Source organism: Callospermophilus lateralis, chromosome 17, assembly GCF_048772815.1.
Source record: "Callospermophilus lateralis isolate mCalLat2 chromosome 17, mCalLat2.hap1, whole genome shotgun sequence".
Taxonomy (NCBI): Eukaryota; Metazoa; Chordata; class Mammalia; order Rodentia; family Sciuridae; genus Callospermophilus; species Callospermophilus lateralis.
In genome coordinates this window covers 68,413,892-68,485,980 of record NC_135321.1, presented here as the reverse complement: position 1 = coordinate 68,485,980, position 72,089 = coordinate 68,413,892, and the positions used below count along the sequence as shown (strand labels likewise).

Below are 72,089 nucleotides of genomic sequence, written 5' to 3'. Positions count from 1 at the left end.
TTATGGGGCTGAAATCATGTTGGTTATTTTTGCTTATATCTAGGGAGAGTCTTTCTCTGACCTGAACCATCTGTCCCAGAATGATGATCTGTTCTGTCCTGAGTTTTATCTTTTTTGAAGTGCATCTATTTATTTTGGAAAAATGGAAAGAAGAGTAGACAAAACAGAATCTAGTTTTTGTTGAGTCTGGTCTGAGGGTTTCTTACCTTCTTGAGTTTTTTCTTTTTCCTTGGTGGTGGGAAGAATGGATCACTCTGGAGGAAGGGCAATAAGAGAAGAAAGAGCCCCAGTCCACACACAAAGGCAAGGATCATATCCATTTCCCAGGGGGTGAATCTGGAGTGCATCCATGAGGCACTAATGCTATTCAGAGGAAAGAAAGGATTCTCCATCATCTGAACCACACTGTCCTGTTTGGACAAATGAGCCCTGAGAGTTTGCTTCAGCAGTAAGGAGTAGGGCCCTGGCCTGTGTCACAGGGCTGTGCCTTCTCATCACAAAGGGATCCTGACAGAAGGGGAGTAGCAAGAAGAAGAGGCAGCACCACACCTCTGCCCCACCCTCTGGCCAAGCATTTCCTCCACCCTCCTGTGCCTTCTAGATCTTTCCTTTCAACTTCACCTACTCACCCTGTCAGAGGAGCCTTTTGTCCATTCCATATTCTTTCCCCCCAGAACCCAGACATGACCCACTTCCTTGTAGATCTCTGCTTGAGCTCCATTAATTTCATGGCTCTTGGAAATTTGTTTTATCTCTGTAATTTTTATATCTCAGGGATTATTATTTTCAGGATCACCTCTCTTTGAAATTCCAACTTTTCCATATAATATATTCTTGCCTTGTATCAACTCAACATAGAATTAAAATCAATTCTATTTTTATTTAGTTATATAAATTTTAAATAAAAATTTTCAAATTTATTTTATTATCTTCATCTAGAGGATTTATTTTGCTGGCAACAAATTTTTTTCATGCTCTCTTTATTTGAGAGTATCTTTATTTTCTTCATTATTAAAGGACATATTTTCTGGTTATGGAATCTCAAGGTGATCCTTCCTGGCTTCCTTTGATTATGCCACCCCACTACCTCCTTCCATTGTTTCTGATTGGGAATCAACTGATAAGCTTACTGTGGTCCAGAAGTTTTCCTCTGCTGCTTCTAAGAGAGATCTAAAGAGAGATTTTGCCTTTTCACAGTCTGTGATGTGCTTAGGAATGAATCTATTTGTTTTTATTTTACAAAGGCAAAGCATTGAATCTAGAGGACACACACACACACACACACACACACACACAAACATATATATGGGGTGTGTGTGTGTGTGTGTGTGTATAAATTTGATAAGTTTCCAGCCCTTATTTTACAAGTGTTTCTTCCCCCTTCTCCCTCCTTTCTCTCTGATCTCTCCCTCCACATGTGTCAGTAGCCGTGGTGATGGGGATGTCCAGGTCATGCAGCACCACTTGTTGGAAGGATCTCTGCTCCATGCTGCTGTGTTGCCTTTGCTCCTTGAATATACATCAATTAACTGGACTGATGCGGATCGGATCTGTTTCTGGTCTCTCCAATCTGTTCACTCACCTATTTGTCTATTCTTTCTCCATTATCCCACTGTCCTGATAACCATTGCTCCACAGTAGGTCTTGAAGTCAAGTACTGTTCACCCTCCAGCTTTGTTTATCCCCAGTATTGTTTTAACTCTTCCGAGATTTTTGTCTCTCCTTATAAACTTTAAAATTGTTTTTTTTTTTTTTTACCTTCACAAATGAACTTGTTGGAAGTTTGTTTGGATCACATTTAATATAGAGAGCAAATTGGGAAGAAGTGACATCTTAATAATGTTCAGTTTTTCTATCCACGTTGTCAAATACCTTCCCATTCATTTAGATCTTCCTTGATTTATTCTATCACAGCTTCAAAGTTTTCCTCATATTGGTCCTATAAATATTTTGTTAGTTTTCTTTCTGAATATTTAATTTGGAGGATAATAAAAATAATAATTAAAAAAATTGTCTTCTACTTATTCATTGCTGGCACGTGATGAAGAGACAGATTTTTCTACATTAATCTTCTCTCTTGCAACTTTGTGTAATTACTTATTCATCCAATGTGTTTTCTTATTGATTGTGTTTAATTTTCTACCTAGACAATCCTGGAACCTGCAAAGATAGTTTAATTTCTCCCTTCCAAATCTATATAATTTTCCATCTTCAGTCTTTTAAAATGAGATTACATTAATTAATTAATTTATGAGGGTTGACACAGAGATAAATCCCAGTTGGTTTTACTATATAATTCTTTATATTAATTGTTGAAGAATGTTTGTCTATATTTTAATCCTTTTGCATCTCTTTTTGAAAGATATTGGTCTGTAGTATTTTTATACTATTTCTGTCTCATTTTGTCATTTGAGTAATACAGACCCAATAGAATGAGTTAATTTGTTCATGTGCTTCTACTTTATGAAAGAGATTATATATAATTTATTCCTTAATTTTTTTTTGTTAGGATTAACCAGAAAACTATCTGGGCCTGAGGATTTCTGTTTTAGAAGATTATTTATTTTGGTACTGGGAATTGAACTCAGGGACACTCAGCCACTGACCCACATCCCCAGCCCTATTTTGTATTTAATTTAGAGACAGGGTCTCACTGAGTTTCTTAGTGCCTCACTTTTGCTGAGATTGGCTTTGAACCTAAGATCCTCCTGCTTCAGCCTCCCAAGCTGCTGGGATTACATGCATGTACCATTGTGCCTGGCTTTGTAAGGTTTTTAATGTATCGATTCAATTTCTTCAATAGTCATAATTCTGTTCAGATTGTCTATTCTTTTGTGTGAATTTTTTCAGATTTGTCTTTCAAGAAACTAGTCCACTTTGTGTTACTCATTAAATTTGTGGGCAAAGGGTTGTTCAGACTGTTCCTTTATTATCTGGTTGATGTCCATAGGATTCAGAATTAATGATGCTTCCTTAATTTTTTGTTATTCTTGAGTTGTACTTATTTAGTTTGTTAGCCTGTCTAGAGATCTATTTATTATATTGTTTTTTCTTTTCATTTTATTTGCTTTTTTGTATTAAATGTAAAATTATTGACATTCTAAGTAAGTTATAGAAATTATGAAAATCTTAGGCTACAGCTAGTAAAACCTTACATACAAAAGTTACTTCTAATTTATTACAAGATTTACTTCCCAAATGGCTAATCACAGCTAGAATGATAGAGTATTTGGTAAATGTGGCAATATGATTTATGTAAGTATCCCACATTATAAATCTACTGGAGATGCAAAGTAATTGGACTTTGTGGAATTCAAATCAAAAGAACAAGCAGTAAAAATTATTGTGGTGCCTCCAGATCCTAAGGAGAGAAAAAAATCAAAAGATGTAACAAGATCACAAGTAGGAGAATTTTTTGCAATCATTTCAGTTTCTCAACATCCTAACCAAAGCAGCACCAAGAAAACCTTGTATACTTGCCAAAACAGTGAAAATCAAGCCTATTCCAACCAAAGTGCTGCTGTTTGTTTAAAATTGAAATAGGTTAAACTAAACTAACATTAATGATAACTTGTTTAGAAGAAAGCAAAAAGAAGCAAGGTTGAACGAAAGAGAAAGACAAGGGCTGGGGTTGTGGCTCAGTGGTAGAGCACTTGCCTAGCATGTGTGAGGCACTGGGTTCAATTCTCAGCATCACATATAAATAAATGAGTGAAATAAAGGTCCATAAACATCTAAAAAGAAAAAGAAGGAAGACAATGTCCAGATCAAAGAGTTAAATACAGACACAAGCAACATAATCATGTGTAAAATGAAAGATCAAGGATTCATGTCCAAGGACTCTGAAGTTGAAACATCTGAACTCCAAATACAACCGGCAACAAAGAGGAAAAAAAAAAAACAGGAAAGAGAAGTGTCCAGCTTACCTAGAGTCATAACAGGAACAAGGAAGAGAAGTAGTTCTGAAGATGGAGACTACCTAGTTCCCAGAACAAAAGTAAAGAAAATGGCTCAGAAAGACCACATTAAAGAAGAAGCTACTGAAGTTTCCAAAGTAAACAGAGGTAGAACATTAAGGTTATGGTTTGATATGCTGTTAGTGTTTCAACCCCCTTAAAAATGTCTAAAAACAAGAAGGAAGCATGACATGACCCTTATCCTCTTGTGGGTATCTTGCACATATAAGGAGATTGTGATGGGCTATACAATGATGACATTCCAATGAATTACACTCTCCAGTAAATACACCTTTAGGTGGTTTCCTAACAATGATTTCCAATTTGGCCCCATGATTTGATTTGGTCAATGGTCCATCATAGCTTGTAATATAAGAGAGGCTACAAAAGAGTTTACACATTGGGCTTGCTCTCTCGGAATACACCTATCATCCACTGAAGCTCAGTCTAGCCTAGTGGAGGATGAGTGAGCCTAGGAAGCACAGGCATCAACCTTCCAGTACCCTTTTGAGAACCCTGATATGTGGGGGAAACCATTTTAAACATTCTTGGTTAAGTCAATTCATCAGCTAAATGTAGCTCCCTGAATGGCAATACTAGCTGAATAAACCACAATCAAACCAGAGAATCTCAAGCATTAAAATAGTAGTGTTTGAAGTCACTGTGTTTTGAGATGGATTCTTGTGAAGCAATGGTTAACTGAACCACAATGGTGGTTTCTGTGTAGGTTTGCCTTCAGCACTGATAATTTGAATAGGATTTAAAAGGAAGTCAATTTTGATATTTAAATCCTTTATAGTAGCTTCTATAAGCTCATGTTAGATTTTGCTCTACTTAAATGCCCCAGCTAAGATAAAATATGTTGTGTTATTTTTATTGTCTTTTATTTCTAAATATTGGGTGTAGTTGTAAATTTGAAAGACCATTACTTTATCTTAAATTAACATTTCTGTGTTAGTGAATTGTTCTTTTTTAGAAAATCTTCCAACTCTTTTACCCTGCTCTAGAATTGTTAGGGATCTCAGCATTGAGACTGAGGGAGGGATGCAGAGCTCTTTTGCCTTCTCTGAGGCATCAAGACAAGCCCACTAAAGGGATAAAAGCCACACACCCCCAGTGATGATAATCATGCCATGAATCTGGCTGCTCTTGTACCAAAAGCTGCTTTCAAGTTTCACTTAGTGAGCTAAATGGTGATTAAAAAAATAGAAACTCCTGTATAAGAAATACTATGCACTACATAATTGCTTACTGTATATAAGTATAGGATGTAACTAAGTGAGCTTACCTTAGTCCATATTTGATAGTACTCTCACAACATTTATATAGTGACTTTAGAAAATCACTTCTAAGGACTCTGAAAAGCAATCTCTCCTTCTTCATGTTCCACGAACTCCTGAAAAATCCTTTAAGTCCCTCATAATCATTGGCCTGCTTGAGTTTTCTCTATATGTGCCAGAGTTTTCTCCTAGATAATGTGTTGGGAGTTATACAGCATTTTTAAAAATTAATGTTGTTTGTAAATTTAACTAATCTGTGTACGTACCATAGCAATTTTTCGTATCTAGCAGCTGCCCAGTGTAGGCTTGTTAAGTGAACACAAGAAGGATTGGGTCAACTCTGCTGCAATTTATTTCACTGAGACTAAAGGCAAAGCAAATTAAATGAGTACAAAGTCCAAGAAAATGAACCTGTCTTGCTGAAACACAGTGCTCACTGTGAGGAAACAAATACTTTAGATTTACTTTGAGTGAAACATCTTACAGCAAACATATAATAGAGAAAGGGGGTTGGAGGGAGAGAGATCCACAAATTAGAAGCACATAACTTGCCCAAACCTGCTTAGCATCAGGGTCTATTTCTAAGTGGGCTTCTGTAATAAGGAAAGAAGACCTGTAACATAAATATTTCTAATAGTAGTATTTTTTGAATTATTTTTAGTTGTTGATAAACCTTTATTTATACACTGCACTAAGAATTGAACCCAGTGCCCCACACAAGCTAGGCAAGCACTGTACCACTGAGCTACAACTCCAGCCCCATCTATTGGTAATATTGTGATTTGGATATGAGGTGTCACCTGAAAACCTCCTGTGTTAATTCAGGACTGTCCAGAAGTGAAATCATTTGATTATGAGAGCAGGAACATAATCAATGAGTTGATCCATTTGATGGAATAATAATTTGATTGAATTACTGGGGTAACTATAAACAGGTCAAATGTGGCCAAAGGAAGTAGGTCACTGATCACTGGGCACATCCTTAGAGTTGTATTTTGTCCATGGCTGTTTGTTCTTTGTTTTCTATCCACTACCCTTTCTCTCTCTCTCTCTCTCTCTCCTTCATGGCTGCCATGAGCTGTTTTTATCTGTTATGCTCTTCACTTTGGGTCCACAGCAATAGAGTCAGCTGACCAAAAATTGAACCCCTGTAACTATGATCCCCCCCAAACAAAAAAACTTTTCCTCCTGAAGTTGTTCTTGTCAGGTATTTGGATCACAGTGATAAAAAATTGACTAACCCAAGCAATATAACTCATTACAATGAAAAAATGACAGCACAGCTATTCACTGGTACATTCTAAAGCAACTGAAATTGCATCAAGATGCCCTCAGTTCCTTAGGTCATGGCACATCTCATCAGGTGAGACCCAAGTGCCTTGATGTTAGAGGACCTTCCCAAGGTCATATGATCAGTGAGTTGCATAACAAGTTAAAAATATGGGTGCCATACCTTGTTATGCAACTCACTGCCTTGTGTTAATCTATGGTTCTTGGAGGCAAGCATGCAGAGGCTCAGGTTTCTGCAGAGAACTGTGGGATTACCATTAAGTACACACTTAGGTTGAAATAGTTTGTGACACTCAAAACTGGTGCCCTTTCAACCTATTCAGAAGGGTCTGCTTTGAAATTTCTTCTTTCAGATTTTTCGTTATGAAATACCATTAAGTCTTGGGGCAGCTTGTGCTTACTTAGAATAGGAAAATTCATCATTAAAAAAAAACTGGGGGTGAGGAAGAAAAGAAAGGTCAGAGAAAAATGACAATCACCATGTTTATAAAGGAAAGGAGTTAAGAAAAATACTTAATAACCTTAAATGATATTGAATTGATGGTGTTTTGATACTAAAAACATATCATAATGGGAGTTTTGTTGAAAAATACACATAAAATAAAATGCTATTTTAATGATTTTAAGTATACAATTTTGTCACATTAATTGATTTCACAGTGCTGAACAATACTCAGTATTAACCATTCCTAATTTTTTCTTCATTTTTTAAGCAAAGATTCTATACAATTAAAAAATTCATCCACATCCCTCCTCTCCTTGAACTTCTGCCAATTTCTGTTGTAGTTTATGTATTTATGAAATTTTCTATTCTACATATCTCCTTTAAGTAGAATTGTTTAATACTTGTCTTTCTATGCATAGTTAGCACTTAACATTATGTTTTTAAGTTCATTAATGTTCTGTGTACATCCAAACTTCATTCCTTTTCACAGCTGAATGATACATTACCCGTATATAAAACATATTGCTTATTCATCCACCTATCTGGGGACATTTGGGTTATTTTCATCTTCTGGCTAATATGAATAATGCTATTATGAACACTGGTGTGTGAGAGTCACTGAGCTCAGTGTTCTTGGGTAAATGCCTAGAAGTGGATTTGCTGGATAACATGATAATTTTATGCTTAATATTTTGCAGGGTAGTTACACAATTTCCATTTTCAACACAAAACAACAGGATCCCATTTTTCCATATTACCATGATTTTTTAAAAAATATTTATTCTTAAATTTTAGGTGGACACAATATCTTTATTTTACATTTATGTGGTGCTGAGGCTTGAACCCAGTGCCTCGTGCATGCTAGGCGAGCACTCTACCACTGAGCCACAACTTAAGTCCTACCATGATTTTTAATTTTCCACATAGTTTACAATAGCCATGTACCCTGAGTTTTTGATTTTTTTCCTAATGACTACTAATGTTTTCTTGTGTTTATTGGCAGTTGAACATCTTCTCTGGAAAAATTTTTGTTCAATTTATTTTTCAGACTAAGTTGCTTCTTTGATATTTAGTTGTAGCCATCATTTATCAAATATAAATTGCAAATATATTTTCTTCCATTCTGTATACTATCTTCATTATTTATTTAATTCTATTTTAACAGATATTAAAGTACAATTACAGTAAACTGTGCATACTGTACCTATTTAAAATACATAATTTTATTTATTTGTGTGGCCCAGTGGGGCAGTGTACTGAGCCTTTACATTGTGGATGGAATGAAGGTAAATGGAACAGAGTTTTATACTAGTAAATCCTCTTTGGGGAGCCATGAGTGGGCAACAAATTTGGAAAGAGCTACATGAAAGGTATATAGTTGACTGTATATCATGAACCTACTCATATTCAGATATTTATCCCTGGAAATATGGAGACAAATGCTTTGATTAAGGTGTGCATCCTGGCCCCAATATAGGCAGTGGGCCTGGTACTGTGGTACATAGAAAGTTTATATCAAAGTGCTAAAGTAGGATGGAACACAGCTGAAGAGGTGGCTATGACCCACTGGCAGGTATACTCCTACCCTCAAACCATCTTTTCACCCAAGTACAGACAGGAACAGAAACAGTGAGCTTTGCAACCAGTGTGGGACTGGTATATTGATTATACTGACACTTTGACAAACAGTAAATGACATAAATATGCCTTAGGAGCTGATGAATTTTTTCAAGATTTCTCTAGTAAGAGAGTTAATCAAACCACCACTAGCAAAGGTCTTGAGAAGTTGATGTAATATATGGATATCCACACTGGCTTGACAGTGACTAGGATACCCATTTGTAGACCATGCTTTTCACGAGCATCCCTAAGTGTTAGGTAGAAGTCCAATAATGTAGCAGGGGTACAGGGTTTCTTTGAATTGCCTTTAATAAATAATTAAGTAATTTGTACAAAACAACCTGAGAATAAACAGGCAGAAATAAATGGAGCCAGTTAAGAAAGATATCAGGAAGAAAAATCAATGGAACTAACTCCTGACAGGGTCTACTGGGATCATTGTAAGGCTGGGGTTAATGGTCATAGATTTCTCCATGTATTTCAGAAGGGAAATTTCATTAGCAGAGCAGGTGCACTAAGATAAATTTTGCCAGATTATTGACCCCAGCACCCACATTAACATAGGATTGATTTGTAGATGAAGCCCCCCCCCCACCCCATGGGATTGTTGTCTGTGACAGTTCTGGAAAGTACCAATTAGGGTCAAAAAATTCCCCCACCCAAAATGAAGGAGAAGTTAAATATCTGATTGGTGAAGAGTGCAGAAAGTGGATCCCAGTTCTCATGGTAAACATAAGTTTGCCACTAAGTTCCTTGTGTTATTCTCTGCTCAGGGATGACCTACTAGTGCCCTGTTTGACACTTACTTTCATTTATAATCAAATTCTCTTGCTTGGCTTTTCATGTCTGACTCTATCTTTTGCCAGCACATAAGAATTAAGGTTTGGAGTTTTGGCCCCTCATTCACCTATGAAACTAAGCACATGATATGTCATGGCACTTTCATCTTTCATGTAACCCTCAGGGAGCAAGAAGGGTTGGTGGAGAGAGAAAAGGGCTAATTATAGTAATAGATATGGACCATACTAAGCAAACCCACCCTGGCCATCTGGGCTAGAGTCTTTGGAGACGTGTAAATAAATTTAACAACTCAAAAGGCTGGTATGTCATCCCCTTATGAACACCTGGGTGCTCTGGCCCCTGTCAAAAGCTGTGCATCCCAATGCTATACTGCTAGAGTGGATACCCAGGCAGAGCTGGTGTTTTACACACTGCATTCATTAAATCCAGGATAGAGGACAATTCAATTGGAGTTCAAGGGACTTGTTTACCTGGGGATGGGTTAGCAATTTCTTGCAAGAATGTCAAAAGCCACCAGCCTTCCTAACTTGTTCCCTGTTGGTTCTGTTGGATTTTGGACTTGTGGTCACAGTTCATTCCCCTGAGTGGACTTAAAAAAAATTTAAAATACCTTGGGGCACTACAGTTGATCTCCTGGTCTGGCATGCCATTCAATTTCAGATTTAGTAATCACTCACAGACCCTGCCTGTTGGTCAACATTAGCTCCAGTTGCTGCTGCTATGATGTGTAACTGAGATGATACCACCAGAGCCATCTTTTTATTTTATTTATTCATTTTTTTATTTTTGATACTGGGAATTAAACTCAGGGGCACTCAGCCATTGAGCCACATCCCCAGCCCTATTGTGAATTCTATTTAGAGACAGTGTTTCATTGAGTTGCTTAGCACCTCGCCTGTTGCTGAGGCTGGCTTTGAACTTGTGGTCCTCCTACCTCAGCCTCCTGAGCTGTTAGGATCACAGGTGTGCACCACTGTGCCAAGCCCATCAGTGCCATCTTGCTGGATGGCAGATTTACCTTTGCAAGTCCTTATTCAGCATTTACTTTTTCATCTATATTTGCAGTCTTTCGCTGTTCTTGCTTTCTTCTTTGGTACCTGTGCTTTTATCAAAACAAAGAGTTTTTGCTCCCCTGATGTCAAGCACCTCACATCCCACATGAAAACCCAAATTAAGGCCTTGTCTGATTCTGTTCCCTCTGGAAGAGAGATGAAAAGTCATTTATTTGGTTCCTGGAACTCCTAGGGGTCAAAACCCAGGTTGTTACTATTTCAATATTTCTTCTGTTTCATTTTGTGCATGTGCTTCTACTGCTGCTATCAGCTTTGCTTACAAGCTGGTCAGATGGCCTTGTAGCATGCTATTTACATAATGCTAAAACCTCTCAAAGGCTCAGGTGACATCACAAAAGAGAGGCACATGAGATTGTAAGAGCCAGCCATGAAAGGTGAAACATTTACACTTAGCTTGACATGACTGCAGTCACCTTGAGTCCTAACTGCCATGATTCCCCAGGATAGCCCTTGTTAGTTACTCCTGTAGAGGTTCCCAGCATAGTATAAGTAGACAAAACCATTAGAATGATACATAGAGCTTTACAACCAGACCCTTGCTCCAGGAATATGCCTGGCTCTGACAAACCTACATTTCTGTTAAAACATTCACTTTTGTACCAAACCCTATATACACCTCTACTTCACACCCAAATTGTGGGAATGCAACCAATATTGCTGCCATCCAGGACCACAGTTTTGTCAGAAATTCCCAATAAAATGCACTCTGCAATCCTGGATCAATCTATGTCTCTTTCTGATTTCATGCCACCTTGGTGCTAGTTCTCATACACTGGGTTTGGGTTGTTTTGAAATGATAGCTCAGAAGACAGTAGGAAGCCTCACAATGAGGGTTAGAAATGCTCTATCTCGGACTAAAATTAACAAACTTTCTGTATAAATTCACACATTTTTTTCATTAATGAAACACATTTTAAAAACTCATAAATGTCTTAATTTTTTATAATTTAAAAATATTTGTGTAATTTATGCAAAGGTGGATCCTTCTCAGATTTGTTTATTTTAATTTTCTTCTCTGTCTTGGCATAGTTTATAGTTTAAATGTGATAAATCTACTCCAGTCGCAGGACAAATAAACCCTATGAGTAGCCATTCTCTTTTCATAGCTAAAGCAAAATTTGCTCCCTGATTCTCCTTGTCTATAACTCCCACTCTGCCTGAGTTTTTTTATATTGATTTCTTAACTCATTGGAGAAGAATACAGAGAATTTCTGATTTTTGATGATTTGACTTACTATTTTCAACTTTGAATTGACTCCAAAGTGTACCCATACAACCATTCTGAGTTGTTGGTTTTGTTTGTTTGTTTTTACATTCAGTATAGTATTCCATAAATTACAAGAAATATTCAGCATCTTATTACAAAATAGGTTTTGTGTTAGTTGATTTTACTCAAGTGTAGGCTGATGTAAGTGTTCTAAGCACATTTAAGATAGGTGAAGCTAAGATGTAACATTTGGTAGATTAAGTGTATTAAATGTGTTTTCAACATGATATTTTCAACTTATGAAGTTTTATTTTGGTACACAGTTCTACCATAAATTGAGGAGCTTCTTTATATAGTTCTAGTATTTAAAAAGAAATGATTCAGAAAGAAATCATAGAGCTAGAGACTGCTTCCTCTGCTGTCACTCATCTCAACTCAAAGAAACTCTACAGGGGGCTTCCCAGCTCCTTAACAAACCACTTATGCTTCTTTTATATTATTGACAGTTATTGCTAACTGATTTTTTAATTTTAATTCTTCATTTGGAAATAAAAATTAATCAAAAATGAGAAATTAAAAAGATAGCCCAAATTTAAAAATTAGCCAATATCCAGAAAAGGTGATGTGAATCTACTATAGTTAACTGTGATAGAGCTATGGGTCAGTATCATCACAATCAGAAAACACTGTCTTAACCTGGCCTTGGCTAAAGATTTCAAACCATTAATAAAGGAGCTTCACTGCTGGACATATGGCTCAGACAAATTGCTGCATTTAGTTATAGAAAAAATGCAAAACTACAACTGGTTCAATCAAGTAGGAAGTTACAACTCTGAAACATGCTAGATTATCATACTCAGAGTCCAAGTAAGCACCATAAGAACAAATCATGTCAACACACTTTTAAGCTATGAGAAGCAGGTTTTAGTAACATTTTACAGCATGGTAATCTTTATCTGAAGTTCAGAATGAGACGAAATGAAATACATTGTTTATGAATACATTACATTTATTTTGGTAAAAGCATAAAGAAAATAGAATACTAATCAGATGTGATTTGTGGAGGATTCCTTAGCCCCTCCAATGAAAGGGCAATATTTCATTCCTTAGGCATTTGGGGATATCTGTGGTTTATATTTTTTATTATTCCATGCATCTTTCCACTTAAGACATACAAAATAACATGCATATCTTGTATGTCTTAAATGGAAAGTCACAAAGCAGTGCAAACTGCACAGGAAATAAAATTAAACTTAACAACAAAAAAAGGCCAACTGTGAGTCCTATCTCACAGAAAGCATTAAAAGACAACAAAAAGTGAATTCTACAACTTCTTTTGCTCTAGAACCATATCTTCATTCCCAGAACCTTTAGGATTCAAATGTGACATTAGGTTTTTAATCATTGTGTTCATATCTCCCTACTGTATTTTCTACAATAACTTGGGTTCTATCAAAAGCACTGTAATCATTCAAATTAGGGTCCTTGCTCTTCTTCAGTATATGGTGCTTTTCTTGAGGTTCATCAATAAAATGAAGGTGTTGGACTAATGCAGTTTCTGTTTCACCTACTCTGCCTGTGGCAGCAGTACCTGATCTCCACCCAAGGTACAGTCCAGGCCTTTGGGCTTGGATGATGATGACTAGACAGAAAGCAGATCAGCCCAGACCTCATTGATGGGTGAACACTTATTAACACAAAGAAGAGGGAATATAAATGTATAGGAACGGAGGCCAGAGATTCTCCAGAGTAACGAGCCCTGACCTGTCCACATGACAGAAAGGTGCTTCAGGGGTTAAAAAGTGGAAAAAATACTTGTAAATTTGAAACATACCTGGAGCGACTCATAGAAGAATTTGCTATCAGCTGTGTGCATGACTGGAATCGTGTCTAGTGTGGTGGTGAGCAACCCTGCAATGTATTGGTCTTTGTGATCAGTGTTTATGGGTAATATACTGGATGAAGCAACTGAGAAGCAGTTAAAGGAATTTTCTCAGGGGTAGGTTCTGTTGTCAGTTTCCATCTAATATGTGATAGAGAGACGGGAAAAACCCAAAGGTTATGACTTCAGCACCCATTATTGACTCACCCTATGGAGACCCCTTTGATCCAGAAAATGCTCCTGAATCAAATACCAGAGCAGTTGCTAGTCTTCACCCAGAGCAGATGTTTGAGCTAATGAGGCAGATGAAGCCCTGTGTCCAGAGTAATCACCAAGAAGTTCCAAACAGATTATTTCAAAATCCACAACAGGCTTATGCGCTGCAGGCACAAGTAATGATGTGAATAACGGATCCTGCAATTGCTCTGAAAATTCTGTATTGCAAGGTATATGTCACACCACTGATCCCAGGCAAATCTCAGTCTGGTGTCCAGCCCTGGTGCTGGTCCTGACCCTGGGCTGTATCCAGGACCTAATGTTATACTCAATGAACAGTATCCTCCAGTTCCTTAGCCTCAATACATGGCTAGAAGACTCATTAAGGACATTTCTCCTCTGATGCAGACTCCTATCCGGAGTGGAATTCTAGCTCCAGGGCCAATACCAGCAGGAGTTCCTGGAACTGGCCCTGGTTCCTTCACTCCTGGAAAAGCAATGCAGGCACAAGGAATACCAGGAGTTTGCCCAGTGCTCTTAGAACAGGGACAAGTACAGATGTCAGATCCTAGAGCTTCTGTGCCTCAGAAACCCATGACTGGTGGAAGCCTACCTCCTCAAGGACTGTCAGGAGGTGCTCCAAATGACCCACATGGAGGGACTCTGCATTTAGTTACTGGAGAAGTAGAACCTAGGGGTTATCTGAGTTCACCTCATCAGGGTCCCCACATGCACAATTACTCTGGTCATGACACCTGTGGTCCTTCCTCTCATGATGTGAGAGAAGGGCCATTATCAGATCCCAGATTACTAATTGGAGAGCCTACAGGACCCATGATAGATTGAAGGGGTCTATCTATGGATAGTAGAGGAGGCAGAGGTTCTCAAGGGATGAGGCTTGAGCCATGGAAACAGAAGTCTTAGATACAAGAGTAATGGAGACAAGAGCAGTGGAAAGCTGGCCATGGAAGCCATAGGGCTGGAAGCAAGAGGATTAGAGCTGAGACGCCCTGGGCCTAATTCAAGATGCCCCAGGACTGGTGGAAACCAGGGTCCTTGTCCTATTAATATAGGGATCCTGACGGACTCAGACAGGTCCCAAGCATTTTAGGAGTAGGAAATCCTGGAGGTGGCATGCACAGGGGCAAGCATACAAGGGGGAAGAATTCAGGGAGCAGGTATTCAGGGGGCAAGCAAGCAAGGTGGAGGCCAGCCAAGAAGTTTTAGTTCTGAGTAGAGCCAGGTAACTCCAGAGGATCAATACAAAGCAACTTTGATCATGCAGCTTCTTCAGCTGATTGCAGATCAGATTGCCATACTGCCACCTGAGCAAAAGCAGAATATCCTGATTTTAAAGGAGCAAATCCAGATATCCATTGGAGCTATCTTTTCTCCAGTGCATGTTTTTCTTCAGTGCATGTTTTTGGCAACTTTGTCTGATATAAGGTAGTTGTAATTTTTTGGGTTAGTCTCTGTGTCCTCTATTCTGTACCATTAGTCTACCAGTCTGCCTTCAACAAATGGTGCTGGGAAAACTGGAAATCCATATGCAACAAAATGAAATTAAACCCCTATCTCTCACCATGCACAAAACTTAATGCAAAAATACATTAACTCAAAATGGATCAAGGATATAGGAATTAAACTGGGAACTCTTGGTCCAATACAAGAAAAAGTAGGTCCTAATCTTCATCATGTGGGATTAGACCCCAATTTCCTTAATAAGACTCCTATAGCACAAGAATTAAAACCAAGAATCAATAAATGGGGTGGAATCAAACTAAAAAGTTTCTTTTCAGCAAAAGAAACAATCTGTAGGTGAGCAGAGAGCTTACATTCTGGGAGCAAATTTTTACCCCTCACACATCAGATAGATCACTAATCTCTAGGATATATAAAGAACTCAAAAAGCTAAGCACCAGGGCTGGGGTTGTGGCTCAACAGTAGAGCGCTCACCTCACACGTGCAAGACCCTGGGTTTGATCCTCAGCACCACATAAAAATAAATGAATAAAATAAAGGTATTGTGTCCAACTACAACTAAAAAAAAAGCTAAGTACCAAAAAACACAAATAATCCAATCAACAAATGGGCCAAGGACCTGAACAGACACTTCTCAGAAGAGGATATACAATCAATCAACAAATATATGAAAAAATGCTCATCATCTCTAGCAATCAGAGAAATGCAAATCAAAACTACTCTAAGATAACATCTCACTGTCAGTATGGCAGCTATTATGAAGACAAATAACAATAAGTGTTGGCTAGGATGTGGGGGAAAAAGGTATACTCATACATTGCTGGTGGGATTGCAAATTGGTGCAGCCAATATAGAAAGCAGTGTGGAGATTCCTTGGGAATCTGGGAATGCAACCACCATTTGACACAGCTATCCCTCTCCTCAAACTATACCCAAAGGACTTAAAAACAGCATGCTACAGGGACACAGTCACATCAATGTTTATAGCAGCACAATTCACAATAGCTAGACTGTGGAGCCAACGCAGAGGCCCTCAGCAGATGAATGAATTAAAAAAAATGTGGCATATATACACAATGGAATTTTACTCAGCAATCAAAGAGAATAAACTCATGGCATTTGTAGGTAAATGGATGGCATTGGAGAAGATAATGCTAAGTGAGTTAGCCAAACACCCCAAAACAAATGCCAAATGTTTACTGTGATATAAGGAGGCTTATTTATAGTGGGGTTAGGATGAGGAGCATGGGATGACTAGATTAATTCTATATAGGGAGGAAGGATGGGAGGGAAAGGGAGGGGACAAGAATTAGCAAGGATGATGGAATGTGATGGACATCATTATCCAAAGTACATGTATGAAGACATAAATTGGGTGTCTACATACTTTATATACAACCAGAGATATAAAAAATTGTAGTATATATGCGTAATAAGAATTGTCATGCAAAAAAGTACATGTATAAAGACATGAATTGGCATGAACATACTTTATATACAAAGATATGAAAAATTGTGCTCTATATGTTAAATAAGAATTGTAATCCATTCCTCTGTCATGTATTTTTTTAAAAAATAAAATCAATTAAAAAAAAGAAATCCATTGGAGCAAATTGAAAGATTCTTAAAAATACTTGGCTGCAGTTTCATAAAGTTTATTCTGTAGCATAGAAAATGGGTGTAAGAAGTTGACTTCTTCATCCCTACACTTTAATGATGAGAGTTTCCCTCCTAGAACTTAATCACATTTCTTGTTGTCTTTGTGTTTTCAATTTTAATTGAGGGTAGGGGGTAAAGAGAGTGGATCTGTTCACTTTAAGTCTCTGTAAATATACAAAAATAACTCTGAAAATGATTATATCAGATTACAAAGAGTGTGCAGCAATATTACAGTCTCTATAATATGCTAAATACTTTTTAAAAATATTGAGTAAAACAATGTGAAAACTGCACATAAAAACTAAAAGGCAGGCTGGAGTTGTGGCTCAGCTGTAGAGCACTCAGTGTGAGGCACTGGGTTTGATCCTCAGTGACACATAAAAATAAATAAATAAAATAAAGGTATTATATTGTGTTCATCTACAACTAAATTTTTTTTTTTTAAAAAAAGACTAAAAGTTGCCCTGTAAATTTCAAGGTATTAAGATAGTTTTAAGATTTTGAGTTGTATAACACATTTACCTCAAAATTATAAGAAATATATTTTTGATAAACCACTCAAAATACAAAATCCTATTTTGGAGGCAAAAAAGTTTTGTTTTAAACATTGTTTTAGTTTAGGAATTATTTTGAAATGTTAGAGCTAACAGGATGAGTTTAAATATGTGGTTTTAGAGGTTTTTTTCCCCTAGAGCTATGTTATTGAAAAACCAAGGAATCCGTCTGTTTTAATGTTGCTTCATTTATACTTCTCTTCAGAGACAAGCAGTATTCTGCCTGGGCCTTTTCTGTGATGATTTAAAGGGATAATTCAATAATAAACACAGTTACTCAAGTCTTCTCTGATGCGATCCAGTAATTTCTCAGCATCTGTCTATTTCTTAAGAGTCTTTAAACCCTAAATCTGAATCTGAGTAATTCTCACATCCTTCCCCAAAATCAGTATCAAAGGACCATTTGGTCTGAATGAATACATGCAGCATTGAGCTTTTCATAAAGAGTGGAAGGTTTCTTTCAGGAAAGCTCCCAGTTTCCTGGTAACTAGCTTCTATATATAAATAGTATCCATTTGGTCAATAAGAATCAGGAGTTAAAAATCTGAGTCTCAACATCAGCATGCCTTTTTTTTTCTTGTTTCATAATCTGCTTTTCCTGTTTCCATTGTATCAGATAATTGAGGCAAAGATAGGTAGAGATGTTATAGACTGAATATTTTGCTCAGTTGACTTCTGACTCACTTTACTTATGACATTAGTCACTTAATTCTAACATACTTACCCATAAAATATACTTAAAATCAATGGGAAGGTGGAACTTAACATGTTTAATTAGAGGTACCACTTAATTTATTTTAAGGATGTGGACACATAAACATTTTATCACAGTTTAAGTATTAATTAACAGAAGAATAAACACCCAGATAACCTGGTGATTTTCCTCTGGACCAAGAAAACCAATATCTAGTTATAGAAGGAAAAACATATGTTTTAATACAAGAACAATGTTGAGACTTAGAAATGAAGTTACTTTTCCTTTTGCTAGGCTTTTACATTTTAAATGGGTAGTTCATTCTCATTTTACAAAGTTTTCATTCCTATGCTGCTGTTAGCTATTTGCTTTGTTCTTTGTTGTGGTGGTTTGTACTGCTAAGTTTCTTGTGTTTCGTGTTTCTCCTATATTAGAGGAAATAATTCACCTGTGTATGTGTGAAAGTTCTAGTTAGTATTCATTTAGAGTTAGCTTGGTTACTTTAAAATTGTAGTTTCTTTATCCTAAAGCTTTCACTTGAAGGGCTCAAGTTATAAAAACTATTAAATGTTATAGTGTTTATTTCAGTAAAATCTCTGCATTGTTTAATGAAAATGAAATAAAATATTGTACAATTAAAGCTGGTAAAATAAATTTATACCTGGATTTTTAGAAAAGTAATTATTATTTCCATGTTCAGAATATTTTATTTGCTTAATTATAAATATTGATATAAAATGACTATTTTCTATTTTTAGCAGAAAACATTAATCAAAAAATGACCATGCATCTTTTTGTAAGAAAAACAACAACAAAAAAAAACTCTATTTATACTGGACACACACATTAGAATTGACATCCTTCTTCTGACATGCTTTATAAAGAAGACAGTGTTCAGGGAGTTTACTCCTTTCCATCAGTGACTGAGCTCAGAAGCCAAGTTCTATGACTCTTGGTCTATGTGTTTCCTCTTCCTTGTTGTTTTAAATCTAAAACATGTTGAAACTGTGCTGATAAAGTACAGAATGTGTGATTCCATCTTTTTTTTTGTGATGAATGTTGATACAATAAATGCTTCACTTGGGAATACTCACTCCACAGCCCAGATTACAGTATCTGCATTGTCTATTCAGGAAAATAAACTGAGGACCTTACTCAATCACTAGATTGGAGAAACACAAGTCTCAGGTTGGAGAACATTTCCTGAAATAATGCTTACACTGATTTGGCATTATCTTCTCTTATTGATCCATTTCCAGTAGGAATCATAAGCTAATTACTTCTATTGCACCATCCTGACAGGGACTATCAGTTATTGCATTATCTTTTAAAAATTTATTTATTTTTATTCTTTTTAGTTATACATGACAGTAGAGTATAGTTTGACATATTTATACAAACATGGAGCACATCTTACTCTAATTAGGATCCCAGTCTTGTGATTGTATATAATGTAGAGCTTCACCGTGGTGTATTCATATATGAACATAGAAAGCTTATGTAGAATCATTCCACTGTCTTTTCTATTGCTGTTTCCCCTCTCTTCCCTTCCTTCCCTTTGGTCTAATTCATTCAACTATTACCTTGCACCCTTGTTTGTTAGCATCCACATATGGGAGTCATTAGTGCTTTTAAATCTAGTCAGATTAGAGAAGCAATTCCAGCAACCCCAGAATCCACTCAAGAAACTCTTCCTTAACATTTTGCTCTTTTAGAGCTATTCTTATTAGCAAAGTAGTAGGTGCTGTACAAAACTGTAAATGCTACACCTTCATGTGACTGTTGGCACAGTGGGTTTGCCTATGCCAACATTACCACAAACGTGAGTTGTGTTGCTCTGTGATGTCACTAGGCCATAGGAACTTTTCAGCTTCATTATAATCATGTGAAGTCACCTCCATATATGTGGTCTGTGGTTGTCAGATATGTCCTAAGGCTGTGCATAACCATATATGAATTGACATGATCATGGGGTCCCTAACTTCATTCAGAGGTGGAGGCCAGTGCATTTCCACATCATAGCATCTTTCTGGGTTATTCCCTGCTTCTCTTTTCATAGGGAACACAGACATAGTGGTCACCAAATTCCTGTACTGCACACTTGTAATAGAGCAGTTACCAATAAACATATAGTTTATTCATGTTTTCCTTTTTGTATATATATATATGTATATATATATATATATAATTTTTATTAATTTATCTACTTCAATTCTTTTTATTACATAATTTTAAAAAATGTTTGTTTTATTTAGAATTTTTAATTTATTTACAAGAAACTTAATTGTGTGTTTTTTAGATGTTTAAATAATAGTGCAGTATTATTTAGGTCTGTCTGGTTTTGATTGCTCATATTTATCAATAGGGTTTTCAACCTAACTCATTTTGTACATGTAATTCATTTTCATTAATTTCCCAACTACTTCTAAATTTTCTTTTGATTTCATCTTTAAAACAAGTTGCTTAAAAGGATATATTCATTTTGCTTTTCATTTTGTAATTGTAGGTATTTTTTTCTCATTTTTGTCTATTTCTCCATCAGAATCAGGAATTATAACCTATAAAGAACTCATAAATATTTTTCTTGGTGGTCTAATTAAAGTGTGGTAACTTTTAAAAATGTTTTTATTAGTGCACTATAATTATATATAATATATCATTTTGATATATTCATATATTCATGTAATGCAATTTTCTCAATTTCAGGCTCCACTACTTCTATTTTCCTTGCTTCTTCCCTTTTTCTGTTCCTCTTTCTCTACTGTTTGTCTTTCTATTTATTTATTGTTTTTTAATTAGTGTTATATATATGTAAAATAGTGTTATATATATTAATTATTTATATTTATATATATATAAAGTGGAATTCACTGTGTTATATTCATAAATATAATTACATATATATATTATTTCATTGCATAGTTTCTTCCCTCTCTCAGTCCCTCCTCTCTCTCCTTTAATCCCTTTCCTCTACTCCACTGATTTTCTTTCTATTTTCATGGGATCCATACCCTTTTCTTCCCCTTATTTCACTCTTCTCTTCCACTTGTGAGAAAACATTCCACCCTTGACTTTCTGCATCTGGTTTATTTCACTTGGCATGATGTTTTCCAATTCCATCAATATGCCAACAAATGACATAGTTTTACTCTTTCTTATGACTGAGTAAAACTCTATATTGTGTGTATATGTGTGTATAAACATATATATATACCATGCTATATATACCATGCTTTCTTTATCCATTTATTGATGGGCATCTAGGCTTCTTCCATAATTTGGCTCTTGCAAATTGTGTTGCTATAAACATTAATATGCTATGGTATCCTGATTTTAGTTCTTTTGGATAAATAACAAGGAGTGAGATATCGGCATCAGGTGGTGGTTCCATTCCTAGAATTTTCAGGAATCTCTATACTGTTTTCCAAAGTGATTGTATTAATTTGCAGTACATCTACAATGAATAAGTGTAACTTTTTTCCACACCATCACCAGCATTTATTATTATTTGTATTCTTGATGATTGTCATTCTAACTAGAGTGAGATGAAATCTCAATGTAGCTTTGATTTGCATTTCCATGATTGCTAAAAATGTTGAATATTTTTTCATATTCATACTTCATATATTTGTTGATTTTTTGTATAATGCATGGTAATTTTTATATTTGTTCCAATTGTATACATTATCATTGCTGTACTTATAAATTTAATCATGAATAAGAATACATGGTATATCTTCCTCATCTCTTGAAAGATTAACATTTGTGCATCTACATATTTGGAGAATTTATTTACTTGAAAGTGATGTTACATGTGTAAGCATATAGGCATAAATATATCTTCCTTATAGAAGTATTTTTCCACTCTTTTATTTTCAATGTTTCTATGTCATTATTTGGAATGAGTTTTATGTAAATATCCTTTAGATTTGTATCTCTCCCATTTCATAAATCTGCCCTTCAATAAGAGATTAATTAAATCCTACCCCTTTGCATGTTTGTCTTAAAAATCTGGAGCTCTTTCTGCCTCTGTGTTTTCAATTTGCCATGCTTTCAAAGTAATTATAAATATATGCTACACATATATGCTACATGTGCTCATAAATATATAATTTATAACCAATTGAATATGGATATAATAATTTAATTTCCTGACATTTGCTCAAGTCTCAAGAGTTATTTAATTCTCCTTTTTTTATTCCTGTAGAGGTTTGAAACTTACACATCCCATATCTGTTCTTTGGGGGATTGCTACTACATAGAAATTTAATTTACTTTGTACTTCTGTCCTTACCCAGGGTTGATGGATCCTCCACCCAGTCAGAACTAGAACCTCCATACATGTTGCTTTCTTTATCAGCCTACAGACACAGACTCCTACAAAACTGATACTCAGGTTGTCACTTTAAACTTAGTTGTAGACATTAAATGGTTATCGATATTTTGGCTTAATCTTGTGTTTTGCTCCACTGGCCACAGTGCTGCCTTGGGGGAGTCTGCCTGGGACCAATGAGCTTACAAATACCACTTTTTTTTTTTTAGGAAATTAACATTTTCAAGGTTTTATATGGCTGGATAACCTATAGACAGAGGGCAGCAGGAATCATCATAGAGACAAAAAAAAAACTAATTAGGCCAACCTTTAAATAATCTTCATGTAACATAATACTTTCCAGTAGGGATCTTAGAGCTCATAAAAGTATGACACAGGAAAATATGGCATTTGTCCTATGAGCTCCCAGGAGGAAATTTCAGCATAGCAACAGACTACACTGTAGGTTCCTATAGTAAGCACCCTATTAGAAATCTCTCCAAAGGGTCTGCTGCTTTCCTTCTGTGTCCTTACCCAAGAAAGAGTTTTTCATCTAACCCTGACTTTGATGTGATTGCCTTAGTTCTGTTTGGTGTAACTCTTCTATAGAAAATCCCCCAAATCTTTGATACTTGTGTCCTCTGTAGAACACACAGACTTAAATGCTACTTGTTCTTGACTTAGTTGTATATTGGATATGCTTGAGAACTTTTAATGGTCCTCATCAGCAATTGAGAGTCTAATTTAATTGGTCCAGGATAGGCTGCATAACAGGTCTTTTGAAAGCTCCCAGGTGATACTATAGTATTGAGAACAGAGAGGCACAAACTGTCTATAGATAGGTAAAATTTACTTCTCAACTAATTATGCATTCATTGATGGCGAGGACTAATGCATAAGTCTAATTGTGGGTTTCAACCTATCTTGTATCCTGGCTTTCTTGGGCAGGTTCCTGGTGGGGACCCTGGGCTCAGATCTGCTGCCCATACTCCTGTACCTGAGTTCTTAACCTGAGATCCTGAGCTCAGCATCTTGATGGAGTCCTCAGCCCAGTTCATCTGCGCTGACCTGGAGGGATGACTCACTGATTCAATGAACCAGCAGAATCATTAAAGTATGGTGGAAACCTTGTTCAGATGCAGCACCATATTGTGCTCCCTGTGACTCCTTAAGAGTACAGATGGTCCTTAAGCTATATGAAGGGTCAAGGTACCACCAGATTCACCTGTGATATGCATGCTCATGCCTTAAAAAAATCTACTTTTTCTATGCCAGAGAAAATGAACCAATCAACATACAAATAGAATTTTTCAAACTAATGTCAGATAGGAATCCAATTTATTTGGGCTGGATTTAAACCACATCTGCCATGGCTAAAGTTGGATAAATCTCCCTAACTTTGTTCCCACACTCTTCCTTTTTGCTCTGTTGTGGCTTTTTCTTAGCCTAACCTTGTTTTATGGCTACTAGTGTATGTGAACCAATGCAAGTTCCCTAAGAACCACAGATTTGCCTCAGTTAGCTTTGTGCCTCATCTCTTTCTTCTTTTATCTTCTCTTAGTAGGTTCTGCTCCTGCTTTCAGAATAAATGATTGATGAACTGAGTTACAGTGATTTAAACTCTGTGATAAAGGTAATATAAGGTAGAGGAGAGAGGATGAAAGTAGAGAGAAAATGATCTAATGCCCCAAATTTTAAATTGGATCTTGTATGGAGGGTCTCTAAGACCGCCCCCACAATCTGATGATTTACCAGGAGGACTTGGAGAACATAGTATACAGTTTCACTCATAGCTAGAATTTATTATGACAAGAGATACAAAGCAAAATCAGCAAGGAAGAGACACAGTGATAAAGTCTGCAAGATATAGGTACAAGCACCTGAGATACTTCTTCCAGGGGAGTCACACAAAGGAAGCTTAACTCCTCCAGTTCTGTGAAATATTACCCATCAGGGAATCTAACCTGAGCCTAGAAGTCCAAGATTTTAATGGGGCACATGTCATGTAGGCATCCTCAGTCTAACATGCACTCCAATTCCAGACTCTCAGAAGGAAAGAAGGCATTCAGCAAAACTCACTCTGTTCAATACTTTAGGCAGAGCAAGCCACTATCATCATCATCAGAGTTGTGGGCATTTTCCTCAAATCCAAGTTCTTGGATGCCAGGCAAGAGCCAACATTGTAAGAATGCCATTCTAAGGGTACCAACAAGTCTCTCTATGGTAACTCTTGCCCAAACAGACTCCATCATTTTCATGTTTATAGTATCTTGCACATTCCCTCACATTCCAGCCAATTTTCAAATAGTTTCTTATCCTATGTTGTATGCTGGGGACAAAAATGTAACGAACAAAAAATTCCATTTATCAAATAACTTGCTGTCTGTCCAGCAGAAGAAACTAACAAAGAAAGGAACAAGTAGAGTACAGTATGGTAAGCACTAAATAGTATTAATACATTTGAGAATGATTGGTGGAATGAATGCTTGAGAATATATGCTTGAAGCAGGAACATGCTTCCTGATATTTATCCCATTTATAGAATAAAATATACAGTGTTGTAATATTTGTTAAATTTCTAGGAAATTAGCTTACAAATATGTTTGTTTGATAGTTGTAGAGGGGAAAAAGAGAAAGTTTTTTGAAGCTCATACATCCAATCAGGACCTGGTGGCTCACACTTGTAATCCCAGAACTTGGAAATCTGAGGCAGGAGGATTGCAAGTTCAAGGCCAGCCTCAGCACAGTAGCAAGACCCAAGCAACTTAGTGAGACTCTGTCTCAAAATTAAAAAGAAAAAGGGCTAGGACTGTATTCAGTGATACATTTCCCCTGGGTTTAATACCCATCACCAAAAAAAAAAAAAGAAAAAAGAAAATTCACATCATATCCCATCAGAACTGAAATACACAGAAGTCAACCTTGACACAAAGTTTTAAAAATTAGTCAGGTTGCCATAAAGCAGACAAGGACAGTGAGCCCCAAGGAGATATAAAGCAAGGATCATGGGTTTCAACCCATCAGAGGTTTTCTCTGGGTAAAAGTTGGCTTCATGAAGTCTTATTATAAATGAGAGGAAACAAAGTTATCTATGAATTCACTCTGGCTCTAAAATGTGAGATAAATAACTAATTAGAAAATGCCAGAAGGACAGATTGGTTAGACAATATCCAAAAGCATTTTTGTGTTTAGAATAAATGTTAAAATATAATTTTGTGTTAACCTAAATATTACTATTTCTCCCCTTTTAGCTTTAACATTGACCTACAACTATAAATTCATCAAAGCTTCAGGATCTGCTCCCAATCATCAAGTAGAAATGGATCTAGATTTCACCTTAAAATCTAATAATCTATCTTCTCTATGCCAGTGGCTTCTGTTAACATCTATGAAGAGAATGAGCATTGCATCCCCAGTCTCAGCTTGGAAGTGTGAATTGCTTGTCCACCTCGTCAGGAATCATCAAATACACCACAGACCACCATGTGGGAAATGGATCCCTTGACTCCACACCTAGTCTTTTGGGTGAGGGCATTATTATCTTACCAGCTGTACAAGGCAGACCCAACAGTGTCCCTGACATCCTTGTCTCCCAATATCTAGTCACTCTGGTCCTCTCCTAAGGCTGCTTCAAATCCAGCCATGAAGTCTTTGCTCCCACATCTTCCAAATCTTTCTGACCTTTTCTTGCCCTCAGCAGAGACACAAGCCTCCACCCTTGACTTCTGTCATGCACTCTCTTGCAGCCAGGGTGGTCTTCTCAGAAGTGTGCCAAGTTAGTCAATCTCCTGCTTACTGCATTGTGATTGTTCATGAGGTGAAGGTGAGGGCCCTGATTAAGACCAACACAACCTTTCACTTCCAGCATCAGCAACAACATTTATGGATAAACAGATATGGACGGACACACACACACACACACACACACACACACACACACACCATGAGTATTAAATTTGATAATTAAAATATAATGGCTCAAAATATGTTTTGGTTCTTCTTCTCTCATTGGTCAGTCTAAGAGATGCACTTCCTCTAGTTTTCAGGGCTGAGATTAACTATTAGAAATTAAGGTAATCTGAATTTGTAATATGGCTATGCCCTTCAGAGAGGAGCTATCTACTTTCCCCCCTAATATTTATGGAAACTATATTTTATTGAGGTAAAGTTTACATACTCATTAAGGTAAAACTTGTATTTATTAAGCAGTCATTTCCTATTCTCCCATCCCTCCACCTTCTGGCCACTATGAACCTTTCTATCTCCATAGATTTACCTAATCTGGACATTACATATAAATGTAATCATACACCATTTTATTTTTAGTATCTTAACATGTCAGAAATTTCAATTCTTAAAAGTGAGAAAAAAGAACACTTAACCAAATCCTGTATACAGAATTCCTTGTACAAATTTTCATTGTTTTTTGGGAAGTTTATTGCAAAAAATAACTTTAGAGCATTATCCATAGCTTAATTAATGTTAATAGTAGTAGTAATCACAATGTATTAGCTAACTGAATAGAAATTTGAAAAAGTTGCATTGTCCACATCTCAGTCATCCAAGTAGTTGTTTTTTTTTTTGACTAAGTAGTTGTTTAATAAATGAGAGACAGGTTGTCACTGGAAATTAAAAGAATATTGTCAACCTTTTTATAGCGTCCCTGAATCTTACTATCACTTTCCAAAGAGATGAATTACTCATAAAACAAATGCCATGAGATGGTTTGTTTTGTTTTGTTTTTTCTTTTTGGTGGTGCTGGGGAATTGAACCCAGGTTTTCACACATGCTAGGCAAGGGCTCCACCATTGAGCTACATCCCTATTCTGAGAAGAATTTTTAAAAGCACTAAAGGAATTTTAACATGATCTATTAATGATTTCCACAGTGACATTCCTGAATATAATATTATATGAGCTGCATATATTTGAAAATGAAAAACCACTCTTTGCTTCCCTTTCCTTGTCTGCAAAGTGGACACCATAGCTGCTTCTGATTCATGGCATTTTTGTGCTGAGTATGTGTTCATATAAAAGCTGGGATTGTGCCTCAGGGGTAGAGCACTCACCTAGCACAGGCAGGACCCAGGTTCGATCCTCAGCACCACATAAAAATAAAGGCCATCATCATCTAAAAAATAAATATTTTTAAAAATCACTTATTGTTGTTATTGTCATTACTACTGATTATTTTTTACATATTCTATTTAAATCCCCATAATTTCATGTCTAAAGAACTCACAAGCAATACTGAATACAGATTCAATAATAACATGTATAGTCTTTGGTAGATTAAGTAGATAAAAGAATTTTTAAGTAGTAGATGTGTCTTTTATATTGCATCATAAATATATTCACATTTGTATATTGAATTCCAGCATTATTTTTTTGATGGTTTGTAGAGCAGCTACACTTTATTTACATATGAAGACAAGACAGACTTTCTTAACCAAAGCTAGAAAAGATATGAAGTTATGTGAATACTAAAACCTTTGTGTTCATATAGAAAATTATCATTAAGTCATAAAAATATTCTATACCATGAGTTTCTGTATTTATACAAAACAAATGCCACATAAAGCTTATTTAAAATGGACCAAACCAAAATAATCTTATGTATCAATTTTTTTAACTTTAGAAATAGTTAAAATTGTCCAATTTAAAAAAGCATAAAACTTTCTTAACTTTAGGCAGTTGCCTTTATATTCTGCTATTTAACTTTAAGTAAAAGGAAATAGCTTAACTCTGCATAGCTTAATAACAACAGACAGTCCAAGGAAAACTGATTAAGATATTAACAATTTTTACTGTCAGGCAATTTATAAATATTTTCTAATTCAAAACAGTTTATCAGCTTAGATGTTTATGAACTGTCAACATAATTGTTATATATGTTTCCAATTTCCCTTGTCTTTATACAACAGTAGCATCATGTTACTGCAAGTTGTAAGACACATAAATGACATCATCTGCAAAGAAAATAAATAATGATCAAATACCATCCCCATCCTCAGGAGAAAGTGGTGACTTATTGAGTGACTTGTTACAAAGTCCTACTTCAGCCAAATTGTTGAATCATGCAGTTCCCATCCTCTAAGCTGAGAGAGAGCATATTTATTCCCTTGCCTTGGAGTGCCTGGCCCACCTCTTCAGTTGTATTTCTCTGCCTGCTAGCATCATCCCATCTCTCCTCACCTACATCTTCCATTTTGCATGCATTGGCTGTGACATCTGGACCAGAAAGATAGCATCAGTGAATGGCAGCAGCCAGAACTATGTCTTGGGTCAGGAGCATTGGCTGGCTCGGGGTCCTGGCTGTCCTGCATCAATGAACTCATGTCCAAGAACTCTGTGCTCATGGAATTCAAGGAGTATTTACTGCATATGTTCCAGCAGACTTTCTACTTCCTGCAGAAAAATCATCAAGGATAACAATGCCCACACAGTGAAGACCAGGCTAGAAGAGCTGATGAGAGAGTGTGGGGATCCTGGTAAGGAACAGAAAGATCTGAGGTGGTACAGGAACTGAGACTGCTGTTTCTACATAGGCAAGAGCAGAAGAGGTCCACGGAGGTATAGGAGTTACAATCGCCCTTTATCACTTGGTGTTGCTTGACAATTTTTACTATTTGACTTTTTCCAAGTGAACATCATGCAATGTAGGGCGATTGTAACTCCTATAATAATTTTATACAAAAATAAAGCCATTTAAACATTAGCCTTCTATCATTTTATTTGGAGAGACTAGAAAAATAACTTAAACAGTTTTTTTTTCAAAGAGGTTGCAGTTGTGCACCATAATGCAGCACATTTTGTTTTTCTCTTTTTTAACTTGCCAATTTGGGAAGTCATGAGATCCGTCTCAAGATGGTTTTGCCTGTAGAACCATGACTCTGTGTCTCTCTCATAGCTAATGTGACCAGTGCAAGTGGTATAATTCTAAACTATTAGATTGATCTTGGTCAGAACCTCAACATACTGGACTAGAAGACTTTAGACTCCTAATGAGTTCACTTAAAAATAAATATGAAATGATTTTATTCAGTGGTAAAATCAGACACATTTGATATAAATGATCTCACATTTGACTGCTAAATTAAAATGGTCTTTTAAAATTGCACACACAAAATAGTTAACTGTACATTATTACTTAGTCATCCCTTGTGCTGGAGAGAGGAGGCAGAATATCCAGGCTCCTATTTGCTCGGCAAAATTATCAAGAAACCCTTCTATCTCACATTTTCTTTAATTGGTTGTACAATCATGGAAAAATTCTGTCATCAAACTTTCCAATGCCCTGAGAGAGGCTTCTTCAGATGCCAGGTTGGTCAGGGAGGAGGCCACTCAAGTGGGCTGACTCTTAGGCTTCAGACCTGTCCCACCCGCACAGTTAAGGTCATGGTCCCTACAAGCTCAGGAAGTCCCCCAATCATGCAAAGACAACCCCTTCTCTGCATGTCTAGGCCTCTGATTCTTGTATTTTTTTCCTTTCTATTTCCAGTGCTGAAGCTTGAACCCAGGGTCTACTACATGCTAGGCAAGGGCTCTACCACTGAACAATCCCCCAAGCCCTATCTTTAATGTTGACCCAAAAGAGCATCAGGTCACAGCTCCTGCAATGTCCTTTGCCTTCCATTCTTATTTTCCTCCTGACAAGTGGCACTTCTTTTAGGTCTTGGCTATGGAAATCAGATTAGAAGTGGTTTATATAAATTGGAGAAATGGCCTATGCTGTAGTCAGCATGGATTGTCATAGTGAGTACTACAGGCTGGGCGGCTTAAGCAACCAAAGATTTATTTTTCTCAGTTTTGGATGTACAGCATGGTTGGGTTCTGGTGAGGGCTTTTTTCCTGGCTAACAGATGGCTACCTTCTAGTGTCCCTCTGTGACACAGAGAAAATAAGCTGTCTGCTGTCTCATAAGAACACTAATCCTGTTGTGGGAGCCCCAATCATGACCTCCACCAAACCCGGTTACTTCCTAAAGGCCCCATCTAAATATTGTATATCTTCATGTTAGCTATGCACATATTGATATTGCTGGTTCTTCTCAATAAGGTTTGTCTCTTCATTACAAGAATAACAAGAACTCTTTGTTGGAAAGAAAAAAATTCAATGGTCTGTTTAACAACACAGAAGCATAAAAAGTTTCTTGTAAATTCTTTTTTTAGCCTCAAGATAATGAATTTTATTACCTTTAGTCAACCAGGTTTGACAATATAAATATACTTATAGAAGAAAACACAACATTTAAATAAGAATTAAGTTCATGAAAGTTTACAAAACATAGCAAATATACTCTAATTTTAATCTTATTTTAATATCTCAACTTTACTTTTATACCATGGTCAGACATGTAAAAATATACTCATACTATTTTAATTTTTAAAAAATATTTACTTTAAGTTGTAGTTGGACACAGTATCTTTATTTTATTTTATTTTTTTTGTGTGTGTGTGGTTCTGAGGATCGAACCCAGGGCCTCACATGTGCTAGGTGAGCACTCTACCGCTAAGCCACAATTCTAGTCCACACTATTTTAAGATTAAAATGATAGTAACTTACTAAATGCTTCATTATAAAAACTAATATAAGAATCCTCAAAGTATTTGAAAAAACACTTCATGAAAGTCAGACCCACATCACAACTACTTATATCCTTTCTTTTAGCTATATCTTTGAAAGGCACATTTTGATTACTAGTATTTACCTAAAGATAGTACTTTGATTTTTCATTTTCCAGTCATTTTTTCCATTTATCTCAAAACTGAGCAAATGGAAGGTTGTAGAAGACAGTAAAACACAGGTTTCCAATTAGCTCCTTGAAGGAAGCAGTATGCTCATTCATCAGACCCATGAACATCAAGAGAATGATTTGAGGAAGAGAGACTGCAGTTCTGTCCTACATCCTAGAATAACCACCTGGATATGCTTTTTACACAAAATTACTCATTTTTTAAAAAAAATCATGAAAGTAAACCTAAAAACCAAAAGACCTAGACTACCAATTGCCCAGTTTAGTCCAAGTATTAATTACAAGCTTTGAGACTGAAGAAGAAATTAAACTTCTCTCCTCTGGAATCACATCTTTATTTCAAGTTCATTTCAATTTAAAACACTTGGAGACTTAATAGTGTTACAAATTCCAAGAATATGAGACATACTGATATTCAAAATAAAATATAAAAGCTTCAAAATCAAATATAAATGATTTGTGGTTCTCATATTTTCCCTCTAATTTGGGCTAATAACCTAAAACTGACTCTAATTATAAAAGCATTTTTAATTTCAAGCACCACTATTATTTTTAAGAACTTATAAGAACTCCAAAATGCAATCCAGTATACACTCTGGGCTATGGTTTACTTTACAGTGACTTTAATAATGAATTAGACCACTATTCTGAAGTACTGATTAATCACTTGATCCCATGTAAGAAACAAAAGGGAATTTTTAAAGTTATTATGAAATTTCAAAGTACTAGAGGTCTACCTTAAATTTATAGCATTCCCCTCAAGCTCTCATTTGAGTATATCCATTTGTTTTTAGATGTCTTTCCTTACTAAAACAAAAAATTCATCAAAAATACTCTAAGGTGGGCTGGGGATATGGCTCAAGGGGTAGCACGCTCACCTGGCATGTGTGCGGCCCGGGTTCGATCCTCAGCACCACATACAAACAAAGATGTTGTGTCTGCTGAAAAATAAAAAAATAAATGTTAAAAAATTCTCTCTCTCTTTCTCCCTCTCTCTCTCACTCTATCTTTTAAAAAAATACTCTAAGGTGCCAGGCATGGGAGAACATGCCTGTAATCCCAGTGGCTTGGGAGGCTAAGGCAGAAAGATCACAAGTTCAAAGCCAGCTGAGTAAGGCCATAAACAACTTAGCAAGCCTCTGCCTCAAAATAAAAAAAAAATAAAAAATAAAAAGGGTTGGGAATATGACTTAGTGATTAAGTGCCCCTGGATTCAATTCCTGCACCCCCCCACAAAACAATTCTAAGATACAAAACAAACAAACAAAAATGGTCATCTGTCACTTCAACAAAATATTTAATTTTTAGGTCTCCCAAAATGACCACTTTAGCAGCACTTACTCAAGTTCTAAAATAGCAGCTTTTAAAATTAAGTCAGTGTTGATTTATTCTTATTTTTTTCTACTGACTACTCTGTTCACAAGAGTGATTTTAGATTTACCCAACCTCAAAGGCCTTTGTAACACAATGTAAGAAGAGTTAACAAGAACATTCTTCTGAGTGCTTAAAAAATAGAGAAAAAGTTATTATATTCAAAGTCAACAAATATCTATTTTTTTCTACTTGGAATTATACAGTAATTTAGTCACTCTAGCTGTGTAAACCACGAATTTACCTTTTAAACTAACAAAAACACAAAATGCAAATTTTCTACAAAAATACAATGTAGAAGATTTATTACTTCTTCCCTGCTATAGACATTTAATATTTGGCAAAAACTGTAAAGTTTTGATTACATTCAAAATGTAATCTTTTTAAAGTACCTTAAATTATTTGAAGTTTTTGCACCTGGAGTTCTGAAGAGCAGATTACATTGCTGTAATAATGTCCAAGGGTTGTTTCACCTGCTATCCCGAGGGAAAAAAATGGCTTCTTGCAATGGAAGGTCTGGATAAAGGAACTGCCCAACTGAGTAATCCAACCCTGACTTCCCCCTTTCCTGTGCTCCACATCACACAGGCATTTGTACTAGATGACCAAGACTCTTCCCTTTTCTCAATGTGGAGCAAGATTTAAGATCTGACCCCTCATTACAAACATCTGACTTTCAAAAGCTTTGTCAAAACTTATGAGTCTTAAAAAGTTCATAAAGATCTTGCACAAAGTTCATGTCCTAAATACATGGCAGAACCAAGTTTTTGACTTCTTCAGAAAAGGAACTTTTGCTTGAGGAAGGATATGGATATGTTCTCCATTCAGGATGTTTAAAAGGAAATGCTAGACCCTTATCAATTGCAACTATTTTAATAAGTAATTCTTTATCATTGATCCAGTTTGAGTCCTTTTTACATTTATCCTTTTCATAGCTGAGCTAATCAGTTAACATTTGCCTTGTTTATATTTCTGATGATATAATCCAAAACAATTGTTTTCTAATATTCTCAGGCAAAGAATCACCTTCAAATTTCCTAAGCCAATATTCAGCCTCCTTGAAACCTTCAATGAATAACTGAAAGGAACCAATCTTAGGAGGGAGTCCTATCTGATAAATCTTTCTACCCACTTTTGGTACTTTTTGTGAGGCATACTTTTTGCCTCTAGGTTTTGCACGGTCAATTGCACTGTATTAAATGTCTCACTCAGAATTTGTTGCTCTGAATTGAAGTTTCTCCATTTTAGGAAAACTTACCTAAATGAGGAAGCACCTTTGAATTTGAACTCTGTATACTTTCTTTTAAGTCAAGAGTAGAATCTGGCTTCTGTAAAATGTCATTTCAGACAACGCTAACTGGTAAGGTCACTCTACATCTGTGCTACTCACTGACCTCCTGTGGCCTTTTAAATTTAAGTTTAATTTACCTAAAACTCAATAGGATAAAAACAAACAAACAAAAACCAAAACTCGGTACTTTATTTGAGTTTTGCCATCCACCATTCAAATTCTCAACAGCCACACAGGTAGCTAGAAGCCACCATATTGGGCAGCAGTGCCAAAGGAACATTTCATGATGGTAGAAGTGCATGTTGCGGTCATCACTGGAAATTACTTTCTAGATTTACTTAATGGTAACTCCACTCTATTTAGCCTGAAACCTAGTAAAGGAAATAGAGTATATAAAATCATAGAGATTATTTTTACTAGTGAGTTAATAGATGGTAAAATTATACCGTATACCACATTAAATGAAAAGAATATTTTCACGTATTTTATTCATATAAAATACACATATTTGTTGCTTATAAATTACATGATTGATGTTTACATATGAATTTATTTGTTTTGCCTAAGAGTTACATAATATTTGTAAGGCAGGCATTGAGTAATGCTTTAAAATGTGACCCAAGAAACATAAAAAAGGGGAAACTCTGCCTCAAAATGAAGCTACCTCCTGATGGACATCCAACAGACTGACTTTTCTCCAGAAATTTTCCAAAAAAATTTTTTGTGGTATCTTTGACACCTTCAGCGGAAAATAAGACTTAATTTTCATATATTTTGTTTAGTGACAGGTGAAATCGTTCATATTAATAAGAATCAATTAAAAGTACCAATTGCCACATGGAAACCCTTCTGAATTCTAAAATCCTTCTGCAAACTTTCCTACATTTTTGGAGTGTGTGTACTCAGTCAATATCAACCACTGACTTTCAATAGAAACTTAGAGTTCCCTGAGCACTCTGCCCTTGGGGGTTCACTATACTCCTTAATTTTGTGCTATTCATGTTTCTTTGAAATCTATTCCACAATAATTTGGCTACCACATTCTATGTCTGATAGAAAGAGCCCACCTTCATGGTTATGGAGCAAGTGAGGCAGTGTAGGGGGAGGAGGTAAGAATGGTGGAATTGAAGGCCTTGAAACACACATCTAGCCATCTATGGGAAGGGAGGGGATTGTGGGATTTTGAGATTGTTGGCTGATTATATCAAGGGTAAATTGAAAAGAAAAAGTGGGTCTTCCATCATCATTCAGGGAGAACCTCCAGATGGAACTGAACCCCAGGAGCAGAGGTGAACTAGAGAAAAGACCAAACCTCAGTAAAACCTGCTAAAACTGCAAACCAAACCTGACCAAATGCAATTTTTCTGGGAGTAACTGAATATCTATCTTAAAAAAAAATAATGTAAATTTAAATATGATGCTGGTGCCATAAGGGAGAGAGAACTCTGTGTTGCAGATTTCCTGTTAGAAAGCTTCACCTTGTTATTGCTGTCTCTGTTGACAAGTATATAAATGATATTAAAAGTTATATGTGAATCTTGCCAGTCTTTTAAAATACAAAAATGTAAAGAGGAGAGACAACATAATTGATAAAAAAGATCCATGAGAAACAGAGTCCTGGGGTCGCTCAGCTATGGACTATGTGGACAAGAACTTTAACACAACTGATCAATATATTCAGGGAACAGAAAAAATAGAGGAATTTTTAAAGATAATGGGAATTTTAAAAAAACAAATAGTTATTTTTAACTAAAAAGTCTAATAATATCTGAAATTATAATAATAGATGAATTTAAAAGAAGATGTTATTAGATTATTGAAAAACATGGCAGATTAAAGGAAAATATCTAAAAGGAACCACAAAGACAAAATAAGCATAGAGGAAAATAAACAAAATCATAAGAGATATGCAGGAATGCTCAAAATTTCTTTTTTCTAGGAAAGAAAAAAGAATAAAGCAGAAGCTGTATTCAAAGAATTGAAATGATACTGGTGGAATATTTCTTGCATTTCTCTTTGCTTGATCAGGCCATTTAAAATATAATGACAGCCAGATACTGTGGTTTACACCTATAATCCCAGTGGTTTGGGAGGTTGAGGCAAGAAGATCACAAGTTCAAAGCCAGCCTCAGTAAAAGTGAGGTACTAAGCAACTCAGTGAGACCCTGTCTCTAAATAAAATACAAAATAGGGTTGGGGATGTGGCTCAGTGGTCAAGGGCCCTTGAGTTCAATCCCTGGGATTCCCCCCTCCACAAAAAACATGACAAATGGAACTGCCACATTAAAAATTTTCAATATTCTATTAGAAAGTTAGAGGTATGTTCTTTTTGGGTGGGAGGCATGGCGGGTACTGGGGATAGAATTCAGGAGCATTCAACCATTGAGTCACATCCCCAGCCCTATATTCTATTTTATTTAGAGATAGGGTATTACTGAGTTGTTTAGCACCTCACTTTTGCTGAGGCTGGCTTTGAAATTTCCATCCTCCTGCCTCAGCCTCCCTAGCCACTAGGATTACAGGCATATGCCACCATGCCTGGCAGAGGTACATACTTTTAAAAGACATTCTCCTAATAAGTAAGATGTGTATTATGTACATTTTTGAGCTTGTTTTACTCTTATAAATATGAACTTAAAGGCAGTATTCAGGGCATAAAAGTGATTTCTTAAAGAAAGTAAATGTTTAAAGCAAAGTTTTTGTCAGATGAAAAACAATATCAACTTTCAAAGGAAATAGTTTAGCAAAGAAAGAAATGTTATGCACAGTCAGTGGAGGCAGAAGAATCGGAGAGCTGGGACTGTAGAATATTGTATTTCTTCGGTTTATCCTGCAATGTATTAACTATAATTTCAGCATTTTAAATTTTTCCTGGAAAAATACACCTCTGTAAATTGTGTTATTAATAGATATAGATGTACCCTCAAGGGAAAGCGTTCTATGTGGCAAGAAAGAATGGGCAATGCTAGCACTAAATTGAGAATTGTGGAAATATAAACCCTCCCCAAGTCATTTGGTTATCCTACACACATTACCAAGCCTCAGTAGTATTGAGATGCTTCATTATCTTCCAGTGTTCTTAAAATCCATGTTAAAAAAAATCTCGGCTGCATTAAAAATGTTTCAGGAAATGCAATTTTAAACTACTTTAAATCACTGGAGTGACTCTGCACTATGTACAGCCAGAGGCATGAGAAGTTGTGCTCCATTTGTGTTCAATATGTGAAAATGCATTCTATTATAAAATAAAAAATGTTTCAGGGAAAAGATTGGCTAAAAATAAACTGCCATCACTGTTATGAGTTATGCTGTCATCATCATAATATCCTAAGGGTAAAGTTGGCAATTCAAATAAGAATTGGTTGAAAATGGCAGGAACAAAACATGGATCAAGACTTCATGGACATAAATCGTTTTTTTTTTTTTAAATGCAAAACAATAAATGCAGTGGTATTCTGGATTAGATCCTGATACAAGGAAAAATTTCAAAAACTGGTAAACTATTGAAATCCAAATTAAGTGTGCAGTTAAGTTAATGGTAATATACTAATGTTATTGTTTTAATTTTGACAAAAGCATCCTGGGAGAGGTAACATAAGAAGAAAATAAGAAATATATGCAAAATTGATTTTTATTACTTTTCTATAAGTCTAAAAATTTTCACCAAAATAAAGGTATATTTTTAAAAGTTAAAATAATTGTTCCCTCAAAGAATAAATTCTCATTCTGTAATAAGCCTTTTGTGCATATATGTGCAGGTGATGTGTGTGTGTGTGTGTGCGCGCACGCGAGTGCATGTGTGTCAGATAGTCAACTGCGGATATACAAGCACAGCTAAAACACTTAAATCTTTTCCTCAGTTGATAACCCCAACACTCAGAATTTTTTCCATATTTTTATTGTTGCATTACAGTTTTACATAATAGTAAGATTTGTTGTTACATATTCATACATGCATACAATATAACAACATAATTTGACCCAATCACCCCCAACCCTTTCTTCCTCCTTCCCTCCTCCCATCCTCTGGTCCCTGTCTTCTACTGACCTTCCTCTAATTTTCATGAGATCCCTAACTCTCACCTTTCTTTTCCTTTTTTCTCTCTATCTTCTGTATGTGAGAGAAAACCCAGGACCTTTGACATTCTGAATTTGGTTTATTTTGTTTAAAATAATGTTCTCTTAATTCCATTCATTTTCCCATAGGTGACATAATTTTATTTTTCTTTGTGGCTAAATAAAAGTTCATTGTGGATATATTCCACATTTTTGATCCTTTCATTCATTCTTTTGTAAAGTTTCATGATTCTTAATTCAGTGTTCTATTTTTCTTGTGTGTAAGTGTTTAATGCAAGTGTTCATTGGAGAATTGCTTTTGAGTGCTAAAGTGCCATGTTTTCCACACTCCAAACTCCTAAGCAGCTCTGTAAAGACAAATTGTTCCTTATTTATGATACTATATATTCGAGTCTCTGAAAATATTAACAATATTGCTTACTTTGTGCAGAGTTTCTGAACTCCAGTCAGAACATATAAATGTCAAATTCAAGCAATGAATTTTGATTAATTTTGAAATTTTACTTAAGACACTATTTTTTATGAATAGATGCACATGGAAAATACTTTAAAATGCTGTTTTATTAAAAACTGTTTACTACGGAATCTAAACTGTTTAAATAATTTTTCAGATTGTCAAAATAAATAATATTTTTAAATTATTTCATTACAGTGATTTATGACTCAATATTACAGTACTCTAAATATTTTTCACACTTAACTAAACACCTGGCATTAAAAAAAATAATTCCATGAGCAGAGGAGATTCCCTACCTTCCCTTGGCAGTTGAGAGCCCTCATCTTTCCCTGATAAAATCAATAAAGTTCTAAGGTATGACACATGACATGAGCTTTCAAGCCCTTAACATGTCTTTCAAGATAGGACATCTTTTATTTCCATACAAAACCCAGCATATTTTGTTCATATATTTTATTGATGCTTTATATTTGAACATAAAGGTGTGATTTGTTGCTAATATTTGAGAATGCACACAGTGTACCAATATAATTTGACCAATATCATTACCCAGAATTTCCTCTTTTTCTTGCCTCCTCCCATCCCCTGGTCAGCAGATATCCCTTTGATTTTTGTGAGATTTCCCCCAACCTTTCTTTCTCTTTTTCTTCTCTAGCTTCCACATATGAGAGAAAACATAAAATCTTTCTGAATTTGACTTTTTTGTTTAGAATAATGTTCTGAAGTTCCATCCATTTACCAGCAAATGACATAGTTTCATTCTTCTATATGACCGAATAAAACTCCTTTGGGTATGTATACCACATTTTCTTTATCAATTAATCCATTGATGAACACACAGGCTGGTTCCATAGTTTAACTAATGTGAATTGAGCTGCTATAAACATGCTATAGATGTGTCACTATGGTATGATGACGATATTACTTTGGGATAAATACTAAGGAGTGGCATAGCAGGGTCATAGTTGTTGTACAAATAACAATCCTACCAAAAATGTAAAATCAGATTCTTTTTCCCCACATCCTTACCAGCATTTATTATTATTTATATTTTTAAAATTTGTTCTAATTAGTTATAAACGATAGCAGAATGCATTTCAACTCATTGTACATAAATAGAGCACAACTTCTCCTTTCCCTGGCTGTATACAATGCAGAATTACACTGTTCATATAATGATACATGTACATAAGGATAATAATGTCCATATTATTCCATCATCCTTCCCATCCCCACACCTCTCTCTCCCCTCTGCCAATCCAAAGTTACTCCATTCATCCCTAGCCCCCCACCCCACATTTTGGATCAGCATCCGCATATCAGAGAAAACATTTGGCCTTTGGTTTTTTGAGATTGGCTTATTTAACTTAGCATGATATTCTTCAACTCCATCCATTTACCTACAAATGCCATAATTTTACTCTTCTTGTTAGAGCTCTAATCTCCAGGATACATAAAGAATTCAAAAACTTAACACCAAATAAAACAAAAAACAGAAAACCCCTACCCAATCAATAAATGGGTTAAGGAACTGAACAGACCCTTCACAGAAAGATATACGATCAATCACCAAATTCATGAAAAAATATTCAATATCTCTAGCAATTAGAGAAATGCAAGTCAAAACTGCTATAAGGTTTCATCTCACTTTAGTCAGAATGGTAATTATCAGGAATACAAGCAACAATAAGTGTTAGCGAGGATGTGGGGGAAAAGGTACACTCATACATTGCTTGTGGGACTGCAAATTGGTGAAACCACTTTGGAAAGCAGTATGGAGATTTCTCAGAAAACTTGGATGGAACCACTATTTGATCAAGTTATCTTACTTCATGGTTTACACCCAAAGGACTCAAAATCAGCATACTCCAGTGACACGGCCACATCAATGCTTATAGCAGTTCAATTCACAAGAGCTAGATTATGGAACCAACTTAGATGCCCTTCAACAGATGAATGGATAAAGAAAATGTGGTATGTATACACAATTAAATATTGCTTGTATTCTTGATGACTGCCATTCTAACAAGATAAGATAAAGTCTCAATGTAATTAGGGTCAGTTGCTAGTGATAGTGAACATTTTTCATGTACTTGGCCATTTGTATTTCGTCTTTTAAGAAGTGTTTTTTTTTTAGTTTATTTGCCAGTGGACTTTTCCTTATCTGAGCATAAGCATGGAGGCCATGGGTACCCTATATTTCACCCAAGGGCTGGAGACACAGCACACAGAGCAGGTGTGCATAGGCAGTGTGGAGGGAACAAAGTCATTTTTGAAGGCCTCCATGAGTGCAGCTTGTTCACAAAGCAGCAGTAACTGGGATTACAGAAAACAGTCCTTCAACACCAAAGTAAATTAGTAGAAACACACTAAATATCATGATTAAAAAAGTGATGGTGCCTTCTAAAATATTTTAAATTTAGGTTTAATGAAGGAGATGTTATGCCCAAATATTTTAAAGCTGATGAAATCTGACATTCTGCTAATAAGAAAAAAAATTATGTGTCCCTGAATTTTACATTGCTAAACTTAACAATATAGTTAACTTTAACAATATAGTTAGACTTTCCAAAGAAGGAAAGTCTTCATTCTTTCATATATGTCTGTTTTCTTGTGTTAAACACGAGCACTGTGAATACTAACACATATAAAGGACATACAAAGAATAAGTAGCTCCAAAAATCAAAGGAAGCTGTTTAGCTTTGAGGTACTGTAATCTTTAGATAGATAGATTTTTCAGAAGGATTAAAAAAAACAATAATATTAGATACACAAACATGTATTATAAATAGCATTTTAAAATTTTTATTTGGTTTTTAAAATTATTTGACTTAGAATAATATAGTACCTCTTTTATAAGGTATGATATTAGAATAATTTAAAACTTTTAGCATTAAATATGTTAATCAGAAACCAAGAACTATCCACTTTCTTTTTAGCAGCAAATAACATAATAAAATTCTTAAAATTAAAATTTACCTTGTAAATAACTTAATTCTATTGTAATCTGACATATTCTACCTGTGGCTTCACTTAACATAGAATATTTAATTATATGTTGCACTTAGAATATTTCTATGAGAATTAGGAAGAGAATATTTAGTTCATTTTAATAAAAACCAGGTGTAGAATTGTTTATTATAAGCATTTCATATTTAAAGGTAATAATTAAGGAAATGGAGGTTCAGAGCTTATATTTATAGAAGATATTAAAAGGAGAAGAGAGAAACAATGGTATATTAGTGCAAATAATTGGCATAAAGAAGAAATAACTATAAAAAGAGATCCTATGGAAGAAGCTAATAGATGCAGATGAAACCTTGCACTTCTCATTACCTATATCATTGGTGGTATTAGATAAAATGCCATATTATGATATAATGCCACTTATACAGATGAAAAACACACATCTTAGCACCTAGTCTTAAAACATAGTAATTATTACAATTTATCTAGAATTTATTTTGTCTCAGTTCTCAACCTTTGTAGTATGTTCAGTCTAAATTTCACAATTTTTCTTCCCAATATTTCTTTAAATCAAAATACAGTCATTGCTACATAACATTTCAGGTAACAAAAGACTACATGTATGATGGTTGTCTCATACGAATATAATGCAGCTGAATACTTTGGCCCAGTGACATTGCAGTCATCAAAATGTCATAGCACAATCCATTATACATGTGTGTGTGTGATGCTGGTGTAAAAAAACCTGCTGTGCCTCCAGGTGTATAAAAGAATAGCACATCATTTTAGGTATGGTACATAATAGTTGATAACAGTAGTGAATGAATATGTTGCTAGTTAAGGCTTTTAATATAACATACTTTTATTAATTTTGTTTGAGAATAAAGAATGAAGCTTTATTTTCTGTTTGGATTTTAATTTGCCACAGCCATATTTATTTAGAAGCAGATTGAGGGGCAACAACAAGCAAAACTGTAGCTATACTATTTATATAATAGCATATTTAATTGGCAAGCTGCTTTGGGCCTCGCTAAGAGAGTTCACTGTGAAAAGCAAATAAAAAATTTAACTTTCTGTGTAAATCAGGGGTCATAAATTAAGTGAACAAAATTTCAAGATAAGTGTTTATTTATGTCCAAGTGATTATACATGAAATATTTTTTCATTTTTAGCAACATTAGTAGAAATATAATAAAAACATAATTGGGAATGTGTAACTTGAATAGAAAATAGGTTTTCCTCTTAAGTGTTTGATAGTATTTATCCTGATTGTCATTGTGATTTACAGTTTTTTTCCCACAATTATTAAGTGGATAAAACCTGGTCTATCTTTTTAAATTTTACATAATATCTTCTTAAATGCATTTTTGTGTGCATATGTGTGTGGTGCTGGGTATTGAACTCAGGTATTTATGCATGTGAGGGAAGCATTTTACCAACTGAGCTGTATCCACAGCCCCTTAAGTGCAATTTTAACCAAGTATTTTAGAAAATCAATATAAGAATTTAAAATCTGTGATTTCTTTTTGCTATAAAATTTAAGACACTACTAAATCCAATATAACTGCCTGACCAGGATACAAATAGTCACCTAATAAAGCATAACTCTTGTAATATGGAGTTGAGTCTTCAAGAACTTTGGATATTTGATATTCAAACAAAACAAGGAGATTCACAGACTTCAGAGATTGAGCCCCCAAACTGGAAATAGTGGCAGGAAAATAGGAGTGTTGTTATTAAAGAAAAAGCTTTCACATTTAAACAATATTGAGAATAGACTTCTGAGTTTATGCAGAGTCAAAGATCATAGCCATATACATATAACTACCAGGAAGGAAACAGAAACAGATATTCAAAAATTGACCACTTCTTTCTTTAATGAATGTTAAACAACTATGGCATGTGTCCAATAGTCTTAAAAAAATCTAAGCATTATACTAATAGAAAATACATGCAAATGAGAGGCAAAGTAATGATTATAAAAGATATTATTTTTGGGGGGGTACTGTGGATTGAAACACTACTGAGTCACATCCCCAGCTGTTTTTTTTTTAATTTTTAATTTTGAAATAGGGTCTCACAAGGCCTTGCTAAGTTGCTGAGACTGGCTTTAAGCATGCAAAACTCCTGCCTCACCCTCCCAAACTGCTAGGATTTTAAGCATGCACTAAGCTAAAAGATTCTTAATATGAGAAATCATATTTAAAATGAATATCATTGACAGTTTATATCATTTAATCTGCACTTTAGAGAAACAAAGAACATCTAGATATGTGCTAACCTGTACTATTTAGAAGCCAAGACATATAAACTAACATAGTTTGGAATATTTTAATCTTGCAAAATAATGATAATATTTTAAAATAATAATCATGTGATATAAAAAAAATTCACACTTTCTATTATAGAAAAAGTATAAAGATATAAATAATTTTAATTTTTATAGGAAGAACTAGGTTGGGTTTTAATAACTGTGTTCTCTCTCTCTCTCTCTCTCTTTTTTTTTTAATCATTCCTCTCCCTACCCTTTGTGTATAGGTTCTGAAGATCAAACATACAACCTTACACATCCTAGGTGAAATCCCAATTTTTATCATTCTTTTTACATTCTTTTAGTTTAATTCTTCTAAACACACACACACACACACACACACACACACATTAAAAGTTTACTGTGAATCTTTTTGCTGTGTTACACAGCAGAAGCCTCATGCTTACTGCCTCTTCATTGAATCAAAAGGCCATGTCAAGTTATGAACCTACACCATCTAAGTTTCTGTAAGTATACTCTATGATATTTAAACAATAATGAAAACACATAATGGTGTATTTCTGAGAATGTCTCCCCATATTTAATTCATAAGTGTACTATAAATAATAATCCAATCTTAATTCACAGCAGGATGTTCATACATTTTTTGTATCTTTTATGATATATAGGAGTGCTTCATAATTCACAAAGTTCCTCTTGATACTTATTTATCATGTTATTCTCATTTCTGCTCAATACTTCATCTCAATACTTCATCTGCTCAATACTTCATAAATGCTTTTTGTGGAAGCTGCTTTCCACCCTACAATTTCACAAGCATTTTGGATGTGACTACTTTCCAAGGTATTTTTACAGTTTAACTTCTTAAAAATAATCATGTTTAGTAAATATATGATTTACAAGTGAATAAAGGAGTTGAATGTATCTAAGGGAAACTTTTGAAAGGATATCAGAAGAAATTATTGTTCCCATACATCACTGTGACCAGAGTTAATAACAATATTTGTATACTTGAAAATGCTAAGAGAGAGGTTTTGGAGTGTTTTCTACACAAAAAAGGAGATGTGAGGTAATACATATATTAATTAGCTTGCATTAGTCATATTGTAAATCATAAACATATAAAATTATATTTGTCAAATAAAGTTGAAAATAAAAGAACAAAAGAAAAAGACTACTCCCATAGTCTATTAGACATTTTCCTTTTCAGGCCTGTCCCTTTCTTCCTCCATTACTCCACATTTACTGTCCTCTTTAATCCTTTGCCAATAAGCTACTGCCTTACTTCATCTTCACTGAATAGATAAGTAATTTAATGGTTTTGTATTGTGCTTAATTTCCCACAGGAACACTCTTTTTTCAAAACTCATGACCTATATATATGTGTATGCATGAAATATTCATTTGAAAGTTGAGTGATATCTTCGTTTTTTTGCTCTGAATTTCTCTAATAAAAACTTTTAATGCAAATGGAAACAAAGAGGAAAAAAGGCTTCAAAATAATCTAAATGTTGTCTGAAGGGTACTGACAATATGAAATTCCCAAATAAACTTTGACATGAAATTTAAATTCATATATTAAATGTATCTCTCTGATCATTGGTCGAATAATGTCTGATTTAGTTGAGTTCACTTCTTAGGAAATTCTTTAGGAATTGTGTGTGATGGTATTTTTCCAAAGTTTCCATGCATAACCTTTGATAACTGGTGCACTGAATCTAAACCCTGGGTTTCTAGTGTAATAAACTGAAGTGAACCTTTCTTTTGTGCCAGTTTCCTGATTGATTTTAAGAAAGTATTTATTTCTACTCTATAATAAATTTAATTTCTATAAATAAAAATTGTTTTCCCAAAATTAATCAGTCAGATAGTATCTCCAAAGTATTTATCACACTTGTAATTTCCATAATCCTTGGGCTGTCAAAGGCTGGCTAAGGATGTTTACTAAAGTAAAATAGAGCTCAAACTCCATTTTACAATTTAAAATATCAAATGTCAATTTTAATATTTAGCATAATTTGTAATAACACAATATTCTTCTTATATATGAACTTTGACTGATAATGAATAAAAGATGCTAATGTGATACATGGGTAACATGGCAAATTACCTTATTTGAAAGCTATATGATAAAATCATAAAAAATATAACTAAATTCAGGTTATTCTTGACTTTGCAAAGGAAAAAAATGGGAATAGATATTGCATATTTTGATGCCTCATAAACATTAATCCATTGTATAAATAAAAATGCATAAAAAATGAACTATGGTAATTTGTGAAATTTGAAGCAAATATCGCCACCAATGATTAAATGTTGCATTATCATTCAATAAACATAGGCATTCAAAGCAATTTTTCATAATTTCTTGGGAAATTATTTTATATATATGTGAATTATTCATTAACAAAAAGCAATTCATCTACAGGAAATCTATGTGTATTAATTAATACTAAATATGCAAGGAATTCTTTGAAATTATGTAAGTAAATATACTACTTTAAATCTATATTAATATTTATGCCATTGTTCTTCTTGGAGAAAATAGGAGCTTAGAGTACTTCTTTATGGTCCAAAGTTCTGACCTCTGTGACACCATTCCTTTTTCATGAAAATTTGTATTTGCAAATTAGGAAACTTCTCAGTCTTTTTACTTCTTGAAGAAATTTGAGTATCTAACTTAAAAAAATTATATTGACTATGTCCTTTTTAATCTAATCTGGTGGTATTTTTGCAAATGTATAATTGTGTATATTCTGTTGTTTTGTGTAACTAATTGGAACAAATTTAAAACAAAGAAATGAAATAAAACGACCAGAATCTTCTAGAGAGTTCCAAGGGAGCTGAAGCAAGAGAATCCAAGAGTTTCTCATAAATCTTAAGAACTGCGAGAGTTCTTGGTGAATTTTATTGAAATTTGCTCTTATAGATAAGCATTAACAAATATCTTTAAGATGCACAGCATCTACCTTGAGCTTCCATTGAGGGAAAATGATCATAGATATATTAGGTCCTCTTTTGTTTGAATAAGAAATTTCCTGTATGTATATGTATGATTGCACCAATGGCGTGACTCTGCACCATGTATAACCAGAGAAATGAAAATTTGTGCTCCATTTGTGTACAATAAGTAAAAATGCATTCTGCTGTCATGTATAACTAATTGGAACACATTTTTTAAAAAAGAAATGAAATAAAATGATCAGAGTCTTCTAGAGAGTTCCAGAGGGAGCTGAAGCAAGAGAATCCAAGACTTTCTCACAAATCATCTTCAGCCTCAAAGTATGTAACCTCCAAATTTGAATGTGCCATTTGTCTCCATAGAGCAGCTGAGCACTGTGAAAGTTACTCCAAATGTGCTGAGCAAGACAGAGGAAAGAAAGGCCCAGATGCCTGCAGGGAACTCTGGGGACACAGAGGTAGTGGTTTTTGTTACCAGTGAGGGATACGGGCTCTCTCTAGCTGCCTTCTCCTGGGTCCCATTGTGGGGGCCAGCTTTCTCAGGCAGCAGTTCTCTGCATTCCAATGGCTAGACACCTGACAGAACCCCTTGTGGGCTAAACCCTATCCCTAAGATCCACACTGCACTGGAAAGCTCTCACAGACTCAGGGCACAGAAAGTCTGTGCATTTCATGAAGTGCCCTAGATCCTCAGAACTTCACCTCTATGTGTGCCCAGGAAGTTGTCTGAACAGACCCTTTTATTTGTCATATTTTTTAAAACTTTCTTTTCTTTTTAATTTAAATAAGATAAAGTAGTTTGATTTTATCAAATTCCTGGAGTTTTGACTTATAGTAACAACAGTTTTAAAAAGCTATCACAATAAGGACAAAAGGCAGTATTCCTTATATAATTTGGTAGCTGTCAGGGGAGTGAGGAAGGGAATGAAAGGAAGTGATGGGAATAGTCACATGGAGGAGTGGCTGTGGGCCCAATGCAGAGGGAGAGAGAGCTACCATGGACTACCTTTCCTAAGAATGTGCACTATTTTTAAATTAGCACAAGCAACCTGTGCTCCTTCATGCCTTCCATCTCCCTGTAGACCCAGAAAATCACCCCTCCAACTTTCACCAGATGTTCTGTCTTGTGAGTATGAATTATCCTGTCAGAAGCCTCACCTTAAACTGGGGCCAGCCCACACCAAGATTTCCAGCTAACACTTACTCAGAGATATGTCAACATTCAGCAGCTAAGCACACAGGAGAGAGATGACATCAGAAGAAAAGAAATGCATGCAGGTGGGAAAGATCAAATTAAATTAAAATTTAAAGATTTTAGAGATTAAAATTTAATTAATATTTATTGTTTTTCAGATTTTTTTGTGGAAATAATCTGGGGAGAGTTTAGCTTAACTTGACTGAATACTTAAAGCATAAAATATTCCCGTGATTGTATTTAATTAATTGGCTAAGGCTGTAGTCATCTGAGATCTTGACAGAGTTTGGAGGATCCTATAAAAACATGATTATTGTCAGAAGGCTTCCATTCCTATTCATTGCAGAAAGGCTCAAGTCCCTTACCACTAGGACTTCTCCATAATGGTTGCTTGAGTATCCTTACAGAATAGCATGTAGATTTTAACACAAATGCTTTAAAAGGAAGGAGGCAATATATAAGTCACTTACCGTTACATCTACCATATCTATTGGTAACAAACACAAACTGATACAATTTAGGAGAACAAAAGGCTATGAACACTAGAAAACGATGAAAGAATTGAATGCCATCCTGGATATTGGCTACAATTCCCAAAAGTTAAATGGGTAACCAAAGAGGAAAAATAGCACAATCAATATTAAAATGAGATTGTTAGATGAAAAAAAAAACATATTTATACATCAACAGGGTCCAAAACCTGATGAAAGTGGTGGTATATGCTATTTCTGGGTTCATTTTTATACTCCTAATGTATATATACAATTTATTATTGATTACAGATAGGTGAATCATTATATATATTATGAATTTTAGATGGGAATAATCTACCTATCTCTACAAACCAACCTACATCCTCTACATGGCACTACATTCTATATGGAAGCTACTCTGAATTTAAAAGATGAAGAGGTTGGTTTGTTTATTTTTGCAAAAAGTATGGAATAATTACTTTGGTTTATTTGAAGGTGAAGGAACTATTAAAGAAACTCAAATCCTAATTGGATTCATACTACTTGTGAGTAATGTTATTTAAATAAATGATTGTGATTTATATTGCAAAAGGAGATATAAGCTATGTTTCTTTACATTAGTAGTATTTATTACAATATAAAAATGTATATGAGAAATGTCACAATGAACTTGATATAGCCCTACAAAAATCACAGAAGATTATACTCATTTTGCTGTCCACATCTTGAACAATATGGAAAAGATAGACATATGTTCAAAGGAATAAAAGTTACCATGCCAAAATGATATTTTTGCTCCCACATTTACAGCAGTACTATTTATAATCACTAAGATGGACTCAACCAAGATGTCCATCTACAGATGTATGAAGAAAGAAAATGTGATGTATTAATGTACATGTATGTAACATAATGGAATAATATTTACATGTAAAATGGATTGAAACCTGGTCATTTGCAGCAACATGAGTGAGCTTGGAGAATGTTATATTAAATAGAATAATATAGGCACAAAAAATACTTCATGGTTCTGCACATATGAAAAAGTTTAATAAAATAAAGTAGAATGTTCAATAATGGTTACCAGAGGCCAGAAGGTGGAGATTAAGAAGCATTGGTTAACAGGTAAAAGATAGAGTTAGATAATGAGATACAGTTTGAGTGCTGTATAACAGAGTGGGGCAACCACAGTAAATAATTTATTGTGTATTTTAAATATCTAGAGGAGAAAATTTGGAATGTTCCCAACATAACGATATAAAAAATATTTGAGGTGATGGATGCTAATTACCCTGATTGATCACTTCCTATTGCATAATGTATCAAAATATCACAGTCCAAGAAGGTAAAGAGAGCCTACCAAAAGGGAGAAAATCCTTATCACCTGTAGCTCTGATAAAGCTTAATCTCCAGTATATATAAAGAACTAAAAAGACTTAACACCACAAAGCAAATAATACAATTATTTAATAATTAGTCAAAAGAACTGAATAGACACTTCACAGAAGAATAAATGCGATTGGTCAACCATTTATGAAAAAAAATTTCATCTTCTCTAGCAATGAGAGAAATGAAAATTAAGACTACAGTGAGATTTTATTTCACTTCAGTCCGAATGGAATCATCAAGAATATAAGTAACAATACATGTTGGAGAGATGTGGGGGAAAAGGTATACTCAAACATTGCTGATTGGTGCAACCACTGTGGAAACCAGTATGGAGATTCCTTAGAAAACTTGGAATAGAACCTCCATTTTACCCAGTTATCCCACTCCTCAGCACCTATACAAATGACTTAAAATCAGCATACTACGGTGATGTAGCCACATCAATGTTTACAGCAGCTCAATTCCCAATAGCTAAGCCATAAAGCAGAATGAAAATACGGCATTTTCTGGTAAATGGATGGAAATGGAGACTATCATGCTAACTGAAATAAGCCAATCCCCCCCAAATCAAAGGCCAAATGTTCTCTCTGATATGTGGATGCTAACACTCAATAAGAAGAGGGAAGAGTAAGAGTTCATTGGACAAGAAGAAGAGGAGTGAAGGGAAGGGAGGGGTGATGGAAATAAAAAATACAGTAGAATATATTGGACATAACTTTCTTATTTTCATATACGAATACACAACCAGTGTAACCACACATCATATACAAACACAAGAAGTTATACTCCATATATGTATACCATGTCAAAATACATTCTACTGCCATGTATATCTGAAATAAAATAAATTTTTAAAATATCACACTCTAGATCATGTATATGTACAATCATTGTGTATCAATTAAAATGTTTTTAAAAATGAAAGCATTATCAAGGTTCTTTCTTTGTATGATTATTTTTCTTAATCTCTTCCATTTTGAGAAAAGAAAAGTTTGGGATAATAAAACATCAATAGCTTAGACCATTCTGTTTATCAAGAAGAAAATCAGACACACACACACACACACACACACTCACACAATTAAGTAATTCTAGAGAAGAAATATAAATTTCTCATTTTTAAAAAAGTCACAAAAGAAATCCTCTTTTCAGAATAAAAAAATTATGTGATTTATCTTCAGCAAAGATATTCAAATTTCCTCATGGAACTGGCTATTTTTTAAACTCATTTGCCTAATTTCAATTGAAAATTCTAATTGAAGATTGAGTTACAAAACAGATGTTTACAAATATTTTCATGGCTAGTCATTAAGTAAAAATGTTTGTGATTGACTATGTTTTCTCTATTTGAATATTTTGAATATAATAGTTTCAGATATAATGATAGAAAGAAATTTTTTGACCTTTAGTAGAACCTATTGCCAACTAAGAAACAATTATATTTACCCAAACATTATCTGCCACTTCTGTCCATATGAAAAATTTCAAAAAAGTCATATCCTGTACATATTGTCATATTCAAGAGATTACAATCAACCAACTAATTTATAACTACTTTTAAAATCTTTTGAAACTAGAAAATCAAAATTAATTAAAAGAAAATGTGGATTATTTGGAGATATACAACAGTGTCTTTTAACTTATTAAGTTAATGGGTTATATTCCTGGATGAGCCGCGTGTGATTCGGGAGAATTCGCCGGGAGTGTGTGTGAGGTTTTTTCTTGCAGTTCAAAAATAAAGTTTGTTCCTGCTTCAGTGGCTCGTGATTTGTGCCCAGCCAGACTGCAGCAACTAGCTTTATCCATTATGTTATTTTTTCTTTCTTTCTGAATTTCCAAACCCTAATCTGGTGTCATATATATTTGGAGAAATTACTTTAGATATTCTTTAAAAGTAGGTCTTCTGGAAACAAATTCACTTGTCGATTTGTCAAGAATATCTTTCTTCTATCTTCATCCCTGAAAGATATTTTCCTTGGGTATAGATTTCAATTTGAGGTTCTTTTTCTCAGTACTTAAGAACGATCCTGCCGCTTATTTCTAGTTTCTATGGTTACATATGTGGAATCTGCTGTCATTTAAAATTGGTGTTCCTTGCTCAGTATTGCATCTTTTCTAACTAGTCTTTTTCGTTTTCTTGCCTCTAATTTTCAGAGGTTTGATTATAATGTGAATTGACTGAGAATTCTTTCAGTTCATCCTGTTTGTGGTTGGTTTAGATTCTTAGAGCTGTAGGTTTAAGCCTTTTGAAATATTGGAGTACCAGAGGATAAATACAGGACTTGAAATTCTTCAATATTTATGAGTCCTGTATTTATCCTCTGGTACTCCAACTGTTCAAATGTTAAATGTTAGTTTTTGTTCCATAGGGACCTTAGGATTCTGCTCATTTTTACTCAGTGTTTTCTCTCTATTTTCAGGTTGAATAACTTCTATTCCATTATCTTTAAGTCCATGGATTCCTTTCTTTCTCAGCTCCAATAGTTGAGCTCTCCAGGGATGTTTTTATTTTGGTTATCATACCTTTAGGGGTTTTTTGGTGTTTTTGATACTAAGTTTTATTACTGATTCACTTCTTCACTTCTCATATTAAAAACATAAACTCCTTCAGTCCACTCTAATGATCCAATGATGGCTAAGTTAGGTATTGTAAATTATAAATGATAAAGGCCAAAAATACTTTCTAATAATAAATGATTAGTAATTATACATAGAAAAATATCCCAAGTAATTGTAGTCAAAGTACTCCACTTCCTTTTATGAAAGTTAGCCACATTTAAAGAAAGGACATAATCAGCAATATTGAATTCAGTAACAAAATAAGATAACTACTCCCATTATCCCTCAGGTTCCTGATGAACTCTGTCAAAGGATTCATCTTAGTCTTGAAGACAAATTGATATTCCCAAATAGGTCTCATCACTCTTTTCTTCTGTCATTGCCTGGTCATACCTTTAGTTTTATAAGTAGATTTTCTACATATTCTTTTTTTGCTAAGATTTTCTATTTGTTCTTTGATTCAAAAGTTTTTTTTTATGATTACTGCTTAATTGCTTTTAGATAATCCCTGCACCTAGTCTTTTCATTCAAGTTGAATTTTTGATAAGATGATTAAGTTTTGTTTGCTGTCATCAAAAAATGCAAAGAAATTGATTATAAATGCATGTGATTACCTAGAAGAAGTTAGTCTGAAAAAGCTACCTACTTTTATTCTTCCAGTTATTTGACATTCTATAAATAGCAGTTTAAGAATAAACAGGTAACTGTCAAGGTTTTTATTTTGTGGGGGAGGAACAAATAGGTAAGACTAAGGAGATATTTCAGGGTGGTGGATTTTTGTGTGTGCTTTAATGATAGACACAAAAATGCATTTATCAAACGTGTAAAACTTTATAGAACAAAGATTTAATCTTAACGTATGCAAATTTTAAAATATTATTTTGAATGTTGGAGAATTACAGGATGAAATGCAGAATGTGACAAAAGACTCTGGCTTTAGTACAAAAATATGAAAGTACATCACTGAAGTGGGTGGAGAAAAAACATTCTTATCTAAGTATGTACAAAATCTATGACGAAGTGAAATCTATGAGATTAGATAAAACAAACCGTATATAAACATAGTACCTTGGTTGATAAAATTATTTCTGTGAAGTAGAGGTTAATCATTCTGTAACTACAATAGACATTTTTATAAAACTGAGCAATTAATATATTAATGGAAAAAGGAAGACATAGATTTATTGGAGTGAGGTATATCAAATGATATGATGGCTTGATGTATCCATGAAATAATGAATTAATCTGTAGACATTAGTATAAACTTATGATTAGTTTAATTTAGATACAGATCACCACATGTACAAATATTTACAGATATGTGTATGTAGATATATTAATATGCACATACATATTTTCTCATTGGGTCAGTGGTCTAGAAGAAATACACTCCAATAGCAACAGATCCACCTAGGAGTCATATATTCATTTCTAATACCATTCTACAATAAAGGCACTAGGTCTCCATGGACATGAGGGAGATTCAAGGCTGTAGCATACAAGATGAACATAGATCATTTATAGTGTCAGAGCAAGAAAGTGCTCACACACACACAGAGAGACACACACAATGATAGGGAGAATTCAGAGGAATATGGGAGCTAAAATTCCAGTTTGACAAAGTTTAAGCAAATTAAGTACAAAATAAATTTAAAAAGCATTATATTATTAGCCAGGGTAAAAAACAAATATACATAAACTCATGTTTAATATAAGTAAATTATTGAATGAATAAATAAGGAGAAGGAGACAATCTCCCAGGCAGAGCAATTCCAAATACTTTATATAGACACTCCACCTCAAATCATGAAGGACAGCTTCTTAGATTTTAAGTGTGGGCTATGCATAGTAATTTTCTTCCAAAGAACACAAATGCATTTGGTACAGTGGCATATACCTGAAATCCGAGCGATTTAGATAACTACAGCAGGAGAATCACAAATTCAAGGCCAGCCTCAGCAACTTAATGAGGCCCTAAGCAACTTAGCAAGACTCTGACTCAAAATAAAATAATATTTAAACAGGGCTGGGGATATAATTTAGTGGTTTAGAACTCCAGAGTTCAATTCCCAGTGTGTGTGTGTGTATGTGTGTATATGTGTGTGTGTGTGTGTGTGTGTGTGTATAATTTATATCAAATGCAGTGTAAGAAAAGTCAAGAACTGCCACAGCCACATAATCAAGGTTATCATTAACATTATCAACATTTATGATGACAGTGTATGCCATTGATAGGATGTGATTAAAATCCTCACAAAATCACTTAATCCTGGTGAAACATGAGACCAGTTCCAGTTAAGAGGAATTCTACAAAATATCCAACTGGCAGTTCTCAAAACTGTCAAACCAGCTGGAGTGGTGGCTCACTCCTATTATCCCAGCAGTTGAATATACTGAGGCAGAAGGATCACAAGTTCAAAGCCAGCCCCAGCAATTTAGTGCGGCACTAAGCAACTTAGCAAAACCCTATCTCAAAAAGAATAAAAAGGGCTAAGCCCTTTGGGTTTAATCTCTGATACCAAAAAAGCAAATAAATGTTAAGAAATAAATATTGTAAAACCATATTCAAAACTGTATAATCATTAAAAAGGAAACTCTTAGAAGCTGTAATGACCAAGAGAGAAGTCTAAGGAGACATGACATTCGCATGTATTCCAATATTACTTCCAAGTAATATTCTAATTGGAATCAGAAAATGGGTAACAGGTCAGAACTAGGAAATATGAATAAAGTGTGGAATTAATTTAGCAATAATATATCAATGTTGGTTCATTAGTTGTGACAAATATACTGAACTTAATATAAGATATTAACTTTAGAGAAAATTAGATGTATCAGGTGTAGATTTTGTGAGAGCTGTTGCATTAGCTTTAGAGTTTTTCTGTAAATCTTAAAATCTTATAAAAAGTCCATTAAAAGTCCATTAAAACATACAACATCACTGTTCTTAAAATTCTTATGCTGTGTCCTATTTTTTAAAAAAGAAACGGTTTCTGATAATTCAGAGATTCAATTCTATTCCCATTAAAATCCATAATATCATATTTTAAATATCTGAACTTTCTCCATTTATTAAATTATGCATATAAAAATCAATAACCAATGTGATCCTGCAATCTGTGCATGTGGTAAAAATGGGAGTTCAAACCCACTTGAATCAAATGTATGAAATATGATTTATCAAGAGCATTGTAATGTTTTGAGCAACCAATAAAAAAAATTTACTTTACCGTAATCATTTGCTTTAAAATTTTTAATGCAATATTGAGGTTTAGTTTTTGTTCTTTCTATTTAAATCTGCAGATCTGACAGCATTTTGAAGTAAAGCTTTTCCATTATTACTTTGTGTCAATGGCTCATATAAGAAAAAAATTCTACCATCCATGGCAACTGTTTGAAAGTGAATGTCAGGCATTTTCCCCACCCATTTTTTTAAAAATATTTTTTTAGTTGTCAATGGACCTTTATTTCATTTATTGATATGTGGTGCTGAGAATCAAGCCCAGAGTCTCACACATACCAGGCAAGCGCTTTGCCACTAAGCCATAACCCCAGCCCTTCCCCACCCATTGAAAGGTGACCACTAAATGGAAAGGGATATTTTTTCTCATTTTATGTTTCACTCAAGTTCCATGTCTTTGAGAGAAAACTGATTTGATCATGTAGCTGAATAAGGAGAATGTGGAATTTATAAGACTCTCAGGGAAGCAATTGAAATATAAAGATGGTATACTAGTACTTTATAGCAAAACTCCTAGGAGCTTAAATTCTCTAAATAAATCATAAATGCTTTCTTAAACAAGAGGGCTTAGTAGTTTTTAAATAATCACTTCTGGAGTTGGAAGGGAATGTCATTTATATAATTGAAGCCACAAAATAATGTTGATGACAATAATATCTAAAATACAACAATGTTTTAAAGATTTCATTAAAAAGTACATGAAAATACTGTGTGTACTGTACATAATATTGTAATAAGTGCTGATTAAGAGTTTTTCTCTTAAGAAATTGCCACTAAGACCTAAATCTGAGAAGAGACAACAATATAATCTTTGGAGACTCCTCAGCTCACCCAAAGGTCAAAAACAATGACTTAACAGATTTCAATAGAAGAAAGGAATGCATAAGTGTGTTTTATATTGCTAGTTGTATTATTTCACTAAGTATATTAAGACCCAGATGAAAAAAAATTAATAGGGATATTTGAAGTCTGGGAATCTTGTTAAGAGACTTTTTCTCTTTATCTCATGTGGAGGAATGAAAATTATTGCTTTTCCAAGGGATGAGTTGAGGGTTCCAAAATGTCATCCATAAAGACCCACAGTTTGTGTTCAAAGAGGAGAATACAACTTTATGTTACAATTAGAATTTCAACACACTATTGAACCTGTAAGCCAGAGTTTCTTAACCTCTATACTATTAAAACCTAGACTATAGACTTCTTATGGCAAGAAGCTGTCCAGTGCACAGATTAATAAGTAAACTCTTAATCATAGTTGGTAATGTTCAGCATCATCTCTGGCATCTACCTACTAGATACCAGTGAAACTACTTTAGTAGTCACAACAACCAAAGAAGCACATAGATATTGCCAAATATCCCTTAGGAAGCAAAGTGACACAGACTGAGAAATATTGGTTTTAGTCAATTGTTTTCCCAATAAAACAGAGTACAAAGTTTGGGAAAAATCTGGAGGACACAAGTGAACACAGGTTCAAAGTGTTTGCATTTGGTTCATTAGAGCAACCTGCAGCAGATAGATAAAAAAGAATGTGATGTTAAGTGTGGCCTGGTTCATGAATTGAGAACATCAACCTTTGTTTCACAGAGCCTCATAACAGAAAAATAAGCGATTCCTATGGCTTAATGTAAAGCACAGATGTAAAGAATGGATCCTAGAAGATGGAACTGCCTACCTATCAAAGGTGTTCAGCAATGGAAGTTGCTGGTCTGAAGCTAAACAATTCTCCAAGCAAATTGCAAACACCAGATGAATATACCATGACTATGACTGACAAATTATATAAGATCCCTGACTCTTCTATCTTCCATAACTTTGGGTTTAGGTTTTGATATTAAAAAGGACAAAGTTCATACCATTCTCTTGGCACCCCAATTACCCTAAACAAAAGTCTACCTGGTTCAGAGAAAGGATAGCTGCAAAAATTAAGACGTGGAAATTAAGACATGGAAATCATATTATGACATGATAATCCTTGTGCTACACCAGAAAATGGTAGTACAAGTTAATGGATATAAAAGTTTATATTGTTCAGGGATACATATACAATTTCTTAACAAAAAAAATTAGTAAAAAAATCTATCAATATAGAATGAATGATGTAGCATGATCAGATTGTAATGTAAGGTATTTGAATATATAAAAATCAATGCAGTTCACTACACTAACAGGCTAAAGGAGATGTATTAGATAAGCCTTTCATTTGAAAAATATAACACTCGTTTTTATTTATTTATTTATTTTTTATTTTTTTAAGAGAGAGAGGGAGAGAGAGAGAGAGAGAGAGAGAGAGAGAGAGAGAGATATTTTTTTAAAATATTTATTTCTTTTTTAGTTCTTGGCAGACACAACATCTTTGTTTGTATGTGGTGCTGAGGATTGAACCATGGGCCGCACGCATGCCAGGCGAGTGCGCTACCACTTGAGCCACATCCCCTGCCCCAATATAACACTCATTTTTTAAAAAAATATTTATTTTTAGTTGTAGTTAGACACAATACTTTTATTTCACTTATTTATTTTTTATGTGGTTCTAAGGATCAAACCCAGGGTCTTGCACGTGTGAGGTGAATGCTCTACTGCTGAGCCACAACCCCAGCCACACAACACTCATTTTTAAAATATATTCAACACAGTAGGAATAGATAGGAACATGAGCCACCCAAAGGACTTCCTCGTCAGAAAATGACAGTGTTGTTAGCAATCAGCTTCCAGTTGCTGGTGCTTTTTAGAGTCTCATTCAACCACAGAGAGTTCCCCTCTGGAATTGAAATTCCAGTGTAAGTAGCCTGGATCTGGTGACAGTGACATAGTCATGTGAAGACTTTCACATCTCACCGAATGTGGGACAATCTGATGGGTAAGACTTACTTCAGCATTTCCCCTCAGGGTTGTTGAGGCTTTGGAGTACCTACAGGGTAGTTCACCTTCTCCCTCTGGCAATCCTGCTACCTTTCCCTTCTTTTCGTAGTGTGGATCTTTAATAAGCATCTCACATTTCAAGCTTGGTTTTGGCAGCTACCAAAGAACTCAAGATCTTTCTAGTCATCACAAGACTGCTTCATCAAACAATAATTATCTGCCTGCTTGTAGTGGGATAGTTTATTAAATAAAAATATAAATTTGAACCTATATCAATATTCATATTTAACAATAAAAATACTTAGGTAAAATTATGATGCTAATTAATATAATTAGTATTCTTCAAACACTATCAATAAATGCTGGTACTGTTTTTATTTATACTGATGGTTGAGGTGGGAAAATCAAGACAAACAACAGATTTCTCCTAGCAGCACAGTTACAAGGAGATGAATATCTCTCTTACTTATGGATTAAAAACAATCCTATAAAAATAATTTGGTTTGAGATGATTTATTATCAATCAGATTCCTGTCAAGATATTTCATTTCTAACCAGAGTGTCAAAAGAAAGTATGAAGAGAAATTTGGAAACAAAATAAAAACCAGAATATGATTTGTGGTCTTACATTACACTAGTTACCCTTCTTTTTTGTGTTTAACAAATGTACTTCTTCCCCAAACTTTGTTTTGCCACACTATAGTTCCATGAATAAAATGAAATAAAGGCTATATCTACAAACAATGATATGGAGTTTTGCAACAGAATAATGAAAACTTTGTGTTTTGTCTAGTATTGGGAAAAATGTGAGCTTACTAAAAATTCAAAAATGCTGAATATTGGGAAATTATCCTAACATTTAATTTCTATTTCAAGTGAGGATAGGGTGTATTTGTAAACTATCTATACGAATATTTGCGACTTATGTTCATCTTTTACCAACAGACTTTTGAAGTGTATTCTCCAGGAGAATTAAGGGTATTAAAGCATTTAGAATTATATATCCAAATAAACAACTATGATTCAGATCCAAACACTTGCTATATATAATAGCAAAGTACAGCTATATGTTAGGTATTCTAACACTAATGATGCAGCTTCCTAGCTCATGAAGATTGACCTTTGTGTCCTTCCTTTTTATTTAGCTGAAACCTCTTTATATAATCAATAATTATAAGCCAAGAGAGGGAAAACAGTATTTGTAATATTTATATAATCTTATCACCCAAAATAATGAAGGAATTCATTTATTTGGACTGAGTGTGTGAAAATTATTAAATTACACAATATTTATGATTTTCATGTAATACCTTATGCCTATATGTATTTAACATGCTACTAGACTTGATAAAACTGCAAATTAAATACTTCCATTTTTTTAAAACCAGGTTTTCATAATGCTTAATATTTCTTAGGACTTTTATATTTTTGTAAATAAAACCAGATGGAGTTTTCACAGAATGAAATCCACTGTGCACTACAGACCAGAAAGCTAAGCTCTGTCCAAATGAGAACTCATTTTATCCTGTCAAGAAGTTATTTATGGATAAGGTAGGGTATTAACTATAGTACATATGCCCTTTAGTATTAGTTATTGTATGTCACACTAGGTAGGGAATAATTCTAATATGCCTGTTTTGAATTTATACCTCAGTATTTAAATTACGATCTTTTAATCATTTGAATTGTCTGCCTATTTCCAGACCCAAAGCAAGAAAAAAATATGAAATTATAAAATTAGTAATGAGCCTAAAAATGCATCCCAATTTGTACTTGTATCAGATAATAGTAACACTCTTGTTATCAACCAAACTTCATTAATATTCAATATGTAATAAAATGGTTTAAGTAATGATTACAATAATTTATGTATAAATCTAAACCTAATGAAATGATCTTCATAGAAATTACCACTTGAAAAATTTTATAGGAGCATGTTTCAGTCTTTGGTTGGCCCTTTATGGAATTTTCTGTTCTGAAAATTAAATGAGACATTCTGTGTTACTCTGTCTAAGACACAGAATAATTATTTTGACATGCAACCATTGTCTTACATGTATCAAGTTTGTTGTTTTTATTCATACATATATATTCAATTGTATAAATATACCACAATATATTTTTTCACATGTTGATGGATATTTCAGTCATCCAGTTTAAGAGTATTATTACAAATGAGCTTGCTTCAAAATTTGTACTCCCAAATACCTAGAAGTGAAACAACTAAGACCTATAATAGGCAATGTTGTGTGTGTGTGTGTGTGTGTGTGTGTGTGTAACTGCTGAATCAGTTTTCCAAAGTAATTGCACCATTATATATTTCTACTTGCAGTGCAGAAAATTCTTAATGCTCCATATCTTTTTTAATATCAGATTTAGGTAAACATTTTAATCTTAAGCATTTCAGCTTGTATGTAATGGTTTCTCATTGTGCTTTTGATTTACACTTTCCTAGTAATTAATTATGTGAAATATCTTTTCATATATTAATTTGTCATTTTGCATTAATTTCTCAATTTTCAAATATCTTCAAAGGAAAAGAGTCTCTTCAAGTTTGTCACTCACTTTTATAAGCTTGTTGTTTATTTAGTAGCTTATTAATGCTATGTAAGTAAATGTGGAGTAAAGATGGCAATGGCTACATTTTATTTTATTTCACATTTGATTTTTTCATCTCTGGAGAGCTTTAAACATCACTCAAAATCTTTATTTAATTCATGTCATCAATAACTCATGAGAGACCACAATCCTTCTCTGCCTATTTTTTGTTTCTTTGTTAAAAAAATCTTAATTCCTCTTCGTGAGTAAATTGAAACATCTTCTCTTTTAAGAGTCTTTTTCAACACAAAGAACCCTCATCCTCTTCCCAGAACTTCTGCATCAGTTAAAATTAGGGTTTTTTATAGTGTAAATTTAAAAAATGAATTGTTTGAAAATTTATTACAAATTCATTTAAAAAATTACCTGAGATGCAGAGTTTTGCTGGAATGATGACTTTTTGGATGTCAGAATTCCTCAATTATACAGATCTCTCTACTACAGCATTGTTGAATCACAGTATAAAATAATTTCCTTGTTACAAGTTTTTTGGATTTGTTTGTGTGTGTGTGTGTGTGTGTGTGTGTGTGTGTGTGTGTTTGGTTTGGATTATTTTCCTTGAATTACGAGAGTTTACAGGAGTACAAGAGAAGGAAGGGAGATGTTGATTGAGAAACAATGCAAGCAAGAATGGAGATTTGAAAGGCAACCTGAGTTTGTGCAGGAAGGATTATAGTCTTTATGAGGTAATAGGGTTAGAAGTGGAACCAGGAAGGATCAGAGAGGAGAACTAGGTTAGAGAAGGAGAATATACAGCTTGGCATGCCACACAAAAAGTTTTGCACTTTATTTTTTATTAGAGACATGATTTTGGTGTAATTAAAGATATTTTACCAAAATAACTTTGCCAGTACTATAAAGAAAAAAATTAGCCAGTCACAGGGCTACATGCCTGTAATCCCAGTAGCTCTGGAGGCTGAGCAGCAGGATCTTGAGTTTAAAGCTAGTCTCAGCAAAATTGAGGCACTAAGCAACTCAGTGAGACCCTGTCTCTAAATAAAATACAAAATAGGGCTGGGGATATGGATCAGTGGTTGAATACTTCTGAGGTCAATTCCTGGTACCTCCATTACCGCCCCCCCCCAAATTAAAGCACTAAAGGATATGCAAATTTACAGATTAAGAATTTAGCTTTAATAAGAGGAGATGGAAGCTTTCATTACAGTAGAGGCCATGGAATTGAATAAACTTAAATTAGATTCGATATTTCAAGTCATCTAGCTGGAAATAACTAGATGCACAAACATAAAAAAAATAGGAAATGCTCATGTGTGTCCAATCCCAGAAGAATTTCAAAAGAGTAGTACCATATAGAAAATTAATGTGAATACATTTTCCAAGGAAAAAGTTATTCATCAGAATGTGAGACTTCAAGATTTAGTCAGTGATTTTGAAAATCATCTAGTTCTCTGAACTACCTGCATGCAATTGCCTATAATCTATCCCAGTAAGATACTATTTAACATGCTAATTTTTATTTTTGGCATTTTGAGGACAGAGAGTCAGTCTTTATTCATTTTGTTCTTAGTTTTTTCCAATTATTTTAAATTGTCACCTTTATTTTTTATAATTTACAATGTTGCATATTTATTTTTTGTATAATATCCAATACTGGGAGTATAAATTGTGTAAAGAAAAAGGAAAGCAAGTCAAAACAATGAGATTTTATCTAACTCCAGTTAGAATGGCATCAAGAATACAAATAATAATAAATGTTGGCAAAGATATGGGAGAAAATGTACACTCATATATTGTTGTTTGGACTGCAAATAATATAACCATACTGGAAAGAAGTGTGGAGATTCTTCTAAAGACTAGGACTGGAACCACCATATGATCTACTTGTCAGAATTTATTCAAAAGATCTAAAATAGTATACTATACTGAAACAGGTACATCAACATTTATAGCAGTAAAACTCACTATAGCTAAGTTATGGGACCAGCTCAAGTACCTGTCAACAGGTGAATACATAAAGAAAATGTGGTATTTATACACAGTGGAATTTTAAAGAAGAATGAAACTACAGCATTTACAGGTACACAGATGGAACTGGAGAACATTGTGAAATAAATGAAATAAGTCATATTCAAAAAGTCACGAGTTGAATGCTTTCTCTCATATGTTAAAGGTAGACCATAATAAGGAAAAAAGGGAGGGAAGGATTCCATGAGAACAGAATAAAGATCAGTGGAGCAGAGGAAAAAGATTGAGGGGAGGAAGGAGATACAGGAAAATGGAAGGACAGTAGAATAAATTGACCAAATTATGCTATCTACATATATGAATATATTGCAATAAATTTCACCTTTATGTATATCTGTAAAGCAATGATTTAAAACAACTATAAATAAATAGAAGGAAAGCAGTAGTATAGAGGAAAGGCAACAGGAGGAGGGGAAAGGTGAAGTATTGGGAACTGAGGTAGAGCAAACTCTGTATTACATGCATGTATGATTATGTCAAAATGAATTCAAATATTATGCAAAGCTATAATATACAAATACAAACATTAAATACTTTTAGGAGAGTTTTAATTCTAATTCATTATAAATATTTTCATTTCCTTGTTTATTTTGCAAGTTTAACTGGGAATTTAGCAGAGTGACAAGGAATGAGGGGAATATCATGATGATGGCTTACAGAAGTCCAAGAGAGCTTCCAATCCATGTGGTAGTTAGAAGTGAGAGAAGCTTAGGAAAGATTATTTGAAGGATATGGAAAATGACAAACCCCAAGACAGTCTGACCTGGGAGGAGGGAGGGAGAAAGAAGGCAAAATATTGATCCTTTCCCAGTGAATTCTTTCCCAGTGACAATGAGACCTCACATTTATTATGTCCCAGTGACAATACAATGACCCCGGGATGAAAAAGATAAGCACTAGACACTGAGTTCTGGATCCTCCATCCTTTCTCAGTAAAAATAAGTTTCAAATTTTTACAACCTTTTTCCTGAATGCCCAAACTGACAAATTCTGTTGATGTCTTCAATTATTCAGTCAACATTCAGTGTTACCTATAAAACCCCAGACCTCTCCTGTCTGATTGACTCTGCAGCTGAATAAACAGCGCTGATCCATGAGGTCTGTTCCTGTCTTTGTAATTTGTACTTACATTTTGGCTCCCTAACTGGGAATGGGATCAATGTGACATTTACTCATCCCCATCCCCCCAATCCTTCCTTTTCCCCCCTCTGTCATATTAACTTCCCCCCCCCAACCTTCCCTTCCTGTCCTTCATTTGTGCTCACACTATTGGGGAAAATACCTTGTATATTATTATTGTTTAGGGGAGTCTACAAGTATCTGTGTATAGAAAAAAAAAAACCTTTTTGACCAAAATTTTGAACCCTAAAAAAAAAAATTCACCAGCTAAGCAAACAGGGAAGAGTAAAATAATGCTTCATTTCATGGTAATAAAAATGGTAATTTACAAAAAAGAAACAAAATTATACTATACTAACACTGTTATTTAAAATGTGGTCCTTAAACTGATTGCCATTTCTCAAACTATGTAGTACCAGGTATCAGAGATAAGTAGCTTAAATTAGAATACATGTCAACTAGTGTTTTAGTCAGCTATTTTGCTACTGAGACTAAAAGGGCCCTACCAGAACAAGTGTAAAGGAGGAAAAGTTTATTTTTAGGGCTCACAGTTTCAGAGGGCTTAGACCATAGGATGGCTCCATGACTTGAGGCTCAAGGTGAGGCAGAACATCATAGCAGAAGAGTGTAGCAGAAGAAAGCAGCTCGCATGGTGATCAGGAAGCAGAGAGAGAGAGACTCCACTAGCCAGATCTGAATATATACCCACAAGCCATGCCCTCAATGCCCTATCTCCTGAAGCCACACCCCACCTGCTTTCAGTTTCCACTCAGTTAATCCTATCAGGTGATTAATCCACTGATTGGGTTAAGGCTCTTGTAACCCAATCATTTTTTCTTTGAACCTAGTTGCATTGTCTCACATGTGATCTTCTGGGGAACACCTCACATCCAAACCATAACAAAGAGAAAGTGAAATGTCTAATAGTTCAAGAGAGCTGTATTTTCCATTTGTATAATTAAAATTTACCTAAAATGAAAAAATCAAAAATAGCAATTTAAAAAAGCACTAAGATATATTAAGGTAAACTTTTCAAAAGCTAAAAATGCTAATTTTGTTTGCCTTTGTAAACAATAGGCAGGAAAGGTGGGGTTGAACAGAACAGGTTTTAGCTATTTCCATGATAAGTCATTCAACGTTAATTTATCTTTCAACACATAATATTTTCTTTGCTAAAATTTAAATTAATTTTGTAATGAAGGAGTTTATAGGAATTATTAGTTTCATTAAGAGTTTGGTTTCTGATCATATAATTTTACACATATTGAGAACTGGTATATTTGTCAAAGATCTGAACATTGGAAGAAGTAAAAGAAAATAATTGAACAATGTGTAAGAAGTTGAGAATATAATTAAATATAATAAAACATTAGATAAATCGTAAGGAATTAGAACTGGAATAGATGAACAATTTAGAAAGAAAACAGAATAACAAAAACTTTATTAAAATTAAGGACAGGTATAAATAATAACTTGTAATAAGTGAAAATATGTCTACAATTTAAATATGACAGAAAGATTGAGAAGACAAGTTTGACACAGGGAATAAATGTTATAGTACTTTTTCAGAACTACTAAGAACCTCATAAATAGCACATCTTGAACAATGTACAGCTTTTTGAAAATTTATAAGTACTAATATCTTGGAGCAAACTTACAACTTACTGTTTTTAGGAACCTGGATCTAACAAGAAAGTGAAGTTTAAAAACATCATAGAACATATGTGCCTAGATTTTTAAAACCATATGGAGGATGACTTTTTCTAATAACTCTATACAGGTTTCTAAACAGCTAACCTAAAATAGTGGTTTTGATCTCCTTGCTGCATGCTGATTATATTAATTAAGGTAGATAGAACTGACTGCTGTAATTGAATTATAATCTCTTCTAAGAGTGGTTGTTGCCTTATTCTCTTATTTTATTGACTTTTTTAATGAATTCTACAGTTAAATAAATTCTAATCACTATATCAACTAGAAAAATTCCACTTTCCACTGCCAGACCAATTATAATCACAAAATCAATAGTTGGTACTTCAAACTTATTAATGAATGGAAAAAGAAAAGAAACTGCACTAAACAGAAAATGAAAATAATTTCATTTCTGTATTAAAAAAGTAGGCAAAGTTAATTTATCACATAAATATTCACATCGAATACAAAAACAATGATAATAATTATTATCATTAAAATGATATTATAAAATATTTAATCTGTTTCAATTGACCCTAGCAGAACATTTCATAGTTACAAGAGCTTCTGATGATAGTTATTTATATCAAAGTTAAATTATTTACAATACTGCGATTTCACAATTAGCTTAGGACCTCTTGTCTCCTATTTTATTACTTCTTTGTTGTGTCTGTTTTCTATGTAAAAATTTTCTTGTTTGAAAGCATACCATCTTTTCTTCTCTTCCTGTTAGAAAATAACCTCTAAGATGCATTCCCACTACACTAAATTTTCAAAATTTAATTGATAATTTTCATTTCTCTCAACTTTTGTTATACTAAATGACTGCAATTATCATCTATAACTCACTAATAATTCAACTGTCTAAAATGTCTTTGATCTCCTCAAACATAATGCCATTTATTTATACAACATATTAATACAGTACACCTGAAGGTGTCAAATTTCCAAACACATCCAATTTTAGAATGATCTTTTGTGACTCTAAATACTGTACTTCTGTGTTTGATTCTCCCTTTTCTTCTTGAGAATCTTAATTAGAATTATATTTAGTCTCATAATGGTTTTCAACCAATAACCTGAAATAGTCAGAGACCAGTGGATATTCTTCATTAAACCACATTGTTTCAATGAACATCTAGTAATACAGTTTTAGTTTTGACATGATAAAGATGATACATGTACATATAATGGAATAAGACTACATCTTACCAATCAGCTGTATCCCTCCTGGTGGTTCAAATCCCTCCTAGTAATTTAAATAAAGTAAAAAACATTTAGAAAAAAACAGAATGTAGAAAAACAATTCTGAAGCATTCAAAAAATCTGAACATGGTTGTGTACCCTATAATCAGAGATATTCAGGAGGCCAAGGCATGAAGATCACAACTTCAAGGCGAGCCTGGGCAACACAGCAAAAACACTTCTTAAATATATATATAATTATCATTACCAAATATTGTCCTCTGTAAGATGGTGAGATTCAGAGGGACATAGAACTAGAGAAATCCTGTAAATTATCTCAGTTTAGGTTTTTGTTAGAATATGCAAGCTAATCCATTATTATTTAGAATAGTTGAGGTTAGCTATGTAGAACCACAGGACTTTCTCTAGTATTTGTTTGATAGACACACTTAACTTACTTAACTTATTGGTTTGTGGGTATTGTATTGTAGAATGCTAAGTAAAGACATGGAATCTTAGAATGTACCTTCAAATTTTTCTTTCTAACATTTTATCAACAGATGTCCTATAATCTCCCATTTAGTAAGAGTAAAAAGTTTCATATTGTGTTTTTAAACACATAAACATGCTTGTGCATATTTATGTACAACATGACAGAAATACTCAGGATACTGACATAAGGGGAATGATGGCCCCTCAAAATGCCCCAGCCCTAATGCTTGGAAGTTTTAAATGTTTTATCTTATATGGCAAAGAAATTTGCAGAAGTGATTAAGGTTATGGATCTTGAGATGAAGAAACTACATTGGATAATTCAAGAGGGTGGTATATAATCTCATGAATTCTTAAAAATAGAGAAACTTTCCCACATGTGATTAGGAACAAGTTAATTAGAAAAGAAGATGCAGTGTTTCAGGTCATGAAAATGGAGTAAGAGGACCACAAGCCAAGAAATGCCAATGCTCTGAAGAATGGAGAAGGCAAGGGGATGGATTACCCTCCAAGGCATCCAGATAGGAAAGCACCCCTGTTGACAACTTGATTTTAGCCCAATGAAGCCAAGTCAGACTTTTGACCCATAGAGCTGCAAGATTAAAAGTTTATACTATATGATCTGCAAATTTGTGCTATAGCAGCAATAGATAACAGAGACAATAATCTTTCTGCAGAGAGGGATAAGTGAGTCCACAGGATACCCTGAAGTACACACCAGAAGATGTATTTAAAAAATTGAGTTAATACTTGTAATTAAAGTCAAGGAAAATGTGTTAATTTGTGAAATGCACTGACTGTCTGTACTTGGTGAAAATATATAGCATTAATTAGAAGATTAAGATGGTATAGAATGAATGATTTTAAAAAATGAGCAAGTAGGAACAAATTTCTAAAATGTAAGTAACTTAAAAGAAAAGCAAAATTAATACAATCAGAAAACACACAATAAAATGATCATGCATGGTTCAAATGAACAACTTTTCAACTCTCTAATGGTGGTGTGAAACAAATTATATTAAGTAGAAACCATACTTCAGATTTTGAATTCTTATCTTTTCTCTGTCTAAACTGTTGTGGTTCAGGGTCAGCAAGCCGTACCTCCCAGCCATGCAATCAACACTTCATAGTATTTTGTTCTAGTTCTATTATTCAATACATTTTAGCCCAATGAAGCCAAGTCAGACTTTTGACCCATAGAGCTGCAAGATTAAAAGTTTATACTATATTATCTGCAAATTTGTGCTATAGTAGCAATAGATAACTAACAGAGACAATAATGTGTATTAAATCTGTATTAAATGTTTTATTTATAATATTTTTGACTTATGAATGAGACTTTTTTTTAAAATAACAAGACAATTCAATAGACTCAATTTCTTTCTGTGAAATTTCTTTGACTATATGAACATTGACTAAAGAGAACAAACATTTTAATAGGTACAAATGTTAGCTTTGAGATACTATTACAAAATGCCAAGATAATTAAGTTGTAAGAAGATGCTTTATTTTGGCTCATAGTTTTGGAGTTTCTAGTTAGGACTGGGTGGACTTATTTATCTGGGTCTGCGGTGAGGAAGGAAATGTATGAGAGATCAAATTCCTTACCTCATGACCAGGAAGAAAAAGAGGAATTAAAAGAGATTGGGTGTCCCCCAGTCCCCGTCAAGGATAGGCCCAATGATTTAATGACCTCTCACAATACTTCACCTCCCAATAATTCCATTCTGGACACCAACCATGACTTTAACATATGGACCTTCTCTTATATTTTCTGTAGAGAATTTAGCTTTCACATCTGCTGTACGAAGAAAAATAAAAACACTGAGAGTATGTTTTAGTCAGCTTTTTCACCACTGTGATGAAAAGATCTGACCAGAACAATCAAACAGGAGGAAGAGTTTATTGGGGAGCTCACCATCTCAGAGGTCTTAGTGCATAGAAGTTTGGTTCATTCCTCTAGGCTCAGGTGAGGCAGAACATTAAGGCAGAAGTGTGTGGCAGAGGGAAGCAGCTCATGTGACACTCAGAAAGCAGAGAGGGAGGAGGAATCCACTCTCCAGGTACAAAATATATACCCCCGAACCATGCCCCAATGTCTTACCTCCTCCAGCCACACCCTACCACTTCAATTACCAATCAGTTAATCCCTATCAGAGTAATTTGATGATTAGATTACGAATCTCACAATCCAATCATTTCTCCTCTGAACCTTCTTGCATTGTCTCACATGTGAGCTTTTGGGGGACACCTCAGATCCAAACCATAACAGAGTAGTTTCATTTATTTATTTATTTATTTTTTCTTAATTTAAGGATTTAAATTTAATAATCTCTCAGAATTGCTGAAGGGCTGGCAATATCATTTTGACTAGCTCTCTGTAAGTTTTAAAATTATAGTACAAAGGTCTCTGTATTTTTCAGAGTTGTTCCTATTTATGAAACACTTTTGTAGACACACAAGCTACATAATTTCTACAATACTCCCCTAATGTAGGCAGAATATGTGATTTTGCACAAAAGCAATCAAATGGATGCTAGTCATCAAAAATAGAATTTAGAGCCTTTGTAAAATATAAAATTTAATGTCATTCTGTACTTTAATTCTAATTACGTTCAATCCATCACCAAATCCTATTGTTATTTCTTTTAACATATCTTTTAATCTATTCTCATTTATATTAACAACCCTATATTAACATAATTATCAACTAATAAGTAGAGTGTAGTGATAATCAGCTAGCTATTTTCTCCCTCCTTTCTCTACTACCAGTTCTAATAGTATCCTATAGCCAAATTAACCTGTCTGCTACCAGGATTATTATATTACTTCCTTATCTAAATGCTTCAAAGTTTCATTATTGCTAAAGCATAAATTTCACATATCTCTGCCTTCTTTTCACTAACAAAAACTTCTTAGATGTCTTGGCAGCATTAATTATAGTATACCTCCTATCTAGGAGGTATAGTATAAAAGATTGCCAAATTCAGAGTCAGAGATAGTAAAATCCCCCTTCTGTCTTTTCCTGCTGTAGGACTCTGACACCTTTGTATTCACCCTTAGTGCAAAGTAAGGACAATTATGCTTAAACCATAGAATTACTTAAATATTTTAAAATACTTAAAATATTTGGAATAATGCATAAAATATTCTACACATAACAAATTAATGGTTGTAATTATTATTGTAACCCAAACTTATTTTTCTATTATCAAAAACTAGATTGTGTCATCTTAATACAAATTAAGATCATATATAATTATATATATCACATGTGCACACAAACACATACATACACAAAATATCCCACATTTTCCCACTTCCTTTATGTTGTTCCCAATCAAAATCTCTAAATAGGTGGAGATAAAGAAATGTATAAATTAAAAAAAAATTAAATTTGGGGTTGAAAAAAAATTGAGAATTCTGTAGTTTAGAAAGAAATAACTAAGCAAACTATAATAAAACCAAATGTATCTTTTAATACATTTAAAGTATACTAACAAAAAAGGTGAATGAGTAGCATCTGTACTTTGAAAAAGATAGTTTATATTAATGTCAAATATATGCTTAAAATAGATTCCTTAAAGGACAGGAACAGTAAATGAAGAAAACCTAGCTCTTGGATATAGTCAATTATGATGAGTTTTGGTTGTAAAACCAATCAACCAGGGGAAGATATTATTCTTCACTGTGATAAATTTAAAAATTATCAGTATATTCAAATATAAATTTTCTACATCAATGTGTCTATCATTTTTTAACACCACAGGATGATAATGATATATTGCTTCTGCTCTCCATTAAACTTTTGTAACTTCAATGATCCCAGATAACGTACATCTTCATTGGTTTACCAATTGCTTATTTTTACATTCTATCTGTAAGTATTTACTAGCAATTTTGCATTTACTAGCAATAACTCTAAATGTTTCTGTAACTCACGGTCCATTAGATATAATTAGTATAAAATGTCTGCAGATGACAAAATGAGAAATTAAGTTATTATCTAATAAATCAAAGAATATTGCAAAAGTGGATGATAAGAGTTTTGCATTAGTGAATGAAGGAGGAAGGCTTTTGAAAGAAGACATGTTGAATTGTTTCAACAATTGAAGATAGAAACACTTGAATCACAAGTCTGTTCTCTGATAATGACTCACATCCTGGATGACATTTTAAAGAAGTGGAATTACATAGCACTACATTCACAACAAATAGAAAAATACTTTCATTATATTAGAAAATAGTTACATGATGTAAGGTGGTGAACTTGACTCTCTAAATTATATTAATTCCAATATTAAACTAAACCATTAGCAATTTTACCACCATCCATGAACACATTTAGAGAACTTCAATTTTCTTCTCTATGTAATGAGATAAATATTTCACAGAGTAACATATAAAACAATATGTGTAAAATAACCAATTTAATACAGAAGTGCTGATTGTTAAACTCCACTCTGTTGAATCCACAGATGTCCAGTAACAGGAACTTTAGCTTTTCAGTTCTTCAGAACTAAATACTTAAACTCATCTTTGACTCCTCTCTTTCCTTCACATTCCTATACTTATTCTCCTTGGCTTCATCTTCAAATATAATTGTTTAAGTTTCTACCACTGCTACTGCCACCATAATGACCCAACCATATGATCTATCCCTTGGTTTATTCCAAC

At 34.1% G+C, this 72,089-nt stretch overlaps 1 protein-coding gene and 2 pseudogenes across 1 annotated transcript in view; 1 reads left to right on the top strand and 2 right to left on the bottom strand.

Annotated features, from left to right (window-relative positions):
* The window catches only part of LOC143382711 (spermatogenesis-associated protein 31E1-like), a 17,182-nt gene extending 16,790 nt beyond the window's left edge, over window positions 1-392 (bottom strand). Inside the window, exon 1 of the mRNA XM_077105629.1 lies at window positions 207-392. Coding sequence (XP_076961744.1) covers window positions 207-392 — 186 coding nt within the window. The remainder of the gene's footprint in view (window positions 1-206) is intronic.
* A 13,154-nt stretch (window positions 393-13,546) lies between these two features.
* On the top strand, window positions 13,547-28,902 carry LOC143382710 (cleavage stimulation factor subunit 2 tau variant-like; annotated as a pseudogene).
* A 4,087-nt stretch (window positions 28,903-32,989) lies between these two features.
* On the bottom strand, window positions 32,990-40,255 carry LOC143382709 (phosphatidylinositol 4-kinase type 2-beta pseudogene; annotated as a pseudogene).
* Between the last annotated feature and the right edge of the window lie 31,834 nt (window positions 40,256-72,089).